The 65685-nt window shown below is 35.1% G+C and overlaps 7 protein-coding genes across 8 annotated transcripts in view; 5 read left to right on the top strand and 2 right to left on the bottom strand.

Moving 5' to 3' along the window:
• The window catches only part of LOC111711475 (band 7 protein AGAP004871), a 14617-nt gene extending 13867 nt beyond the window's left edge, over positions 1-750 (bottom strand). The window contains exon 1 of the mRNA XM_023485848.1: positions 591-750. Coding sequence (XP_023341616.1) covers positions 591-683 — 93 coding nt within the window. The 5' untranslated portion in view covers positions 684-750. The remainder of the gene's footprint in view (positions 1-590) is intronic.
• Positions 751-5656: 4906 nt separating this feature from the next.
• LOC111711474 (leucine-rich repeat and WD repeat-containing protein 1) lies at positions 5657-18031 on the top strand. Its single transcript, XM_023485847.1, has 17 exons — positions 5657-5744; positions 6237-6289; positions 6697-7036; positions 8284-8366; positions 8874-8960; positions 10791-10852; positions 11455-11518; positions 12127-12249; positions 12484-12685; positions 13433-13515; positions 14436-14519; positions 14986-15092; positions 15273-15294; positions 15469-15537; positions 15890-16039; positions 16465-16581; positions 16970-18031. The coding sequence occupies exons 1-17, from the start codon at positions 5657-5659 to the stop codon at positions 17012-17014; spliced, it is 1779 nt and encodes a 592-aa protein (XP_023341615.1). The 3' UTR covers positions 17015-18031.
• Positions 18032-20677: 2646 nt separating this feature from the next.
• LOC111711471 (uncharacterized) lies at positions 20678-31274 on the bottom strand. The gene is made up of 12 exons (XM_023485843.1): positions 31171-31274; positions 29876-30340; positions 29500-29665; positions 28119-28471; positions 27836-27925; positions 27497-27590; positions 26928-27010; positions 26068-26190; positions 25414-25542; positions 25186-25248; positions 22031-25074; positions 20678-21650 (listed from the first exon to the last, which is right to left on the bottom strand). Exons 2-12 carry the CDS (start codon positions 30329-30331, stop codon positions 21401-21403), a joined length of 4851 nt encoding a protein of 1616 aa, XP_023341611.1. The 5' UTR covers positions 30332-30340; positions 31171-31274; the 3' UTR covers positions 20678-21400.
• A 691-nt stretch (positions 31275-31965) lies between these two features.
• Positions 31966-39822, top strand: LOC111711477 (uncharacterized). Of its 2 annotated transcripts, none has more exons than XM_023485850.1 (9): positions 31966-32159; positions 32616-32739; positions 33017-33178; positions 33310-33712; positions 34458-34598; positions 34663-35292; positions 35617-35800; positions 36007-36087; positions 36452-39822. In XM_023485850.1, exons 2-9 carry the CDS (start codon positions 32617-32619, stop codon positions 39726-39728), a joined length of 5001 nt encoding a protein of 1666 aa, XP_023341618.1. In that variant the 5' UTR covers positions 31966-32159; position 32616; the 3' UTR covers positions 39729-39822. The 2 variants fall into 2 exon arrangements, with proteins under 2 accessions (XP_023341618.1, XP_023341619.1); XM_023485851.1 differs by lacking the exon at positions 31966-32159 and adding an exon at positions 32357-32380.
• A 1-nt stretch (position 39823) lies between these two features.
• Positions 39824-43043, top strand: LOC111711478 (REM2- and Rab-like small GTPase 1). Its single transcript, XM_023485852.1, has 6 exons — positions 39824-39960; positions 40621-40674; positions 40892-41067; positions 41656-41836; positions 42025-42164; positions 42736-43043. The coding sequence occupies exons 1-6, from the start codon at positions 39873-39875 to the stop codon at positions 42811-42813; spliced, it is 717 nt and encodes a 238-aa protein (XP_023341620.1). The 5' UTR covers positions 39824-39872; the 3' UTR covers positions 42814-43043.
• A 24-nt stretch (positions 43044-43067) lies between these two features.
• LOC111711473 (CWF19-like protein 1) lies at positions 43068-52118 on the top strand. The gene is made up of 15 exons (XM_023485846.1): positions 43068-43157; positions 43971-44094; positions 44248-44432; positions 44525-44566; positions 44999-45110; positions 45403-45451; positions 46089-46181; positions 47142-47298; positions 47666-47752; positions 47971-48124; positions 48491-48563; positions 49020-49182; positions 49681-49797; positions 51507-51587; positions 51970-52118. The coding sequence occupies exons 1-15, from the start codon at positions 43074-43076 to the stop codon at positions 52036-52038; spliced, it is 1590 nt and encodes a 529-aa protein (XP_023341614.1). The 5' UTR covers positions 43068-43073; the 3' UTR covers positions 52039-52118.
• LOC111711472 (probable DNA primase large subunit) lies at positions 52108-56954 on the top strand. The gene is made up of 9 exons (XM_023485844.1): positions 52108-52226; positions 53115-53226; positions 53437-53599; positions 54099-54144; positions 54519-54653; positions 55382-55532; positions 55870-56138; positions 56231-56402; positions 56837-56954. Exons 1-9 carry the CDS (start codon positions 52118-52120, stop codon positions 56952-56954), a joined length of 1275 nt encoding a protein of 424 aa, XP_023341612.1. The 5' UTR covers positions 52108-52117.
• The last annotated feature ends 8731 nt before the right edge of the window (positions 56955-65685 follow it).

The following is a 65685-nucleotide window of genomic DNA, read 5'->3' as shown; positions in this document are numbered from 1 at the left end:
TTTCTTATTTTATCTTACTTCCTCTGCTCAAACTAAGGACATAGATTTTCTCTTTAACTAGGATAGTATATATTTCCTAATAACATTCAGACTCAAGCTTGTTCCCCCCCCTTCTTATTTTATCTTACTTCCTCTGCTCAAACTAAGGACATAGATTTTCTCATTCCTCTAAGTACTTGAGCCCCCGCTAGGGCCATGGCGTCGTTCCTGGCTGAACGATTCTTCTATCACGGGACCCAACGGAACGGAACGTAAAGAACGATTAAAAAAAAGTAGGAACACACCCAACAATAGCCCCCTTGAATACTAGCCTTCTATAGGTTTTAACAAAAGCATAACTTATTGGGCAATTTAAATTCAAAGTTATACTGAATGAAACTCTTAAAACAGTCGAGAAAAAAACAAATAGAAAATAACTTGATTTCTGTTATAACTGCAGTTAAACTGAAATGAAAGGTAAAAAACCTACTAAATCTAATGAAAGCAGCATGAAAACACATTAAAGTTTCTAAGAATTTTAATTCTTAATGCAAAGCATCTGTTTAAAAAGTTTAATTCAATTCATTGATATTTAAAAATGTCTTTCTTACCCCGGCATTTTGTTTTCCAGTAGGAACCGGAGGGTGTATACCGGAAAAGGAATTGATCTGACCGGAAATAGAATTGTTCCTTGAGGTGGGCATTGATGAATTGTTTAAAATGGAACTTCCGCCAAATCTCCGAGAGTCCGGTGGAACAGGAATACCATAATTTCCTAAAAATAAAAATGGAAAACTGGACAAGCAACTTTATTAATGTAGGTTTATTATGCAGAAACTATAGAAATCTGCTAGGACGATTTTAAACTTTTTATAATATCACAAAGAATCTGAACCGGCAACAACACTTTTCTGAGATTAGAAATGAAACATTCCCTCATTCCGTTTTTATTTTTAAAGCTTCCTAACAGTGTACAATTGTATTTCTCGATGTAAAATGTGGGTCTCGTGGTTTAAAAACAAGTAACCCTAACTTTAGAACCTACTTGTTCCCATTAAATGTCGATTTTTTGGATTTTGAATTATTTTTGGCTTCATGTTTTAGAAATTAAAGCATCTATGAAATGTAGTTTCTATGACAATTTTTATGGTTTTTTAATGAGAGATCAAAAAAAAGTTTATTCCACTCCAGACAGAATGTATTTAGCTTGCAGTTAGTCGAGGGCTGGAATTCTAACCACAATTTTTTCTCGAAGCCACATTCTCCTTATTTTATCTTCCATGCACGCTGCCTCTAAATTGCAGTATTTTCGTCTTCTAAAATATTGATTTCTCACGGCTACGTTAGAGCATAAAACAAGCTTCAAGGATAGGTGTGGTGGGTTGACTTATTCGAAATCATTTTATTTACTTCAGTCTGCGGTCTCTTTTCTACCCACACATAATGGCTAATGTTAAAAAAAATTTAAAAATATTTTTCCTAACTTGATCTTTAATTTTTTCCAATGGAAGCAAATTTTATTTTGGTTCGCCCTGCAAACATTTAGTCTCCGACAAACCGATAGCGAACATAACATAAACATAACATAAACATAACATAACATAACATAACATAACATAACATAACATAACATAACATAACATAACATAACATAACATAACATAACATAACATAACATAACATAACATAACATAACATAACATAACATAACATAACATAACATAACATAACATAACATAACATAACATAACATAACATAACATAACATAACATAACATAACATAACATAACATAACATAACATAACATAACATAACATAACATAACATAACATAACATAACATAACATAACATAACATAACATAACATAACATAACATAACATAACATAACATAACATAACATAACATAACATAACATAACATAACATAACATAACATAACATAACATAACATAACATAACATAACATAACATAACATAACATAACATAACATAACATAACATAACATAACATAACATAACATAACATAACATAACATAACATAACATAACATAACATAACATAACATAACATAACATAACATAACNAGCAATCCCTTTAAAATAGGTGAGCAATCCCTTTAAAAATATTATTTTGCAAAGACATGTTTATGAATGATATAAGTTAGGGAATATTTGACATATTTTCGTAGTATTTACTTTACAAAACAAATGTTTTGTTGCTGTCTAAATTTCAAAATTTATCTTTTTTTCTAAAATTTAGGAAAAAAGTTGCAAGATTTACTTGACTGAATGTTCTGAAAAATAACTACTTTATCAAAATATGTGTTTAGCGCTTTTGCCAGTGTAATCTCTGCTTGTTTGTCTGTTTGTTTGTCCGGGCATAATTCTAGACCACCTTGACAGATTTGCCTCAAATTTTGATTAGGGAAGTCGGTAGAACCCCGGTGTCATGCATGGAGCGGACTCCTGCATGGGGCGGACTCCTCCTTTCGTTTTAACCCTTTCAACACAATGTTAGACATAAAAAGCAATGTTATGTTATGTATTTTGTTTGGAAAAACACATTAAAAATTATCTATGTCTCGTCCTCGAGTAAATATTTATTGTTTGATTATTTGAAAGGAACGAAATTCAGAAGGAAATCACTTTTTTTGCCTTTACCCTTTTTCTATATGTCAACTAATAATTTGTAATGTTTTACCATTGCTTTTTATGTCTAACATTGTGTTAAAAAGGTTTAACCTTTAGGGAGAGTCCGCCCCATGCCAGGGAGTTGTCCCCATGCACTACACCGGGAATGTTTTAAGCTTCGTTTAAGAATTCTAGAGGGAATGGTATGAAATAGAGAAAGTTTAGTTTCCAGGCAAAGCCGGGTTCCCTAACTAGTTATAAACATCGGTATACCTGAGATTATAGATTTCATCTTCTCCGGGGTTAGAACTGAGCAGAGGCTTGAGTTTGAGCTAGTTCTAGCGAGCGGAGAAGGATGAAGTGCGTAAGGACGGAAAGGATGAGGATGAGCTGTATCAGCACTGAACCCGGAGAAATGAAGACCTTGAGGATGAGGATGAGATTGCGAGTGAAGGTTGGGATTAGAAGAATGAAGAACTGGAGGAGTGGGGTTGGGATGAGAAGCCACTGAAGGTTTAGGGTAAGAATGAGATGAAAGGACGGATTTCTCCGTCAAGGAGGAACTTTGCTCTGTATCTGCTTCATTTTCCATAATTTCTGTAAAATATAAACAAATTCTTTGGAGAAATCTTGACCTTAATGTGTTTGAACATTTATTTAATTTGAGAACAATATAGTGTGTTAGCTGTAGCAAATAATTTACATTTTTTACGCATTTCTTCCCTCACATTAGAATATTTAAAGTTTCTAGTTGACAAGCGAATGTGTCTCCCCCCCCCCCACCCTTACCACTGGGGAATTTAGATAAACTCACTTATCCTTTTGATATCATAACTTACAACATGATAAAAAATGTCTCATGAGTCAGCGTATACATTTAGTATCAGGGAAGGGTAAAAATAGATGTATTTCCACTTATCAGTACATAGACGGGTTTTTTCTTCAGGTACATTCAGGGATAAAGACTGCTTCTTTCAGATACCTCATGCTGCATGGATAGAGGAAAGGATTTGTCTCAAACTCGAATGTGCAAATCTTTGCAACCTGATGTTATAGATAACTGAAATTTTTTACTCACGTTAAAGTTCGTTAAAGTTTGAAATCTTCAATTTGGAAAATAAAAAGGGAAGATTAGAATTTGATTTACATTGCGCGCTTCTGTTTCAAAGAATACACTAATGTCAAAATAAGAAAAAAAACATAACATTTTAAAACTTCTTATCATTTACAAGGATACTCAATGTTCCATGAATGTTATACTATACTAAAACAGGGGGGTTTAAATAACTTTAGTACTCCATGTACTCTTTAAGACTCGGGTTACAAGGTGTCCCAATAAACATATTCTTTGTTCCATCGCGGCATTATTTCTTTAATATAATTTCAGTTGTATCCCAAGGTGAGTTTCCAACGCAAGTGGATTTTGCTTGCGCACAATGCAAGTACTTTATTCCGCGGAATTCCGAAAACACTCACGAATTCCAAATTGTGGATCACCATTTTTTTTTATCTTTAGAATTAATGGAAATATTGAGAAATTTGTCCAGATTCCAATTTATTCAAACTTAACAAAATAGTTTAATATAAGTTTTGAAGACTGAAAATATTTTTATACACCTTTTTTACTATCAATTATCGGAAATCAAAGACGATTATCAAGTCGTCTCTTAATTCCCATGTTTATTGGAACACCCTGTAGGAGAGGATACATTCTCCAAACCCCGGAGCCCAAAACTTATCGTTATGAATATCGTTATGGGTATCGTTATGAAAACCAGTTTTAAAACCCGGGTTTCACAAATGGGGTTAGGCAGTTTTATGAATATCAATATTTTTGTAATAAAATATTATTTTTTCACTTGATTTATATTCTCCATTTTTTTCGAATCTCTTAAATCAAAATCTACACAAATGTTAAGACCCCAAAACGGAAACTCGGGAGTTTCGTTCAACGATACTCTTTTAAATTTCGGCCTATGAGAGATATGCAGTGATGCAGTGCACTTATACGTGTACTGTGTAAACTTCAGGGATGATTTAAGAGAATTCATAGTTGCGTAGGTCAGGGGAGAATGAAAGGGATATATTAATGCGAAATATTAGGGATAAGCAAGGAATAAATTGGAAAGTAATTATGCAAGGCATGGGAAGAGATGGGTAATGTAAATAAATTAGGGGTATAATTAAGAAGGGATGAAAGCATATCAGATAGGAAGGAATAAGAGTCATGAGGTGGAAAGAAATAAGGAAAGGGTTGGAAGGAATAAGTCCTGGTGGAGAAAAATATAGGTGGAATAGTTGAAAAGGGGAGAAATAACAGTTAGGGGGTGGGGAGAAAGATAAAGAGATAACGGGGAAAAATTAGAAAAGAGTTAGTAAGGAAAAGGATTAAGGTGGAGAAAAATAAGGGAAAGATTGAAAAAAATCAGGCCTGATAAAAGGAAAAATAAGAGAAGTGCTGAAAAAAGAGTTTAGGTGGAGAGAAATAAAGAAGGGTTTGGAGGATTACGTGTTGAGGTAGAGAGAAATAAAGAAGGGTTCGGAGGATAAAGTATTTAAGTAGAGAGAAATAAAGAAGGGTTTGGAGGATTAAGTGTTGAGGTAGAGAGAAATAAAGAAGGGTTTGGAGGATTAAGTGTTGAGGTGGAGAGAAATAAAGAAAGATTTGGAGGACCAAGTGTTGAGGTGGAGAGAAATAAAGAAGGGTTTGGTTGGAGGATTAAGTGTTGAGGTAGAGAGAAATAATTAGAAGGGTTTGGAGGATTAAGTGTTGAGGTAGATAGAAATAAAGAAGGGTTGGGAGGATTAAGTGTTGAGGTAGAGAGAAATAAAGAAGGGTTTGTAGGATTAAGTGTTGAGGTAGAGAGAAATAAAGAAGGGTTTGGAGGATTAAGTGTTGAGGTAGAGAAAAATAAAGAAGGGCTTGGAGGATGAAGTGCTGAGGTGGAGAGAAATAAAGAAGGGCTTGGAGGATTAAGTGCTGAGGTAGAGAGAAATAAAGGAAAATGGAAAAATTTAGGATTTAAAAGATTTAAGATTGAAATATGAGAGAAAGTAAGGAAAAGCTAGAAAGGAAAAATATCTTAAAGCTTAGTAGGGATTGGAGGGAGAAAAGTGTTCAGAAGAAAAAGGGTAAAGTGGTTGTAAAAAATACTGGGAGGAAAGAAATAAGGATTTTAGTTTGCTATCTGATTAACAATGAACAAGTTTTTCCATTTTAAACTGTTTTCTAATTCTGAAAGTTCCCTTCATTGTCTTTGAAGATTAAATCAGCAAGTCTCTTTTGTAGAAAAACCACAATTGTTAATGATCAATTTTCAGATATGAAATAAGGATATTTCTTTCAACACGGATAAAAAAGTTTCTGAAAGAGTGTCTTATTCAATCATACATGCCATAAATGGAGAATGACTTGAATTTTAGTCTACAGTCCCTTTAAATGAAAAAAAATCTTTATGCACACTCGACAAAATCTGAGGTTGTATTGATCTCCTGTTTAATACTGCAGAGGCTGACCGACCTTTATCCTGGATGTGCCTCCCGTCCTCCGAACCTCCGTTGAACTGAATATAGCAGCTCGAGGCGCAAACTTTACAGCGGCACTGACATAAACACCGCTATTAGCAGGACATAAAGAGCTTAATGACAGCCGTGCGGTTGAAGAGAAGTGTAAAGAGGTTGGAATGTTTTGAAATTAAAATATAAAGAGATTCTTTCTAATTAAATACTACAAAATAACAAACACGGCCATCTTCTGAATGAATTATAATGATAAAGTTCATCAGTTTTTTGTAGTGTATCAGTTGAATCCGGTAGAGTTAAACCCGTAATGAGCCATACATCAAAAGAATTTACCAAAATCGTCTTGACAATTTTTCAATGGGTTTTATAATTTTTTACATAAATCTGAGTATTTGCCAAAATAAATAAATAGCCATCATGATGGAACAGTTTTAAAGAGCTCCGTATAATCATTTAATTTAAACATTCCATTATCAGAAAGTGAAGAAAACAACATTTGATGAATGATGAATTTTTTCGATGTATGGCTTACTTAGAGTTTACTTGTAANTTGCTTGGCTAGAGTATCAGTTCCTTCTCCCAGAGTATCAGTCTCTCCTCCCAGAGTATCAGTTCCTCCTCCCAGAGTATCAGTTCCTTCTCACAGAGTATCAGTTCCTTCTCCCAGAGTATCAGTTTCTCTCCCAGAGTATCAGTTCCTCCTCCCAGAGTATCAGTTTCTCTCCCAAAGTATCAGTTCCTCCTCCCAGAGTATCAGTTCCTTCTCACAGAGTATCAGTTCCTCCTCCCAGAGTATCAGTCTCTCCTCCCAGAGTATCAGTTCCTCCTCCCAGAGTATAAGTTTCTCTCCCAGAGTATCAGTTCCTTCTCCCAGAGTATCAGTTTCTTCTTCAAGAGTATCGGTACCTCTTCTTTATTTTGAACTATTTTTTGTTCATGAGCTATATTTCATTTGAACTATATTTTATATTAATTTGTACTATTTTATGTTCTTTGAACTATTTTATGTTCATTTTAATTATTTTTTTGTTATTTTGAAATCTTTAAATTCATATGTTCAATGAACATTTCATTTGAACTATTTTTATGTTCTTTTTAACTATTTTTACGTTAATTTTAACTATTTTTATGTTCATTAAATCCATTTTTATTTGTCAATTTGAAATATTTCTTTGTTTGTTTAAACTATATCTGATCATTAATTGTTTGACTTAATTATAAACTTCATGAAATCCCCAAAATTTTAAAAACTACTGTGCATATACAGGATGTCCCACGAAACATGACAGTTGGTGAATAGTTTAGAATATCATCTTCCATAATAATTGTTAAGTTTATTGGGACCAAAGACAATAATAAAAATATTAAATGGGAGTCATATTGAAGTATACTTGATTTCAAAGTAAAAGATTTTGGAGGAAAAGATTTTTTTAACGAAATGAACTGCCAAAAAACCTTAATATCCTAATACAGTATATGAGGACGACATTCAAAACTATTTTTCAACTGTCATGTTTCGTTGGACACCCTGTACTCTGCAAAACTATTTTTCAACTGTCATGTTTCGTTGGACACCCTGTACTCTGCAAAACTATTGTCATTACTCATTGTCAAATTTTCTTAAGTCGTCAATGTATGTAGTATGTTAAGATCTCAACGAAATCTAATGTGGAAATGACATTATTTAGAAGTAAAAATGTTTTTTTTTTGTCCATACCCTTTTTTTTATTAAAAAATGCCCCTGATATGTTATATAACTTATTATATGGTCCTTAACTTCATAATTATAAAATAATTTAAAATAGTTCAAATGAGCAAGTAATGTGTTGATTTGAACTACAGGGTATGACGTTATGTCAGTAGTTCAAATGAACAATAGTTCAAACGAACAATAGTTCAAACGGGAGTAGTTCAAGAGAGAATCCACCAATTAATATAGTAAATATTTTGTGTCGTCTTAGTTTTTGACAGACTTCAAAATAATTACTTATTTTGCCGCGGCAAACCAAATCTACTGCGCAAATTGTCGGTATTAGCGGATTTCTCAAGGAACAAGTGGCGTGGGACGGTGAGAGCGGGGGAAGTCAAACAACAATGTAAATATTTAGCCACATTTCATGTAAAAAAATTTAATTTTACTTATTTTCAGATCTCCAGATTTATAGAATGCCGGACAAGAAGCGCCCTGTGTCCTCTGGTAGCGACAAGAAGCCGAAGCGTTCTAAAACTGAGGTTAGCTTTTCAAGATATTATTTACCCTTTATAATTTATAATTTGTTAAGATTGTTTATCTATTTGCGTAAGACTATATCGTTAATTTGAAATTGACCGATTTTACCAATTTTCTACGTGGATCTCATATGTAACACATGGATATAATTAGTCATGTGGCCGCATGGATAGGGGGGGGGGGTCCAAAAATCTTATACTAGGACGGACCCAAGATTTTTCAATAAATTTTTTTTTGTCTTATTGGTGAAGTGATTAACAAATCCATATAAAATCGACTTTTCTGAACTTAAGTTTTTTAAGACGAATCTTTTGACATATCTTTAAGAAATATTTTTTTCTGTTATATTAGTACTTAATTTTTGCGAAAAACACCGCGAGAAAAAAAAATCTAAACCTACCAGAGGTTTAAAAAAAGACTCAACTGCCCATCTAGGTAGCAAATGAAAAAGTAGGTAAATGTACAATCCTAATATTGAAAGAGATCGCTTTAACTTGGACATTGTTTAGGAATCCCTGGTTTACGATCCTGTTCACTTTATCAGATCCCATTCTAAGAACAATGACCCTGCTGATGTTCAGACTCAGATCTGGGAGGTAATAATGTCTTTTTTTGTTGTTACTAGCCTTTGAGAGCGCTTCACGTCCATCTTCTATTTAATTGTGAACATGTTCTCTTTGTCACACTGCTAAAAATGCAGGCTTCTGAGTTATAATCTAAATTTTCAGAAAATGCCACCTTAAATGAATTTTGATTAAATCTATTTTAAAGAAATTGTAAAAATCAAGTGCATTTTTAAGTCTAAATTCAATAGTAACTGTAGGTTCAAAGATTAATCAAGATTATTCTGTGTTTTTTGTGATATTTTTAGAACCATTAATGGCAGGGTCCTCAAATATTGTAAATTTTCCTTAACAATCATAAGACATGTTTTAGCTAAAAAATCAAAGCCCTAAGTGAACTGTATAATTGCCCAATTACTGCCTGAAAAAGACTTTTATGAAGTAAAATTACAGCATAAAAACTTTTTCGTGCCGCATTTTGACATCAAAATGCGCTTCAGCTAATTTTTATTAATAAGGTTTTAGTTTCTCATACGAGAAAAGTGGGAGGAGAGTTCTTGACTTAAGAAATAATTTGCAATTGTTAAGGTTTTAAGTAAGTTTTCTCAGTTTTATTACTAATCAATTGATCAGTGAATTATTTACTCAGTTTTTATTTAATTACCATTCTGTGCATCTGGAGAGGAAATTTGCTGAAAATTTGTCATAGACACAAAAGCGGATTTATAAAAGTCCATTCGTTTTCCCTTTTTTCCCATCTTTATTCTTTTTTACCGTTAATGACTCGTGTAGTTGGTTCAAGTTCAGATACAGTGCTCATCCTTAGTCAGCTGATCGAACTTGGTGTAGTACATCTTACTACGTCATACTTAAAAATAATAGTTGAATAAGCAGATTAAAGTCTTGAAACGAAACTTTTGTTTAATCATAGACCTGTGAGTGCATTTGATTTCTACAATTTTTTAAATATTGATTTGCTCAAAATTCCCTTGGTGGCATTTTCTGAAAATTGAGAATATAACTCAGTAGCCTGCATATAAACATTATCCAAAGAAAAGATAAAAGGTGTTTTGATTTGAAATCTGATGGTCCATTTTCAGCAGTGTGTGTTGTGTACATCGTAAAGCAAAACAAAAAGCGGATTTTAATAAAAACATCCGTGAATTTTCAAAATTTTCAAAAAGAGGGGGGGGCACAAAACGTATTACTCTCCGGAAAATTTAAACAGTGGTTAAACATAACTTAGAATTGTCGTAGGAGGCTGATTTTTTGCATGCAAACTCAGAATTATGTATTCCCCCCCATTTAATGAAAATCGAATTTTGATGGAGACAAATATTTGTAATTTTGATCATTTAAAACTCTTCCCTGGGGTCACGTGAGGTCCCACACAAAATTTGGGCCTTATCGGTTTAGCCGTTTTGACATTTATTGGACACAAACAGACAGACAGACAAGCTAAATTTACACATAGAAGAATAGAAATTCAAAATGAAATTTTATAACGCAAATGAAAAGCAATGTATTTTTAACCTTGATGCGTAAAATAAAAATGGATAATTCTGGCATATTTACCGCACTACGATATGGTTTGAGGGAAAATTTATTATCTCTGATACTTCTTGTAGCAAATTTTATGTGTTTTGGGGTGACAAGAACGTGTAATTTCACCAAGAGTAGTCCCAAGATGAACCCCTACGCTAGTTTAGTTGCGTTTATGTAAAGCGCTTTCGTTAAAAACTTGAAGCCCATCAGCTAGAAATCAACTGATCAGATTCGAAAGGCTATAAATTCTAGCTAAGGAGGATTGCTTAGCTGCTTTATTGAGCTTTCTTGAAATATTGAAATTATTCATTTATCCAGGTTGTGTTCGAACCTGATCCAGAGGATAGCAGCAAGACCCTGAGTAATGTAGCAACCTGCGGGTAAGTTCAAATAAGTCCTGCTTTTCTAGCCTTAACAGTGTTAAATTCTGAAATGTTCATTGTTTTTGAAACATAAAGACGCAAGTCTTTATATTAGAGTAATCACAATCGAAAATAATGAAAAGGAATGGATAGATATTAGATATATCTACTACATCCGTTTTAAAGGTACCGTTGTGAATCGGACATGCCACTCAATTAATGGAGGCTCCCTTGAAATTACCACTCTTAAAGGGACTATTAGTGTAACCCTCCATGTATAGATGGGAATGCCGGATTTACTACTGTTTCTTTAATATCTTTGTCTGAATCAGTTCTGAACTGGAAATCCATGTTTTTGTTTTTGAAAACCGTTTATTTTGATTTGTGATTTCTCTGCAATAGTGACCTGCAAATTAATGGCGAGGGTTCCTCCAAATTTCCCTTGCACGATGCTTTTTCCTAAAGAAGCAGTAGATAATACAGAATAGAACAGGTTGCAGGGAGTGAATGAGTATCTTCATAACATCCAGAGGTCCCCCACCCCCAACACCCCTGGGGTGGGGGTAGGGGAGTAAAAAAAATGACAACAAATATGTTAATGATTTCCTATTTTGTTTTAGAGGAAACAGTATTTGCATCATTGATGTGAACTCAGGCACAGTCCTCATGAAGTACAAACACAAGGTATGAGATTAACAATCATAGATATTGTTTTGTTATGGTTAAACTAGCCTTGGACAATAACATGACTTGGGACTATAACATGACTTGGGACTATAACATGACTTGGACTATAACATGATATTTTATGGGACGATAACTCAATCTAAAACCTTGATTATTTCATTGAAACTATCAATAGATGGAAACCTTGATAAGTTCATTTTATGAAAAAGATTGACAAATCGACGAAACTCCGTGAAAACTATTGATGGAAAACTGATAAATTCATGTAAAACTTTGTTAGTTGATATAAAAGTAAGATACTATTATTAAACTGATAAATTCATAGAAAACCTTGTAAATCGATGAAATTGCTTGGTAAATTGATAGTCCCTCATAATATGATATAATATGATAATTTGATGAAAAATCTTGATATTTTGTATGTAAACCTTATATTTTGTAGGAAATCATGAAAAATTGATCAGAAAGAAGAATGATGATTTTTGGAAAAATCGTGATAACTTTCATGAAAACCTTGATAAATAAATGGAAAATAGTTATATCGAAAATTCTGATATTTTGAATTCTCCACTTATCATCGCAATTTAACAACCTTCATTGTTCAGGATATTAGAGAGAATTTTTATACTCTCGCCTGGACAACTCTGAACCTGGGAGGGGAGAAGACTAATATTCTAGCTAGCGGGGGGATTAAAGGAGAAATCAGGATGTTTCATCCCAAAAACAAGGTTGGTCATAATTCTAAAACCATTTNTTTGTTATCCCTACTGTCCATACGCGTCAAAAAATATATATTTTAATGTTTTTTTTTACAGCGAAACCGGACAATTTGCAAGATATTTTGAATAATAATAAATTTATTTTTTCTTCCCACCCAAAATTTTCTACATTCACCGGGAGTGGTCGGCTGGTGTGCTAATTTAAAATAAAAAGTCCCTACAATAACGGTTATTTTCTGCCAGGTGTGTTTCCACGAATGGAAGCCGGTTGATATTAAGAAGCCAACTGCTGTAAACTCCCTTGTGTTCCACAGTTCTGAACCCACCTGGCTCTTTGTGGGAACCAACGACGGCAACGTGTCTCTCTTTGATGTTGGTACTCCTACCCTTCCAACATATGATGGAGTTAACCCTAGACAACTCCTCAAACTCTTCCCTGATTACGGTTAGTGTTAATGATCGTTCTAGTTCGTTTCTCTAAAAAAATTGATAAAATTCGAAGATTTCAAAACAGGGGTGTATATTAGTTGTGAGACTCATGTAAAAAAAATGACAACAAATATGTTAATGATTTCCTATTTTGTTTTAGAGGAAACAGTATTTGCATCATTGATGTGAACTCAGGCACAGTCCTCATGAAGTACAAACACAAGGTATGAGATTAACAATCATAGATATTGTTTTGTTATGGTTAAACTAGCCTTGGACAATAACATGNCCTAGCGTTGCCCAGGTTACTCATAGTTACTCCCACCGTTTACCCGCGGTTGGTCTTAAATTAAGAAATTTAAACATTTATTTTTGTCAACCCACACAACTTAGAATTTCAAAACCAAGCTTTGAACATTCCTGTGGTTCCCCCGAGTTCCCTATTAAAAATGTGAGGCAAATCGGTCCAGGGATATATGAGTTAGAGCGGAAAAACAAAACTTTATATTATTTTTAATGAGAACTTTTAAACTTTTTAGCCAATCCTAATATTGTTTTGAAATGTGGATTTTTTAAGACGAAACCATTGTGCATTTTTAGGCGCATTGGTGTTTTTAATTCCAAAACTAAATTTTCTTATTTTTATGGATACACTTCAGTGATGAGAAGCGTCGACCCCTATTTCATTGAATGATGGATTGTCTGCAAATCATAATAGTATTAATAAAAAGCAGGTTAACATGTCGTTATATATTTTGTTTAGGAGACGTATATAATATCGCTTGGTCTGGACACAATTCTAAGTGGCTGCTAGCTGGGACAGCTGCTGGGTTAGTAGGATGGAAGGTAGGATACTTATTTTATCAGTTTTACCGTCGTCATAAGGGAAATCCGTATTAAACTTGCCATAATTTACATGGTTGGAGTGTATTAGTTCATAGATTATCCATTGATTCACAGTAGTTCTTTCTTCATCTATTATCTTCATTCTTCTATATATTCATCCATTTATCCATCCTTCCTTTTATCTTTTCATCTAATCATCCTATCAACCTCTTCTTTCATATACTTACCTATTCATGCTCTCATGGATATATGAATATATTGACCTATTCATCCCATAGGTAAATAAATAAACATAGATAGTTTATGTACGCAAAATCACCAAGAATTGTACAGTCCGCGAACTCATACTTCTGGGGGTCAAAGTGTACTTCAATGATAAGCGGGGTGGTTTGGTGTTTTAATGGATTTCATAATAGAGTGTAAAATAACTCCGGGAATGGAAATATTTGAACAACAATATTTCACTGAGCAATTTATCATATTGACGAGAACTGAAGGACATGAGAAGGACTAAACTAACTTAAATTTCTCTCTACAGAACTCATGTACACCACAAGTACTCAATGACATAAGAACAGCTAATGTTCACAACCGACCTAGTTATTCTATATAATAGGAATATCTTTAAAACATCTCTGTACATTTATATCTTTCAAGATTAAAAATGTCGTCTTATGCGCTATCTATCTTTATCTATGATTCATCCTCTCATGGATATATGAATATATTGACCTATTCATCCTCTCATGGATATATGAATATATTGACCTATTCATCCTCTCATGGATATATGAATATATTGACCTATTTATCCTATTTATCCAATCATTTTTTTAACTTCCTTATGTTAAGATCTCATCCTGTATATTGACCTATTTATCCTATTTATCCAATCATTTTTTTAACTTCCTTATGTTAAGATTGAGGCGGAGAAGGTGCGGAGTGAAACGAAGTACAAACCTTTCCTGGTTGATTTCCTTCTACCTGCCAGTGAACGGGATAAGGTCGGATATAAATTGTATATTTAGGGAGGGGGGGGGGAAGTATTGTTGAAAATTTACTGTGCCGTCATAGGGGAGCACTGAATTCATTTCGAGGCTTTGTAATAACATTCTAGACTTTGTAATAGCATTCTAGACGTCTTGTAAATTAAGATTATGATTAAGTTTTTTTGTAAAGGTTTCGTTTTCTTGTTTCCCAAAAGTTGTTTGTTTACTATAGAACCAGTTCTATAGCTGTAATTACGTCACAGTTGAGTGTAAACAACAAAACTTGCCATTTGAAGTTAAATTTTTCATTTCTGTCCCAGTGCGGAACAAGATGGACCTTGTCCGCTAATTCTTAGATGACATCTGATGACAGATTTTTTCATCATTTGACGTATTAATGTATTATCCGATGTGTTATTCCATTCAGTGTACTCTTTGGTTTTGTTAGTTCGTCTATTTTGTAAATTAGTTTTATTTTCAGGACGAGAACCCAATAGTTGACAGTTTAGCTATTGTGTCCGAGTATACCGTAGTGGCAAAGTGTGCCAATCACGGGCTTATATACCTGTGGGATCTGAGGTACAAATAGTTAGTTTAGAATCTCACCGCTAGGGGTTTCTGAAACGAAATTTAAAGGAGAATATCACCATAGAAGGGTCTCGTTCAATCTTGATGTTTCGATATGCTTTGTTTGCTTCAGTATTCTATAGGATTTAACATACGGATAATTGGCGTTTTTGCAGATAGCCCAGTCTAATAGTATTCTAGCATGCCAATTCTTTGTGAACTTGTTAATTACTCCTTTTTTTACGGAGCATCGAACTTGTCAAAAAAAATTTTTAGTTTCTAATAAATTGAAAATTTAATTTAATTTTTATAGAAAACATACACTCTATTATTGTTAAAAACCTGTTATAGGTGTAAAATAAAACTGGATCACCGTTTGACAATGTCTGTATACTAGGTGAGCATGCTAGCAAACCTGAAATGGTCGGATACAGACAACTTCTATATGAATCTGGGATGCCACAAGGTAACCTGATTTTTATACAAACCCCTTTAATTTTAAAACAGTTGGATACAATCCCTTTGATTTTTAATTTTAGTTATACAATCCCTTTAAGCTTAAATATTTTTATGCAAATTTTTTTTTAAATGTAGGCGGTCTGGGTTGCCCAAGATGGGGCTTCTTGCAGATCTCATCTCACATAATCACATAATCACATATTCCTATTTGATCATATTTGACCTTAATAAATTCCTGTTTGATAATAATTGAAATTAATATATTCCTGTTTGATGATATGTGACAAAAATATATTCCTGTTGGATGACAGATGATAATAAATTCCGATAATATGTGACCTTAATAAATTACTGTTCAGGGTAAAGGACTGATAGTGTGCGGAGATGACAAGGGAAGCCTATGGCTCTACAACATGCCTGGTATGGTTAACAGTAGTCCGGATAAGAGTCCAGAACCTATCAAGAAACTGGTTGATCCAACCACAAAACTGGTTTGGCCGGAGCTACAGGTATTCGGATTTGGTTGGGAAAGCGCTTAGCTACATCTAATTAAGCGTAAACTTATGATTGGAAGGTTTAAGTTTCATTCCGGGCATAATCATGAGATGATTAAGGAAAGATTTAAAAACGAGATGTCTTTGTTCGACTAATTAAACCGCCAGGGGAGGGGGCGAGATTTTAAGGACCCTAGCCTCTATTCTAAGTGTTCTTTTCTTAATGTTGATAATAAAAATTGCATGGCGATCNCCTTATTTGAACTATACTTTTTGGGTCATTTGAACATATAATAATAGTCCAAAATGATAATTATATTAAGTCGTGAAAATATGTTTGGCTAAACATTTTGAAATTTTCTTGACATTTTTTTTGAGATGTTAATGATTTACAGGTAAGCATGCTTGAAGTCTAATGAAACTAAGTTAATCTTGTTTAGGACGACCACCTGGAGAACAGCAGGAAGGTACCGCTTGACCGACACGATATTATCATAGACAAGGTCACAACAAGCTGGGATTGCAGTCATATCGTCGCTGTTACTTCAAATAACATGGTAACTTGACCTTTCTCTTTAGGGGCATATATTTTTCTTTATATCCAATTTTTCATTTTTTACCTCAGATCTTCGAAATCATTCCCCCCCCCCCAGCTCAGGGAGTGGGATAATTCTTAAAAATATACATCCCTGTCTCCCTTTTTTATCATTCCTTTTTTCGTGCATTAAAAATTGGAAATCTATTCCTATTGTAAAACCAGGTAGTATTTAGAAATTGGATTTTTTTCATCATAAATATGTCTGGCAATATCATTTCTATGAGGCGCAAATTTCAAATTTTTTTTTGTTTGTGGGGAGGGGGTGGGGGTCAGGTATGATAAGGTTTACCTTTTTTAAATCTGATATTGCATTTTAGTATTACGTTTCATTATTTTTCCTTTTTCAGGTTTGTATTTGGAAGAGAACAGACGAGGATAGTTCAGATAGTTAAACCCGTCCTCACTCCAGCCGCTAATCAATCGATTACGAAACCAAATCATTGAAATAGACTTAGTTTTGTAGAATGTGAACTGCCCTCCCTCCTTCTCTTCTGGAAACAAAGAGTTGGATGGAATGTGAATTGCCCTCCCTCCCTTCAAATATAAATCTCACAATTCCAATATTATGTCGCTTTATCAAGGGAATAATTTCCCTTCTGTTTCTGTTAATGTATCGTTGTCTTTCGACCCCTTTGAGCTGAATTCTGATAATTTTTGTTAACGTTTTTTTATTAATTGTTCTTTACTCAGTGTATCTGTATCTTACTTTCAATTGAATAATTTTTTACTATGTGTGCGGGAATCTTCAATTGTTTGTATTCAACGTCTCGTACAATTAGAGTCATATAACTTGTTTCTTTATAACGTTATCTTTTTTTCAATTTATATTTTTTGTTCTGTTCTCCCTCTCTGAATTCATTCGAACTTCATTTGTTGAGTTACGAATTCATTCAAACTTGATTTGTCGAGTTACGAATTCATTCGAACTTCATTTGTCGAGTTACGAATTCATTCAAACTTCATTTGTCGAGTTACGAATTCATTCGAACTTCATTTGTTGAGTTACGAATTCATTCGAACTTCATTTGTCGAGTTACGAATTCATTCGAACTTCCTTTGTCGAGTTACGAATTCATTCGAACTTGATTTGTCGAGTTACGAATTCATTCGAACTTCCTTTGTCGAGTTACGAATTCATTCGAACTTCATTTGTCGAGTTACGAATTCATTCGAACTTCATTTGTCGAGTTACGAATTCATTCGAACTTCATTTATCGAGTTACAAATTCATTCGAACTTCATTTGTTGAGTTACGAATTCATTCGAACTTCATATGTCGAGTTACGAATTCATTCGAACTTCATTTATCGAGTTACGAACTCTTACTAAATTCAAAAAATAGTACTTAAACCGTTTACGTTTTTTGCCAATTGTTAAATGTGTTCTGAAATATAGTGTACAAATGTAAATGGATTTTATTTATGCTTAGTTAGAAGTTGATCATGATGATCAAATTTGGTAATTTACTCTAAAAATATTTCTTAAGAAAGTCTTACTCCCATTGCACTACATGACGGTTAATAAAGTTGGATCACTAAATAAGACGAGAAAATTGTCCTAAGGTGGGAATTTCACACTAAAAGTATTACTTCATAAAGTATTAAGTTAACATCATTCTGAATGAAAAGGATCATTTTTAAAGTAATTTTAAATTAAAGAACATTTTTCTAAAATCAACGTCGTAAATAATGATAAATGATGTTAACATTTTAAATTATTTACAGCATAATTTGTCACAAATGTTTTTTTGTTGCGAATTTTTATAAAATCTTGGGTCTTTTTTTTTTTAAATCAAAGCTTGATCTCAGAATTTGCAGTTTACCCACTGAAAGGATGACTTAAAATTATCCAAAATATCAAGGTTTTATCTCCTCTAACATTGCGTTCAATCTTTACCCAATCTACCACTGTTCAGTTAGATAATTCGATATTATTTTTATCTGCTGTAAAAATCAAAATAACAAACATCCCATTTCTAAGGCGTTTCAAATATGGTCCAGTGCCCTACACTTGAAAAGTTGACAAATTCTTGAAATACTTATTTTAAATCGTAGAAGTGTCACAACCCCTTTTTCTAGTTAAGAAGCCGAACAAAAATTGTATATTGTAAAACGTTAAGAATACGGATGTGAAAAGCTGGTCCAGATAAATTTCTATTATTCCATATACAGGGTTTCTCAATCCCCATGGGAATTAAGTCACGACTTCAATATCGTCTTTGTTCCGTGTGGCTTTACAACGAGACACATTTTTGGTAGAATCCCATTAAAAACGAGTAAAATCTGAAACTGCTAGTAACGGGATTTCTAAAATGTGTTCTACTATTTTCGAACCTTGAAAATTGTCAGTTATCGAGAAGTCTGTCCGGATTCCATTAAAATTGTTCAAATGATTGATGTCTCCGCCAATTTTAAAGATAAAAAGAAGGCAGACCATATTTTAATAAGCTCTTAAGCTTCAGCTTTCTTTAGTTGGTTTCACTCTCCTGTAGGTCGGATCTGTACAATACTTGTAAGTCGAAAGCACACATTAGTGGGTCGGATGCACAAAAAAGGTAGTATATCCGACCATGAACTATTTTTTTGCTCATTTGAATTATTTTTTTTTGCTCATTTGAATTATTTTTTTTTGTTCATGTGAGCTATTTTTTGCTCATTTGAACTATTTTTTGCTCATTTAACTATTTTTTTGCTCATTTGAACTATTTTTCTCCTTATTTGAACTATACTTTTTGGGTCATTTGAACATATAATAATAGTTCAAATGAACAAAAAAAATAGTTCGAATGCGCACTGGGAGCGTTTGAACTATTGGTTGTTTGAACTACTATAATACGTGGTACCACGTGCAATAGTTCAAACGGCAGTAGTGCAAACGCAATAGCACCCATAGATTGTCTATCACTCATTTCTATAAATGTGGCCGCAGCACTCTGCCCCCTATCCGCCGCGCTCGGCCCAGGAATCATATTTACCTAACCTAACCCTAAATATTGGCTATCACTTGGTCATTATATAAATTTGGCCGCAGCGCTAGGCTCCTAGTCTGTCCTAGCCACAGCGCTCGGCCCAGAAAGTGTTCTCACCTAACCCCATATATTGTCTATCGCTCAATTCGTCTTAACCCAACCTAACCCCACATATTTGCTCTCGATTAGTCAGTATTCCTACTAAATTTATGCATCGAACCTACTAAAGTTGTGCTACCGACCTATTGAAGTTGTGCATCCGACCTACAAAATCTGTGCATCGGACCTACAGGGTGTCCCACGAAACATGACAGTATGCAGGACGACTTGAATGTCGTCTTGATTTTTGATATAATTTGCTGCGTTTATTTGTCAACCTAATTTTAGAAGTAAATTTCTAGAGATAATAATCACAAAATTTCCCTTGTCCTGCCATTTCCAAAATGTGGTCTGCCTTTTTTGTGCTTTCAATATTGCCCGAGATATGAAGAATTTCGTTCAGATTTCGACAATTTTGCTTTTATTTAACAAAATTGAAATCTGAACCAAACTCTTTATATCTCCAGTAATATTGAAAGCACAAAAAACGCAGACCACTTTTTGGAAATGCCACGGCTAGGAGAATTATGTGATAATTGTTTCAAGAATCATACATGTTAAAGTAGATAGAAGACTAAATGTCACAAATAAATTCAAATACCAAAGACGACTTGAAAGTCGTCTTGCTATTGTCATGTTTCGTGGGACACCCTGTACCTAAATTTGAGTGCTGCGCCCTGAACATCGATCCGTTTGATAACACTGTCAACTACATACTTACAATATCTGTAGTCGGTCGGATTAACAAAATAGAATGTACATCTGACCTACAGCTGTTGTAGGTCCGAAGTATTTTAGGACGCAAATCCTGTAGGATAGAAGTTACATGACCGGGTTACCCTCAACGAAGGAGACTTCAGAAATGTCATTACTCAGTTAATACTATTTATATGTGTAGGTCGTCTTTAATGCATTATCAATATTATTCTTAGCCTCTTTCTGGGGAACCCTCATTGTTGGTAAATAAGGTAAGACCTAGAAAGGTAAGTTTACATTGTTTAATGTTTATTTATGAAGTTTATTCAAATGAATGGTATTAACAATTAATTGAATTTATTTAACCAAATCAGACGAACACAATGAAAAATTAACATAAATTTGTCATCAAATGGGGTTAAGAATAAAGCTAAGAAAGCCCTTATCCCCATTCGTTGGTTTCAAGCAATATTTTAACGTACACTGGCGGAACTGGATTTTATTTACATACAGCATGTAAACTGTACGGCACAGTAGAGTTTTAAGAGAACAAAAACCATAATTAAAAAAAATGTTTTACATTGTGAGGTACTGTACAACACATAGTTTCGAAATTGCATTCTTAATCTTTTAATGATTCCTACTGTACTGTACTTCACATGAATCTATATAGTGTGCAGAATCATAAGAAAAAATTTAGCGCTAGGGATCACAATATCCTTCTATGCGCGACTTGGTTACAACTGTACAATGTACAAACGATAAATTGTACAGTCAAATTTGTCTGTACAATTTGGATTCCAATTTTATCATCTCACGGAATAGGTTAATAACAAAATTTATCACGTGCTGAAGGCCTTCACGTCACTCAGAATCAGTCGAGCTAAACCTATAATTAGGTTTAAGTGTGCGTGCATAAATACTACTCTGAGAAACTTCTTGCGCTCTGATTCCTTTTTTCACTGACTCCTCTTTAACTCTTACCAAGCCGCCTCCAACACCCCGATCTTTTCCTTTAAATTTTACTCTCCGACTCCTCCGATCCCATCTGTTTCTGGTAGTACTGAAGATACTGGAGAAGAGCAGCATAGTCCGGACCAGAGCCTCCAGGTCCTCCAGGAGTACCGGAACCAGGACCAGGATTCATGGAACCCGGAGGAGGTTGATTCATAGGACTAGGATTTACAGATCCTAGGCTAGCATCTGGTGCAGGGGGGTTCATTCCTGGTATTGAATTTATATCCATGTTCATTCTACTCCGGGTCCTGAAAATAGTAGAATAATAATAATAATAATACAGTGAACTTTGGCAAGTTTTTGTGTGTGCGTATACTACACATCAAAAATGTGTACTGCATTTGGGGTGTTAAAAGATGAAAATATGAGAAATCAATAAAGGAGATAAATTATAATATACAGAAAAATAAACACTCCCTTTTACTTTGCATTCTGTAGTATGGAATGTTTTCTACAACTCTACATCATAGTTTCAATTGTTTTGATTAGATTTAGGAAACTGTTCGTAAACGTTATTGTAAAATTTAAGAAAACATCTACATGATTCGATTGTTTAATAAAACTTGCTCTAAACCTTCGAGTTTTTCATTTTTGTGCTCATAAATGTGACTTTAAAATGTAGACCTACCTGCTTTTCTCTTTAGGAAAATTCTCCTGTGTTTGTGGGTACCCTGAGCCGTGATAAGGTTTATTCAACATTCCTCCAACCTCTTCGCCTTGAAACCTACTCTCAGATCCATATTCTCCGTGATACTGAACCGAGTATCCCATCCCTACTCCTGCACCGTCTGAGGTAATAGGAAACCTGCCTGGTTCTCCTCTACCCCTCACAGTATCTAGCTTTGGACCTTGTTCATTCCAGGACGGGATAATGGGAGGTTTCTGCTCTTGAAACCCTGACGGTTTTATTGCATTTCCTCCAGGATATCCAGGCTTACTATCGGGGCCACCTGCAGTATTTTCATCATTACTCCTGAATCTTGAACCCTGATTAAAACCAGCAGATGAAGGGAAGGAAGGCGGGGGTTCGGAAAACTTTTGAAAATCTAAACTTGTCTCAGGAGGAAATGTACTGCTAGGTTTGCCTACTGGAGCTCCTTTCAACCCAGCACCAAATTTATCCGGATGCATATTTGATCCGAAACGTCCTGGCTCTTGACCCGATTTATCGAGCTGGCCTGGATTTGGCCCAAACTTGTCATCGATAAAATTTGCTCCAAACTTGTTGTAAGGCTCATTCTTGGGCCAGACATTATTCTCTGGACCAAATTTTTCCTGCCGTTCCATATTGAAGCCAAACTTACTCTGTGGGTCCGAACCAGGTGGGAAATGGCGTTTATTTCCGATTTCAACTGCAGTGTCGGTACCGGTAAATTGCTCTGTGTAATCACTAGATCCATACCGATTAAACTCTGTATGGGAACTGGAATTGCTTTGAGAAAATCGATCTGTTGGACCTCTACTCTTCTCAAACCCTGATACAGGACCAGGAAGTCTGTTGTGCGGTCCAGAGTTATCATTGGGCCTACATGATTCGTGTGGGTCTGTGTTGCGGCCAAATCTGTCACTTGGTCCTGGATTGGGGCCAAATCTTTCTCTTGATCCCGTATTCGGACCAACTCTGTCACTAGCCCCAGTGTTGGGTCCAAATCTATCAATTGGCCCAGTATTCGGTCCAAATCTGTCACTTGGTCCAAATTTACCGTGGGGCCCTGAATTTGGACCAAAATTATCATTTGGTCCTGAATTGGGCCCAAATCTCTCCGGAGGTCCGGAGTTAGGACCAAATCTATCATTGGATCCAGAATCCATTCCAAATCTGTTTGAGGGCCCAAGGTTGTCATGCGAACCTGAGTTAGGTCCAAATCTATCAGGAGGTCCTGAAAAACCACCCGATTTACCATGCACGGGATCAAACTTTTCGTTTGGGCCAGAGTTGGGTGGGCCAAATCTGCTGTTTGCGCCAGATCTAAATCTATTATTAGGAGCCGAGTTGTTTGGTCCAAATCTGTTGTTTGGGCCGTTATTTGGTCCAAACCTATCCTTTTCATCAGTATTGTATTTATCATTTCTCCATTCCTGAGTTTGGTTGAATCCTTGCTTTCCGGGTATATTTCCGTACTGCTCGTTAAATCCGCGCTGATCCTCCTCATCTTGATATGCTGCCAGTTTTCTTTCCATCCTGGAGGCAAACTCTTCATCTATATCTGGAACCTGAACCGAGGAGTTCTCTGAACCTTCTCTAAACTCGTCCACCGGAGCTGATTCTTCCATAAGATAATCATTGAAACCTCCTCTCTGATAATTTCCCCTATTGTTGGATCTACCCGGAGCTGGATCGTTCATATTCATCTCGTAGTCATTCCTATTGTAGTTGTCATTATCCTGCTCCAAATTGTCATTATAGTTCGAATGAGAACTGGAGCGTCCACTCTGATTCCAGGAGTTATCTATCGGTTTCTTCTCCTCTGGTGGATTAAACCTTGAGTTAGGAAAATTACCGAGTAAAGCTGTTCTAGGAGCTCCACGGGTTGATTCAGTTAATCCTCCTCGGTTACTTCTCCACTCATGATCTTGGTTCCCCCATCTCTTCTCCGGGAGGGCAGGATCTGATATAGGTTCTCTAGGCTCACTCTTGAACTGACCTTCAGGTCTGTTGCTATGGAAGCCGCGTCCTCTAGATGGAGGACCTTGAAATCCTCCCCTACCTCGATTAAAACCTCTCCCTCGTCCGCCACGCACAAAATCGTCAGAAGGTTGGTCGTATCTCCTCTCATTGAGGTCCGGAGTAGAACCTGATACACCAGATCCACCCAATGATGTTCCAGCTCCGTCCTGAAATTTTTGAGTGACATTTCCTCGCTGAAACCCTGTTCCGCGAGATGTTCCTGGACCGTCCCGTCCACGAAAAGAACCTGAAGAATCTAAGGGAGCCTTGTTCCATGGACTAATAACAGGTTCCTTCTTGAACCTCTGGTTGTTCCTATCCCGACTTTTGGACCTACTTCTCTTACGACCCTTGTCCCGTCCATCTTTGTGATCAGAGGACCAAGACCTATTATTTCCGACCCTATCCGACCGTCCTCTACTGTTCGATCGTCGACGTTCTCGACTTCTAGATCTTCTACGATCTCTAGAATCCCGACCCTTTCGATCTCTATCTCTACTCCGACTCCTGCTTTTAGACGATTTCTTGGTCAGGTCTCGACTCTCCTTCTTTAGTTCTTCTATCCTTTGAGAAGCAGAGACGGGTTCAGGTTTGATCTCAGTTTTCTCCGGGTTGGTGACACTGGAGGTCGAGGCTTGAACCTTATCCTCAGAAAAATTTTTAGTCTCAGGTTTCTTGTCCCAGGGCACATGTTTCCCTGGAAGAGGAATCTTTTGCTCCCGCCGCTTGTTCTCATTCCTGTGCTTGAAGGAGCGCACCCCCTGCATGATGGTGAGACCAGATGAGCGCGCTTCTTCGTTGTACCTGTTGACGACCTTATGCGATTCCTCCGGAGAAAGCTCGGTATACCAAACCTCGGAGAAGAAGGTTTCCTCCAACTCCGGTAATACGAAGTTAGATTTCATGTTGAGGACGGCATTGTCGGGGATCTCCTTCCCCTCAACTGCCTCCCTTTCCGCCACCCGCCGTCGGAATTCATCGTCTGGCGGAACAACAACAACAGCCTGAAATTTAACAGTGTCAACGTGATTCAAAATTTTACAAAAATGCAACAAAAAAAAACAAAAAAAATACAAAAAATACAAAATAATATTTTTCTTCATTTTATTTTTTACCTTAGCTGTAAATCCTTTGAAATCCTTTAGTTTCCGACCACGGGCTGTTGGAAACACGTTCGTCTTAAATAATAATTAATTACTAAATTATGACTTCATACAGAAGATAAATTCAGAGAGCCCAACACCCCGTTTTGTTCAACTTAAAACTTTCATTTCATCATGGGAGATTTGGGTTTGCACTATCCACAAATGAGAAATAAGGATTATTATTTGAAAACGAATTACCTGATCTAGAATATAGTTACGACGTCGCTTAGCGGCTAGATCTAATATTGTGTTGAAGCATTCAGTACATTTCTTGATTAATACTTCCCATCTTCCGTGGTAGTTCCGCTTCCTACTCAACCCATTGACCTAACAGTACGGCACAACTGTACGTATAAAGCAGTACGATTACAAATTATGAACTCCGCAGCAAATACAATTAAAACTTCTTCTTATCAACTGCAATAGAAATATGTAAAAAGTAAAAAGTAAAAAAAGTAAAAGTAAAAAGTTGCTCCTGGTATAGTTAGGTAATCTATATGGACCTCATCTTCTTGATATCAATTCTGCGTAAGCCTGCCCTGCTAGTTGTTTAGTATAGAGGACGAAAGCAGTACATGATATCTTACTCCGATCTTATATGAATGAGGAGTAGATTTACAGGTTATTTAAGGATAGTTTCCCCATACAGCAGCCGGAGCTGAGATTCTGTAGTCCTTTGAGCTGTTGTGTGTATAACTATTGAACTTGTATAATTGTATAATCTCCTGGCATGATAAATTCAGAGCATATATTAAAACAATACAATTAAAACAATAATTAGTTATTATGGTCAATTATACTATTTGTTTTACAGTTGTCAGTTATACAGTCTTAAACTATTTTAAATTATACCTTCATTTTTTCAATAAGATTATTTGTTCCAAGGATATTATAGTTCTTCTCTGGGTGCTCCTTAGCATACTTCTCCGCCCAGAAGGTTTTACCAGCTCCAGGTAGTCCTAACATCATCAGGACCTGGATAAATAGATCTTGATATTAATGATAATTATGATAACTAGATAAACACATCTTAAAATCAATAATTATATTGATAAACAGCTGACCTGAACCACAAATAGGATTGACCAAAATGAACAAGAAATCTAAATACATTTTCAGATCGTTGAAGATCTCCTTATATCAGATTAAGTGTCAGTCAAATCCCAAAGCTGCATATTTTTACATTACTGTTCACCAATATGAACATGTATCTAGATTCTTGATCTTGATCACTTTTCATGTCAGCTGTGGATACTACGCATAAAAATAAAAATCCTCAAAAATAATCATACTAAAACAATATAAAAAAGATTAAAAAAATTGATATTATAATAATGATAATAAAAACGAATTGTAATAATTGTATCTTCGCTGCTTCAGTTAACTGTTAATTGTTATGTCGATCTTAGCATTTATTAAAATAACTCATAAATCAGAATGTACATGATGAAGATATGTAAATATATACAGTACTTTTTGTGTTCATTGTGCATTTTGAATAATAAATAGGTTTAAATAATGATAATAATAACAATGATTGTATTGAATAAACAGCGGAACTGATAAGGCCAATTAGCATCTCATTGAATCGCAAGAAACATTTATGGATGATCAACTAATTTTGATTCAAAATTTTTGCAATTCTAATCATGAAAGCAGAAAAACTATGAATTTTTATATTGTTATTTTATTAAATTGTAGGATTGAATTACCTCACAATCTGCCCTGGATGGTGGGGGCAGGGGGCCCCTCACTAAACCATCCGCAACATCAAGCTGACCAATAGGTGTGAATCCTGCAGTGTATTTTAATTAGGCGTTTTCAAGGAACGATATTTTTTTGAATGTTTGAGAAATTTAAATCAATTTATAGCACCTTCAGTGAACGCGTGATTTTAAAATCTATATATATGTATTTGGCTTCTCTGTTTCTTTGTATACAATAAAAAAAACGTCAAAACGGCTGAACCGATTAGGTCAAGTTTTTTTGTGGTATACTCAAATGACATTCGAAAAAATGGTTGCTCACATAGAAATTTCTAAAAGCTAAATTTGTTCGAGAAAGAGCGGCACGAAGCGCCACGAAAGCCTATCATTTACATATATATACAATAGCTTAACTATTTTTACTTTTTAATAGAACACTGGTTTATTTAGAAATTGTTAAGCCACAGCATTTTTGGGACCACTTCAGGGATGAAAAGGGGGGGGGGTAATTCTTTTATATACACCTGAATCAGTTGCTGTTAGATGAATATTCATAGGGGGGAGGGGGGTTATACCTGGTAGAAGGGGGAAGAGTGGTGCAGGTAGTTGACCGAAGTTGACCGTAAAGTTCTGATTTTTCGTCAGAACATGTGGAAACAGAGCTTGACCCTTAAGAGAAATACAAAATGTTTAAATCATTGAAAAATAAAAAGTATTTCATCCAATAAGGAACTTTTTTTAAACCCATCCACAGTTTTGGACAAAAAATAATATTTTAACAATTTTTCTACAGTGAAAGATGTGTTGATATTCATATTAAAAAATTGGTCATGAAAATGAATAATTACATCCGTCTTCCACTAGTTAAACGATTTTTAGATAAATATTTTTAAGAAATTGAATTCCTATTCTACCTTGAGATCTGGTTTCTGAAACCTGTAGGCGATCCCCTGATCCTTCCCATTGACTGTAAACTTTATAAAGCAGTAATCACTGCTTACGTCCTGGAACAGATATAGATTAAAATACGAGGAATATACGAGATGAGATCATACATTTTAAAATCATTATTGAAAAGAAAATTTGTCATTTATCTCTCTCTAGGAATTGACCGTCAATTTGAGAAAGTAGAAACGAATAATCACAGCTCACGATTAGGTGCAAGAAACATCAAAAACTTTTAAAATGTGATATTACCAGATAAGCTCCGATAACATCTCCGACTCCGAACTTGACTCCATAGTTTTTGAAGACACACGACTCCGCTGCTTTACCCGTTCCTCCGTATCCAAAGGAGTGCTTGACCTCCCCTAGCTGAAGATTACTTCCACTTACTGACCAACCAACCCGGAGAACATTCGGAGTCTCCTCCTCCTCTAGGTGGCTTACAGGCATGTTTCCATCTATACGAACCTCAAAACAGACTCTTCCCCTGGTTGCTCCGTAGGTAGCTCTAGCTCCGCCCCACATATATCCGAACCCGTTCTTAGATATTGCCTCCGCAGAGCAGAAATCCGTAGGATTAATATTCAGGTTCAGGTCAGAGTTATCTATACAAAATAACAATTAATTGGGGTTCCATTGATTAAGAAGTGAATAAGGTAAGGAGTTACCCACGAAGGAGGAGTCTTAAATGATGATCTCATTAAATATAACGATCTGAATTCAATGGGGTTCTGCTCTCAATAATGATTTTCATGGCATATTAAAAAATAAATCAAAGGAAAAAGAATAGTTTACAACTACAAGGATCCTATAATGTAAGATAGAAGACTGAATAGATTCCGTACAGTCGTCTCTGAAATCTCATGCTTTTTGGGTAATACTGTTCATGAGGGGTAAAACAAAAAATGCGTCTGTTTATCCAAGAAAACGACATTGTAGCTAATTGAGCCCGGATCCTCAACAGCAAGGAGAAAAGTATCAACCAAAACCTTATACAGAAATGGTAAAAGTATCAACCAAAACCTGATACAGAAATGGTAAAAGTATCAACCAAAACCTTATACAGAAATGGTAAAAGTATCAACCAAAACCTGATACAGAAATGGTAAAAGTATCAACCCAAACCTGATACAGAAATGGTAAAAGTATCAACCAAAACCTGATACAGAAATGGTAAAAAATAACGCGGAAAAAGAGGACTGTTAAGATACAAAAGTTGCACATTTGTTTCTGTCAGGGTGCCAAAAGCGTTGCACATTTGTTTCTGTCAGGGTGCCAAAAGTGCCAAGCAAAACGAAAAATATAGCTCTTCACTATATAAAATGCCAGAATGGAAGGAAAAATTATGTAGTTCGAGACATAAACGAAAATATAGCCTTGCATAGGAAATGTAATATTGAAAGGAAAATTGAGGAAATTATAAAAAAGACAACGATATCCTTCAGTTTCACATTTTCAGTCTATATGAGATCGATTTCTCTAGGATAAATTATTTCTAATGAGAGATTATTTTAAACTTCCAAACATTATAAAACTGGATTCTATTCTTCATATATAATACAATAAAAGATGTACAAACATTATCTCAAAGAAAGTTGTGCTTAATCAAATTAATTCATAAAAATCAACTTACACCAATCAAGAAGACAGAGATTATCGTCATATTCTGGTTCGTTCTCCCCTGGTAATACCGGAGCACGCTTTATAGGTACAACCTTCTCTGCTTCATTGGTTTTAGGTGCAGACGTCGTTGTCGTTGTTGCCGTCGATGACGCACTTGGCGTTGGTTTGGTTACAGTCTAAAATATGAATTAGCTATCAACTGGATTTGGTATCATAGCCCTAAGGTGGTAATTTTTTTGATTAAATATATGATAAATCAGCAATGACTAATATTTCATCATCATCTTGGAAAATCAGAAAATTTTTGCCAAACTTACAATTTAAGTACATAACTGGGAAAAAAAGACTAGCAAGCAACTTATTTTTTTGTTATATCTTTCATGTACCTCCGTTTTAACGACACTCGTCGCAGTAGTCGGCGTTGAGACTGAAGAGGTATTCACTTCTGACGTTTTTTCGACTATTGGCTTACTCTTATTGACTGCTGGGCTACTATTGTCGACCACTGGAGTTTTGTCGGCGACTGGAGTTGTTTTGTCGAATGTTGAAGTTCCACGGTTTGGAGTAGCCGGGCTAGGTCCAGGTCCCATTCTACCCGGACCCATCATACCTCCTCTCACGCCGCGTCCCATTCCCATTCCTCCCCGGCCCCCACGGCCCATGTTTGGCATGAAATTGTTTTGCATATTGTCGGGCATGAAATTTTGCATGCCAGGACGATTATTAAACTGTCCAAAAGCTTGGAACCCCATTCCATTCATATTGTTCATCATGGGAAACCTGCCCCCCTGGAAAGGGGGCGGGAACCCTCCCCTCCCCCCTCCACGGAAACCCGGGAACATTCTGTAACTCTGAAGAAAAAAATGGTTAAACAATTTTAGAACTAGATGAAGTGTTCAGATTTGTTAACACGACGGTTGCATAACAAAAAAATGGTTCTGTCCTAGAGAACGATTTTTCGAACCCCCCCCCCCCCCTCCTATCAATTTTGTACATGAATTCAGCAAAATTATCAATATTTATTTTTTATTATCATAGGGTTAGGTTAAGACAATTTCTGGGCCGAGCGCTGCGGCTAGGGGGCCAATCGCCGCGGCTAGGACAGACAAGGTGGCCGGGAGCTGCGGCCACATGACCAATGATAACCATGTATAAAATTGATAGGAGGAGGGGGGGGGTCCAAAAGTCGTTCTCTAAGAAATTACCAAAAAAGTTTCGTGAAGGAAATGTGGTTTGGGTGTAAGAGTCAGATAAATTATATTTTCATCTGTTCAAAATTGCCTGGGTAATTTCCTATTATACGATTTTTGGGCCCCCCCCCCCCCCTATCAATTTTGTACATGGGTGTGACAGGATGTTTCTTAACTTAACCTAACCCGTGGCCGCAGCACTCGGCCCCCTAGCCCATCCTAGCCGCAGCGCTCGGCCCAGAAAGTATCTTAACCTAACCTAACCCTAAATTACAAAAAAATAAATAATAATAAATTTGCTGAAAAATAAATGGTCATGTACAAAATTGATAGGAGGGTGGGGGTGGGGGGGTCCAAAAATCGTATACTAGGACAGACCCATTGCCTGACTACGCCTCTGATGCATCATAGATTTTAATTGATGAAACTACTAAAATTCTCAAACAGTAATTTAACACGATCCTTGAAAAATCAATAAAATAAATATTTACCTGATGTTAGCGAAATATCTAAACACTCCTCATGACTAGTGAGCTTTGGAATTGAATTTTTAGCCGGGAGTTTTCTGAAATTTATATCAAGTAAGTAAATTTTAATAAAAGATACTTTTTTGGTTATCTTTCATTTTTCGATTTCTCGAATTATCATGAATCCTTTAATTTGCATCTATTCACTGATTTGTTGCTAACTAAACCGAAAAAATATTCAAGAAACAAATTAACACATGATAAAGACATGTTTAGAGCTAAATTTTTTTTTAATTATAATGACGCAACATGTTTCACAATATTTTTTTCACAATATTTTTACATAACTTTCTAGATAATTCTAAATACTGTACAGAGAGTACAGTTATTACTTGAAGCATTGCAAGGCAATCCTTACAAAAGAATTTTCGGTAGCAACTACCTGGTAGCAACTACCTAAAACAGAAATTAACGTAATTGTATTTGTAAAAGAAATTTCCTGGACCGAATCGAAAACAACCTAGCCAATAAATGTCTAAGAATGCCCCGTAGAATTATCTACAAATATGGAGCCGCTGACTAAAATTTGATGTTCTATAGTCAGCTTCTCCAATCTATAATTTGTAAATTTTAATTTTTGTAAGAAGCGGTTCTAAAGGTTTTCATTCTTTTAAAACTATGATTATGAATTTATTGATATTTTTTTCATATTATTTCATGGAGTTGTGTTTATTTACGGAAAATAAAGATCTGCATTGAAATATTTTCGCTAGATGTCTCTAGCAATACATGCTTATTGACTTTCTCAAGCTTGCATTTAACGCCATCTAAGCTTGTTTTAGAGTAACAGCCTTTCAGGGCAAGCATCCCAGGACCAGCTGCCCATTGCGAAAGTATCTTTGCTAGTTCTACAGAGAGATGGCGTCTGAGTATTTAAATATTTCGTTTAAACGTTCTGAAATAGTGAATTTCGGAGATTTCAGTAAAACTGACTAATAAGCAATTCCAATCAAGTAAGTTAAATGTGAATTTGTATACTTTATTTCTAAGTTTACTTTTGAGCAAGTGAACTCCAAATTTTACTTATTTTAATAAATGGTTCAGGTACTGGACCGTATTTCTTCGGATGTTACACACATATCGAGTGTTATGTAGTAGATTTTAATTTTAAGTTATTATTTATCGAGTGAACTGCTTTTTCACTTCTTCTAAATTTGGTTGGGTCTTTCATTAAGTGATACACATTTCAACTATTATTCAAAGTACATTAAATTCGAAAGATATATTCTCACCCTGTATCCGTCCGAGTATACGATTTTTGGACCCCCCCTCCAAAAATCGTATACTAGGAATATACCAAAACAAATATTTTAATTGCCTCATGTTTGCCCTCTTTTGTTATTGACAGTCAAGGTCTAGGAACCGTCAACAAACTAAAATCAAAACATTTATTAAGTTTCTTGTGTCAGGATGTTGGACCTGCTCAACCCCCCGAAGTACTGCCCCCAGTGTGAGGGGGTAGGACAGAAAAACAAGGTCAAGAAGTTCCGAATGAAGGATGGTTGCTTTGTTCTCATGTGCAAAAGCGATAAGGTAAATGATATGTCATTTTATTGCGAATTGGTTCGTTGAGTGATTAATAGATTGATTAATATATTGATTGATTGATTGGTTGGTTGTTTGGTTGGTTGATTGGTTGGTTTGTTGGTTGGTTGGTTGGTTGGTTGGTTGTCGCCTTTGGTTAAGACCCACCTCCCGAAACAAAACCCTATAAGCCCCTGATTGCACCAGCTGAAAGTAACATATAAATCTCGATTTTTCTGATGTGACTTTTTAGTTTTAACTAAAATAGAATATTTTTTATTTTTAGTGTCCATGGCCGTTCTCTGAGTACAGCAAAGAGCAGGTTACATTTAAAGACGAAGATGTATGTTCGAAAAAGAGAAAAGGAGATTTAAAGGATAGTCCAGAAGAAATCAATTCCCCGAATCAAAAGAAACCTAGGATTTCAGATGATAATCACAACTTTAGGGTAAGAATTACAATTTATTAATTCTAATGTGCAAGGATCTTTTTTTATTTGTTAAAACATCTAGTGGGGGGGGGGAACTTACCCCCAGAAAACTAGTTTAAGACCTTATAACTATTTTGGTTTAATTTTAGAATTCTCTAGCTGTTGACCTCCCTGAGAAACCCCTAGAAGAAAGTGAACAAGTACCTGTTGATAAAGTTAGTGAAGTTCTTGATAATAGAGTTGGTGAAGAACCATCTGCTGATGTTCCCGAAGAACCTGTAGAAAATCCGCTAAACTGTGATGAACTCTTACCTCAGACTATTCTAGAGAAATGTAATGAAAGTTCTTGTCAGACCGAACCCGAACCTGGTTCAACACAAGCTAAATCAGCATCTGGAGCAGAGGGTGAACCCAAACGCGCTCTGGATGACCGGGATTTTTTTAAAGCTATTCCTGTAGCGGTCAGACAACCAATCCGTCTTCCTAAACATGCTGCTCACATTCTTAATTCAAGGCTGGAGACACAAACTCCCGAACTAACACCAGCTCAAGGTAAAATATCAAGGGGTTTAGTATATTGTAAACAAGGTTTATTTTAAAGAGACTGTAGGCGTAATTTTAAGTGATCCTCCTTGCAAAGATGACAATTTCCGATTGTGGAAGATGCCTTCGTTTTTCTGTCTCAAAAAGTTTTGATGATTTCTCCTTTGACTTTATAAGGAGTTGCAATGCGCATGTCACTTTCGCAGAGAAACTGCAAATGAAAATAAATAGTTTAAAGAAACAAAAACATGGATAATGGCTATCAAATTCATACTTGATCAGACAAAGCTTTTAAGGGTACTGTTGTAAATCGGGAATTGCTATCTTTGCACGGAGGGTCACTTGAAATTACGCTTACAGTCCCTCTAAGCATTAAATTTCCAAATCCGAAATGAGAATTTGAAGTCCAGGAAGAGAAACAGAAAACTTGTGATGGATTTAAATATATTTTAACGGAGGGCCTCATTTGTCCTCTAAATGGTCTTAGAAAAAACGAGTATACCGACCCATCAGATAATGAGATGTAAGCTTCAGGTCGTATACTGGTAAATACGACCTGGGTCAGGCTGCTGCATGCTGGATTTCGCATCATGCAGCTGTTACCCCAGCCCCCAGTCCTGCGAGAGGATAATTATGTAAATCATGTTCGAAATTTTTTTCTTTCTTTAGACTAAAGGCCTTTCAGGGAGAGTTAAAATAAGGAGCAAAAAGAGGATGTGTTATTCATTGATTGATAACTTTATGATATTTTTAGACTCCGGGATGGATGAGAGCGTGATGGATGAAGAAGATGAGGATGAAGAGATGGATGAATTTGAAGGTTCTGATTCTGAACTGGAAAGTTTAGTGAGTGAATGTTCAAGTATGTCTACAATATCAGAATGCAGCACAGATGGTAAGTTTTTTATACCTCCGAAACAAATCTTTTAAAAAATATATATTAATTTTTTTTTTGATAGATGGTAAGGGTGCTGGGAAGATAAAAAAGAGAGGAAAGAAGAAGAAAAGAAAGGATCGAAGAAAGCAGCACAATAATACTTGTAGTAAAGAGATGAATAGAGGTTCCGATATCGCTGCAGTATTTGTTCCTAGTTCAACCAGTAAAAGAAAACAAGAAGATTCCGAGGCTGAATTAGAAAAATTAAAAACCGTAGAAAATCCTGAAAATATTCCTATAGATGCTGGCACTGTAGAACCTGAAGGAATGTCTCCTGATTCTGATCAAGAGGATCCTCTCCGGGAAGATGGTTCGATTATGGACCACTTTATAGTTGTAAATGAGGCCGTTCTTGACGAAGTTCATACTCCGGATAAACTGCAGTCCCGGAGCCCGGAGTGTGAGATTATGTACGAGGATCAGGAGATTCAGATCAACTTCATCCCAGCTCAGGATGGACTGGATACCAAGACAAGAACCGGGGCTGGGAGTCGGTGTGCTCAAATTAGTTTCTCCGATCCTGTGACGGGTTCCCTGGCGGTTTTTCCCCCGGTGTTTGTACCTGAAGTCGACATGGGGCACTTGGTGAACATTGTGACGGAGCAGGCGGAGAAATTTAAGTTTAAAGCTTACAAAATCCAAGGAAATTTAGGTAAACAGTAGTTTTCAATAGAAAATCTAAAAATCAGTTTTGCAAAAATTTACATTTTTCAGAATAGAGGGATGGGGGGGGGGGGGGGTTTATAACATTAATGAAGAACAATATTTAAGGTTGAAATACTTTTAAAAAAGGGTATCTCTGCAAGTTATGCTTTCCTCATTTTTTAAAGATTAAATATGTTTTTTAAAAATGCGTGGAAAATATTTTAAAAAATCTTCCAAATCTGGAGAAAGGTTTTCATTATTGTTGCAAATTTGATAATTCTGATTTATAATAATTAATAATTATGTTGAAATTGAATCAAACAATTCTTAGGTTTAAAAAGAAGTTTTGTTGTCTCCCGAAGTAAACTTGAGAGGAGTGTGATCAAGCATGTGGAGAAGTGCTTCACGAAGAAGTCCATGAAGGAGAACAGGGTCAAGATGGAGGGGGAGAAGAAGAGGAAAAGATCTCCGAGGAAAAGTGAAGGAAAGGACACCCTGAATACTTCAAATATAAGGTATTATATCCAGATATGTCCAGTTTTTACTTAAAGGGACTGTAAGCGTATTTTCAAATGACCAATCTTTGTATGGAGGCCTCCATGCAAAGATGGCAATGCCCGATTCAAATCGGTAACCTTAATATTTATAAAGATTTCACGTCATGACTTGATCATTTTATGTTGTCGAAATATTAGTTATCAGTAATAATTATGTTATTTAGTGAGTCGGATGAAATGTCTATCTCGGAGAAAGAATCTGAGGAAACTGAGATCGAGATGGATATGGACTGTCAATCTTCCAGGTTTAATTTGTTAACTACTAGAAAAAATCAAATCTGAAAAGGAATGAAAAGTTTTTTCTAGTGACCCTTCATTGAAAGAGTGGCATGTCCGATTCAAATTAGTACCATTCTTTTCTTAGTCTGATCAAAAATAAATTAGCTATCCATTTTTTTTTGTTTTTGAAAACTGTTTATTTTCATCTGAAGTTTCTCTGTATCAGAAACAATAGAGAAAGTATCAGAAGTTATCCTCCATATTTTTGATAAGATTAAGGTTGTGAATAAGACATGTTACTATTTAAATGGAGGGTAACTTAATATTACATCGACAGAAGAGTTACAACGATGTAGAGAAATATTTTATAATTAATTAATTATTTTTCAGTATTCAGTCAAGTCTGGGAACTGCAACAGTTCCAATTGTCGAGAACACGCCTGAGGATAATATATCCTTGTTTAAGAAACCTCTAGGACCTGCTCGGAGTTATCATTCTCCTCGAACCTTGCCCTCACCACGACCAGGGTTTACGGAGCATGGGGTTCCATCTCCTAAATACTGCATGATACTAAGTGAACCAATGTCTCCTATGCCTGCCACACCCCGTGGACCAGACCACGAGGAGGAGCAGGAGGAGGATATGAATCATTCTATCATCCCAGAGATGGATAGCGTGGAGGATATCAGTCATGCATCTATTGCAGCAGATGGCGCTGAGTGCTTTGAGAGCGTGCTCGGTAAAAATAAACCGAATAACAAAAGACGACCTAAGAAGAAAGAACGTGAGGATGTAAAACAAGATCAAAAAACTGACTCGGAAATACCAGTTCTGATGGAATCATTGAGTAACAGACTAATGTTGAATACAGGGATAGATATCAAAGCGTCTGTTATACCAACTCCACAGGAGACGAGCGTGACAATCCCTACTCTTGTTCTCATGGTTTTTGAAGACGATGATCCGGATTTTGCTCATGTTCGTAAGGTTGGGTCTGGTTCCTCCTCACTTTACACCGAACCTCCCCCTACTGTTGAAGCACCGACTCCTATGTCTAACTGTGTGTTTCATGTTGCCCAAAACATGAGTATAGATCTACCCAATGCTTCAGACAACCTTGAGATTGAAAACCGAGGTTCTAACAAGATTTTTCTTACCGCTGACAGTGATCAGATTGAAGCGCACAATATGAGAGCTGAGACTATTTATCACAAACCAGGGAGAAAGAAACTACGAAAAAAGGTGGTTGTGGAAGAACCGGCACCATCGACCTTCGGTCCAGGTTGGTTCATCTGGAAGGATTGGAGGGTAGATTCGGAGCTATACACTAACTTTACTCATTACATGGAGGACCTAATGAAAAAGTGGAACAAGACTGAACCCCTGCAGGCCTTGTTCCAGGAGAAGGAGGTGTCTCCAGAGGAGCAATTAAAGGACATCGTTGATTTCTTCTTCCAGGTTTACATGAAGGTTAATCATGTGACAAGCATGTACAGGCTTACAGTGCCAGATTGTTTGGATTTTATTAGAACTAACTACAATACCAATAATTTTGAATTCAACGCCTTCTGTAAGGAGTTGTTTGATAGAAACAGTAAAGAACCCGTTATTCCAGATTTAATTCAAATACTTTCTAAGGAAACAATCGAGAAGCTCGATAAACCAGATCGGCCTCCGCCAGATTATATTAAAACCTTGCCTCCGGTTGTTGCTGCTAAAATGATCTCCTCCATCGGAGGCAAATCTCCCGTCATTGACGTCAAAAAGCCTCCGGTCAAACTTGAACTTCCCCTTTCTCCTGTTATTGAGAATCATGGGACTAGTGTTGCAGTTCTTGAATCCGTCCAACCTTTATCCCAGACCACTCGAGTTGGCCAGGGGGATAAGTGTTTGCAGTTCTTCTTCGAGAATCCCATGGACGGAGTCAAGATTGCTTTCAACCCTGTTTATGTGAAGGACGAGGAGGACGTCAAGTACGTTGTTGCACTTGTGAGTGAAAAAGCGGGAGAATTTAGGTATAGATCCGGGTACACCAAGAAGCCGACCCAGTACTTCTCTGATGCAGTCAAGGCCAGGTCAAAGCTAGAGCCTGAAGTGATCCGGTATATTGAATCCTGCTTTACCAAGAGAGGGATGAAGGACAATAAAGCTGGAATGGTGAAGAAAAATTATCCCAAGAAGAGAATCCGTGTACTCGTTGATAAATCCAAGGCTAAGATCAAGCAAGAACTGTTGGAGGAAACTGATAGTCCTGAAGAGCTGGATATATCTGAGAACGAGTTTGATGAAGATCTTGAATTAAAGAAGAAATCTGACAACTTGTATTTATCAGACGAGGATGATTCGAAACGAGTATTAGAAGAACGAGTTTTTGGCGGCCGAATGCCAAAGGTAAAGGTGAGGGAACGCCATTTTGTTTCCAAGGCTAAGATTGTGAGAGAGGGTCAGCACGATAATGATGACGACGATGATGAAAATATTTCCCCAAATGAAACCGTCATTTCAATGGTGGACCATGTCCTGGACACAAAAAGCTCAGATCCGGACACTGGGAAAAGAATTGCCAGCAAATTAAAACTCTCAAGTCTTCTTAAATCTAGAAAGCAACGGCGAAGACCTTCGACTAGTGAATCAAGTTCTAACGACGAAGACGACGTGTTGCAAACAAGTGGTCGCTATAGTTACCTTAGAGCCTCAGTGCATGATGATTCTGTGCGAACATCTGACCGTCTTAGGAAGAAATACGGAATGATGGATGAAGAAGGAAATCCAACCCCTGATGAAGTTCAGTCTAAAGTACATTCTAACAGAGATTCTGAGAAGCCTCTGACCAATGGAAAGGTTTCCAGTTTAAAAGGTGAAAATAAAACGACTGAAAGTTCGCCCAGAAAAGTAAAATTTCAAAATGTTCCAGCAGAAGAAATGAATGAGATGGTTCGAGGTATATCTCAATGCTCGAGACCTGGAAGTGCGATGGATAGACCGCCAAGTCAGTCCGACAGTCGACCAGGAAGTCGGGCTGGAAGTCGATCTGACCGGCCGGGTAGCCGGTTACTGAACAAATCCAGGAGACACTTTGGCTGCAAAATAGATAGTATTGATGAACCTGACATAGATTCTCCGGTCCTGACTCCTAGGTTAAGACACCAGGAGAGGTTAAGTCGATCTCCAGGAGCAAAATCTCCTCTCATCCCCAAAACCGTTCCCGAAGTTCCCAAAACTCCTCCACTCCTTCCTGCTCCCTCATCACCACCTACCCCTGTCGTTCCTGCGGTAAGTTTGGACAGCTTCAAACAAATCAACATCAGAAAATCTAAACAAAAGAAAGTTCACAAAATCCTGGAGAAACAGAAACGCAAGGCTGAGAAGAATACAAAGAAGAAACTGCTTGGTTTCGGACAGAAGAAAGAAGAGGTGGAGAAACAGAAACCCAAGACGGAGACCAAACCCCACCTGAAGAAGGCTCAGGTTACAGACGAGGAGAGAGATCTGATAGCTCAGCTTCTTATGGTCGGAGAAATGGCAGTTAAAGAGACTTCTTCAAAATTGGATTCGGAACCTGTTGCTAAAACAACCGTTGCACCCATCCTCGACTTTGAGGAGGCACACGGTATGGGGGATACTGGAGTGCTAGAAGAAATAGACGAGTTGTTTTCAGCATTCTAAACAAAACATCTCTGTGATACATGTAACATAAATATTGTTATTTTCTTGAGAAATATATTTGATTATTTTTGGATTTTAGGAAAAATATTTTTCAGAAAGCATGGTTGGATTAATATGCACCCGGAGTAAGTAGAATATCTGAGGATGCTCCGTGGATCCGTCCTGTCTCCGGACTGGTATAAGAGTGGAGAGGGTCAAGGTTTACTTGCTCATCTTGCTCATCCAACTACAGGTTTTGTATTTACTCGGGGTTACACCTAAATTAAATTTTCGGGGCGAGTCTAAATACAATTAATCTCAGCTTTTTGGTTGCTGACCCACCTGCCATTTCTAGCCTTTCTTCGTAAATTTTAGTCATAAGTACAATAACAAATTTCAAGGATTTTCCTGTTTTCATTGGAAATGCATATTTGTAAAAGTTATTTTTTTTTCAATTTAGCCACAGACCTTCCGTTAGTCGTGTAAGTTTTCACAATTATTGGACCCACTCAGTTCAGTCGTTTTCGTGGTGTTTGGACACAAAAAAAGGATAAAAAAATGTACTTTTCGTTCCTTTGGAAAAAGATTGTCCATGTTGTTTAAGGGACCCCTAACTTAAAACCGTAAATGTTTCTCACATTTCCTAGTATCTGAGCTTTTTTATTTTCCAGTTCTTGGTTTTTTTCTCTGTAACGTTGGAAATTAAAAAGCTTATTGATACTTTTAACAATACTAAAGTGGTATAATCGCTGTGAATCGTAAATGGCACTCTTAAACAGTTTTTTATATTTTACATGAAAATTGAAAAAATAATTTGAGAAATCTGGAAGGTTTGATTGTAACAAGGGTTTATTTAACAGAGCTGGGTTTTATAATTTTATCTAAATTACATGATATTTATTTTGATTTACAGGAAATAGACGGTTGTATGGTATACTGGAATATCCTAATATCCCACCTTCTATAGGTAAAAACAATATAAATAATAACAATGATTAACTCTTAAATCAATTCTAATTAAAGGGAGTGTTTGGGAAAAATGAAATTGGAGTACAGGCTTATTATTTTTTGAATAGGTATTAAAAGCTATACCCCCTTTCATTATTCACAAACACTCCAACACTCCCTTTAAGAAGAAATTAACAATTTTGCCGCTTTAAAAAATAAATTTTATAAATTTTTAGAATGTGTAGAGTACAAAGTATTTTTGGTTGGGGAGACTGGTGTTGGAAAATCGGCGGTGGCCGGCTGGCTGGCTGGTCTTCCCGCATGGAACAGACAAGCCGGAGAAAGTCCTGGTTTACGCGTCACGACTGTTTATTGGCCTGCTAAACTACAAAATAATCTTCGTATATTCAAGGTATTCTGTAAATTTTCTTACCAACAAATATAAACTACAATTCTAAAAAATTTTTTCTCCAAAATTATTGGAAAAAAGTGTGAAAAAAAAAAATATTTTAGAGGAAAACATTACTTTTTTCAAAATATAACAATTAAATGAAGTTGTCTTTGAAATGACTGCCGTTGATAGATGTAATATTATTACGTTTTTCCTTGGGATAATTATGTTATTTTGCATTTTCCTTTGCGTTTTATATTTAGGGTCTCTTGGCCAATTAGGCCTGATAAATATCTCTTATTTTCAAAGTGTATATTTTCTTGAAAATTCCCCCCCCCCCCCTCTTTTTAAAATATTTTTTCCCTGCGGAAGTTAGGGTTTTATTCGTTAATTTTAGAAAAATAAATGATTTTCAGTGGAAAATAAATAAATTTTTGTGTGAAAAGTATTAAAAATGGCAAAGAAAGAAATTTGCCTTTTGATGTCTAATTTTTCATTTTTTCCCCAGATCTTCATGGGGGGGGGGGGGGAATTCTTATAACTTTACACCCTTGTACGTTAATGTGGCTCATTTTTCTTTTAATACGTAGTTTATTTACGCAATCCTAGTTGAATATCTGGGACACGGGGGCTGGAGCAATGAAAAAGTACGGACACATGTATCCGTCCTGCAAGGACGGAGCACACGGAGTTCTTGTTCTCTTCTCCTTCTCCGACCGGAGTTCTTGGGAGGAGATACCTGCCCTAGTTCAGAGAACAGTCCTACCTCAAGATCCGATAACTCCGATAGGTTTGTCATATTCATTTATTTTTATTATTTCATATTTTTGTTAAAGTTAAAAATGTTATAATGATTTTTTTAATTTAAAATGCAATGCTGATTCAGAAAATTTCTAGTTATATGTATGGGGATACGGAAATCCAAATCATTCATGCCTAATTTACCTAATTTTCTGTAGTTTAAATTTTTGTTTTTAGTTGTTGGAAACCGTTTTGGGAATCTAGCTGAGACAACCGTCTCGGCGGGAGAAATTGCGGAGTTTGAACAGAACTGGAATATTCCGGTTGTTTGTGTGAGAAATCAAACCAACTCCTCAAATCCGGGTAGCATCACGGAGGTATTTGGGATTGAGGAACCGGGTTACAGAATGGGAACGCGACGGAAGATTTTAAATTTAGTTGAAATGGTTTTAAGACAGTTATTTTTTTTGATATGGTGCTTCAAGAATACCAAATATAAAACTGTTCAATTACTCAAGGTAAGTAAACCTCCAGGTTCAAAATAGTTCCTCTCGGTCTGTGTTTATTTATATAAAACGAAATTGTTAGGTTTGGCCGGGAATAATTGTTTTCCAGCTTGATTAATAGTCCGCGCTGGTGAGTGGTGATCTCTTTTATAAGATCTTTTCTCGTAAAGATTGTAAATCCGAACAAAGTGATTTGAATAGTGACCTAGAGAAAACAAACCTAAAAAGTTATGAGCTGGTATTTTCTTGAAGCACTGAGTCCCATCTTTTTTTCTTCAAAAAGAATGAGTTTGATTCTTTAACCCTTCTAATTTTAAACTTTCCGACCGCCTCCCTTTTTATTCGGTACCAGAACCGGAAACAAAGGTTTTTTTTGTAATCCAACCCCTATTTTCAAAAAAACAAAAATCTAGTTGATAAGATGATCTTAACAAATTTTTAGGTTGCAACGGTGCTAAATACAATATGCGAGCAGTTATGGATTGCGAACAGAAAACCCAGGCATGCCATCAATCTATGAACAATGGACCAATTAAATTTGTAATTCATTTTCAGTATTATAGAAATATTCAGTATTATTGAATTCATGTTAGTGAACAACTTCGAGTGTTCCAAAAAAATATTATATCCATTTTCCCTTTTATGAAAGATAATGTATTCCCACACATTGCAACCAGTTACTATGTATTGTTATATGTGTTTTGTAACTATATTTTTATTTTTGTACTTGAAATAAAGAAAATAAATTTTTATTATTTTTGAAAAAATTTTCAGATTTAAATGTCTTTAAAGATCTTGGTGTCGGGGGACGCCGAGGGCAACCTTGCCTCCCTCTTCAAGAAGGTGGAGGCTGTCAACAAAAAGGTCGGAATGATTTTATTGTTTTTTTTTTAATTATTATTTTAGAATTTCATATTGACTGAAAGAAATTTCATTGTTAATCAAGAACTGTTTCTCTTAATGGGTATTTTAGCCGACAGCTGGTTTTTACACTAATTTCACAAACCTCAAATACTATTTTCAGAATCTTTAAATTCATTCCACAGTTAGGTTCAAAAAATATAATATTTTCAAAAAACCATCTAACCTTTAACCAGTTTCAGAAACTTAAAAACCAATTTTATGAAACTACTTTATCATTCTTAATCACGTCATCGTGAATTTCATAATGAACGTGCTATAAAGTAATCATCGTGCTATCAAGTTAAATTAGCTGTACATTATAGCACATGTAATAGCCATTGAAATAAGACAAGTACACAAACGTTTCATTAAATTACCTATAACATTATTATTTTAGCACTATGTGCTATAATTAGTTTTTATAGCAAGTTATTTGAAATGAGGAAGTAAAAAATAAGGCAATTAAAGATATAGAGGTACTTTAAGAAATCCCTGAAACCGAATACAGTTTAAAATACCAGCAAACAAATTGACCAATTTGAAACCTTTTCAACATCCAGGAAAGTCTTTAACCCATTTTCAGAACTTTGTAGAGACCATAAGAATTTTTAAAAATAGTGAAAATACGTTTCCAACCTAAAGCAACTTTTAACGTACCCGTTGAAAAAACTGTATTCCAGACAGAACAACGAATTTAACCTTCAAATTGTCAATTTTAATGAGTTTTCTCTCATTAAAGTCTCATCCTTTGTGGTAAACCCTGTATCCCTGTAGGCGGGTCCGTTTGAGATGCTTCTCTGCGTTGGATCCTTCTTTGGACCAGGAAACCTGGGTTGGCAGGATTACAAGACAGGGAGATGCAAGGTTCCAATCCCGGTTTATATTCTAGGTAAACTTAGTTATTTAGGAACACCCTGTTAAAGAAGTTTTTGTAAATACAGAGGGTTATATAAGAATTCACTCCGGGGGGGAAATTCTTATAACTTTACACCCTTGTACGTTAATGTGGCTCATTTTTCTTTTAATACGTAGTTTATTTACGCAATCCTAGTTGAATATCTGGGACACGGGGGCTGGAGCAATGAAAAAGTACGGACACATGTATCCGTCCTGCAAGGACGGAGCACACGGAGTTCTTGTTCTCTTCTCCTTCTCCGACCGGAGTTCTTGGGAGGAGATACCTGCCCTAGTTCAGAGAACAGTCCTACCTCAAGATCCGATAACTCCGATAGGTTTGTCATATTCATTTATTTTTATTATTTCATATTTTTGTTAAAGTTAAAAATGTTATAATGATTTTTTTAATTTAAAATGCAATGCTGATTCAGAAAATTTCTATTTACTCATTACAAAATCTACAGGCTTTAGAGGTACATGGAGTTAATTACTCATTACAAAATCTACAGACTTTAGAGGTACATGGAGTTAATTACTAATTACAAAATCTACAGACTTTAGAGGTATATGGAGTTAATTACTCATTAGAAAATCTACAGGCTTTAGAGGTACATGGAGTTAATATAATTACTCATTACAAAATCTGCAGGCTTCAGAGGTACATGGAGTTAATTACTCATTACAAAACCTACAGATCTAGAGGTAAACAGAGTCAATTACAGACTTCAAAAAACCTACAGGTCTAAAGATAAACAGGCGAAGAAACAAATGTTATATTTATATACATAGTAAGTACAATTTATATCTTTAATGATATTTTGAAAATAAAACAAATAACGATGATAATTCCATCTCATCCATTCCCTCCTACAGGATATCCTATATACACAGATCCTACTGTTCAGGGTAACCTGAGATGGGATGATTCCCGGTATCCCGGAGTAGATATTCTTCTAACCTCAGACTGGCCGAAGGGAATCAGTAATCGGACTCGGGCCTCAGAGGTTAGAGATCTAGGTATGGAGCTAAAGTTAATTTTTTTCTAAAGCAAATGAGTGTTTGCCGCAAACTCTTAATATTCAATCCATATATCTTTGCAACTCCATGTCGTAGAACTTTTATATTGCAAGCTATGAATTCTGCTGTATCATAAAAAGTGTACACCATTATGGTGCAAAGATGTAGAGACTAGAAAATTTGAGTTTAATTCCCTTTATCCACTCCTTGCTTAATTTTTTGTTAGAATCGGAAAATTATGAAAAAAATCTAAATAAAATAATTTTCAAATAATGATTATGTTCTTTTTTAGAGGTTGGATCCGCCCTTGTTTCCAGACTAGCTCTTCTTTCTCGACCCAGGTAATATGTTACGTGATACAAATATGTTATCAGTTTTTAACTTTATTTTAAAAATAAGATTTTATGAATGTCTCTTTTAATCACACTTTTAAATTCAAACTCAATTATTACATATTTAGTGAGAGGTTTAATTAGTCATTTTTAACATTTTAAACCGAAAAATAGTTACCTGATAAATATTTCAATTGTTTGGTCATTTTTTTAATTGGTTTTTATGAAAAACTAGGTTTTTAGGGCGCTTTGCACCCATATTCTTTTTCAACTTTTAATTGTGGCTTTATCCGTGAGCATCTTCTCTTTGTACAGTATAAAAGAAAAGAAAAAAGTTTGCGGATTTCATAATATTTGTTCGTGTATTTTCAAAATTTTATAAAAATAAAAACTTTTAAACACTAATTTTTGATATTTTGATCATTTATAAACCTTCCCTGGGTTCACGTGAGGTCCCACACAAAATTTGGGCCCGATCGGTTCAGCCGTTTTGGCGTTTATTGGACACAAACAAACAAACAGACACCCAAACAAGTTAAATGTATATATAGATTAGGTATTTAAAATTAGAATCCTCTTCTCGGTGATTAGTACAGCTCACACTACCCAAGTATGCGCACAGTCCCTTTAAAGAAGGAATATTTAGATATCATTTCTGTGGACTACACGGTGAACACTATGAGAGAACTCCGTATAGAAACCATCAGACAGGAGCAGAGCAGGCTAAACCAGTTACAAGGTAAATCTTATCCTGGAGTAGGCTAAACCAGTTACAAAGTAAACCTTATCCTAGAGTAGGCTAAACCAGTTACAAGGTAAATCTTATTCTAGAGCAGGCTAAACCAGTTACAAGGTAAATCTTATCCTAGAGTAGGCTAAACCAGTTACAAGGTAAATCTTATCCTAGAGTAGGCTAAACCAGTTACAAGGTAAATCTTATCCTAGAGCAGGCTAAACCAGTTGCAAGGTAAATCTTATCCTAGAGCAGGCTTAACCAGTTGCAAGGTAAATCTTATCCTAGAGAAGGCTAAACCAATTACAAGGTAAATCTTATTCTAGAGCAGGCTTAACCAGTTACAAGGTAAATCTTATCCTAGAGAAGGCTAAACCAGTTGCAAGGTAAATCTTATCCTAGAGCAGGCTTAACCAGTTGCAAGGTAAATCTTATTCTAGAGCAGGCTTAACCAGTTACAAAGTAAATCTTATCCTGGAGTAGGCTAAACCAGTTACAAGGTAAATCATATCCTAGAGCAGACTAAACCAGTTACAAGGTAAACCTTATCCTAGAGTAGGCTAAACCAGTTACAAGGTAAATATTATATTAGAGCAGATTAAACCAATTACAAGGTACATCTTATCCTTGCGCAAGGTGAAACTTATCCTAGAATAGACTAAACCAGATACAAGGTAGATTTTACCCATAATAATAAAAAACAGACAAGTAAACTTTCGATACGAACGCATAAAAAAAGAATAGAACAAGGGCACAGATGAAAGAATTCAGTCTTTGTCCCAAACTCAAGTTTGATTTCTTATATCTTTGCAGCCTGATGGTGTAAACCTTTGAATTTAGATTATTTTATCTTACAAAATTTACAATTTGAAATATTCCAGGTCTACGATAGTGGGTTGCAAAGATATAGAGATTGTAAAATCAGAGTTTGTGGGCGTGGCAAAGACTCAACTCCTTTATTTTAAGGTTTATTGCTCTGGGTAAGGTTGGAAACAAAGAGAAGAAGAAATGGCTCTACGCGTTCAACATCACTCCCTTGAAGAACATGGAGAGAGCTGAGCTAGTTGCTCAACCTGTTGGAGTTACAGAGATACCATTTCTCCAGGAACATATTGAAATCCAGGTACAAGGTCCAGCACAGGAGTTCTTGTTATTTCTGATTTTAAATGTGATGAAGTGTGTAGATAACGACTTCTTAGCTTTTTTATTCTTTTATGATTCTATTCAGCTGGTTCAGAGTTCTTGACTTTTGTTTGTTGGGATTTTAAAGCTCTTGCACTGTGTTTGTTTGTGATTTTAGATAGAACTGGTTTGAAAAAATAACATTTTTGTAAGAAACCTCTTATTCCCTTTTTTGTAATATTTATCTTTAAAAAAATTGTTTAATTGGAGTTTTAATTAAAAAAAGATTTTATTAATTTTCACAAATTTTTATAAAACAGTGCACTCTCCTTTTAATCTAAAGCGTAACACTGTAATATTTGGTGCAGGGGGAAAAGAAGCAGCAGTTCTTCTTCGATATGAACGCCAAGATGGAGGACGAGGGGAAGGGGAAGAAGAGAAAGAATGACGGAGAGGTGAAAATTTAAACATTCATGCAAAGATGGAAATAATTTTTAAATTTTGATCATCTTGTAAGAAAGTCACTTTTCCAGTGAAATCACAAATCAAAATAAACAGTTTAAAAGGAAATAATTCTATATCATACTTGATCAGTCAAATCTTTGAGGGCTCCCTTTAAACAAGATGGATCACTTCAAATAACAATGACAGTCCCTTTAATCTTGAAGTTTAGGATTCCGGACGAAAAGCTCCGGTTGGACCATGTTGGTTCTGTCTCTCGTCTCCGGAGGTGGAGAAGCATTTAATAGTTTCCGTCGGAGAACATTCTTATCTAGCTCTAGCCAAGGGAGCTCTTACCCCTGATCATGTTATGATACTTCCAATAGGTATTAATTATTATTATTATTATTATAAAGCTCTTCGCTCATTTATATATATTTCTATGCATATATATTTATATGTCACCTATAGCTGGCCAAACGGCTAGACAGAATGGGCTGACATTTTTTGAGGGAACCCTGGAGTACCCCGGGAATAACAAATGCTAAAAAATCTAAATATTATTATTATTATTATTATTATTATTATTATTATTATCATCATCGTTATTATTATTATTATTATTATTATTATTATTATTATTATTATTATTGTTATGGCTATGGCTATTGTTCTAAAGATCATTATTCAATGGTTTTGAACATAGAAACACTTTGTTCTGAGAGTTTTTACAACTATATTTTTTTTTATAGGACATCATCAATGCCTAGTAAACCTACCAGAGGAAGTATCGCAGGAGATTGACAAATTTAAATCTGCTCTGAGGTAAAAATAATAACAAAAGGAAATAAACTTGATGTTAGATATTTGTAACAAAAGGATGTATGCAATGAAGAACTAAATGATAGATATTTGGAAGTTGTGGAAGTACTATATGTTGCAAATTATTAACAATATATGAAATAAACAATAGATATCTACAACAGTAATATGTACATAAAAAAACAAAAAGTTAGATATCTATAACAGGAAGATGTGCAAGAAGAACTAATTTTTAGATATCTATAACAGAAAGATATATAAGAAAAACTAAATTTTAGATATATATAACAGGAATATCTATATAAAGAACTAAATGTTAGATATCTTTAACAGGAAGATGTATAAGAAGAACTAAATGTTTGTTATCTATAACAGGAAGATATATATGAAGAACTTGATGTTAGATATCTATAACAGGAAGATGTGTAAGGATTGATAAATGTTAGATATCTATAACAGGAAGATGTTTAAAAAGAATGGGAAAGCTCCGGTGTTCTTCGAGCGTAACTTCAAGTGCCAGCATCTCCAGCTCCAGGTGGTTCCTGTCATAAAGGACGACGCTACCGTGGTAAAGAAGGAGTTCCTTGACCAGGCCTCTAGTAGGGAGATGGATCTTAACGAGGTAAGATACAGGGTTCCTCCCAGACAATTATCCCTGGGTAAGGAGAGGGTACCCTAAAAGTTTAAGCCCGATCCCTGGAAAACTCGAGACGGGACAACGAATACGAAGTACAAGTAATTTAGAGCAAACCTGTCCAGTGTCCATGTTGACGGGAACTCTACCAAATCCGTCAATTAACAAGAAAACATGCCGTTTTATTGGGGAAATTACCATTTTAGGGTGAAAATCTGCCAGTTTTGATTTATACCTGACTTTTAAATTTAACGCTGTTATGAGAACCCAGTCCTCAATCGACAGCTTTTGAATTTACAGGGTTGCTCAAAAAGAATGAGAATGTTAGGATATTTAAAAGTTTTTTTACTTTAGTTAAATAGTTGAAAGTCTCATCTTTTTTTTTGGTAGCACGTTACTTGCACAGACTGGGAACTTTGAATGGAAGAATATTACACTTTTAAGTTTTCTTGTACATAGTTGTTGCACTAATATATACGTTTCTAGATCCCGAGTCATGTACCAATTGCTCAGCTGGCTGTACAAGGTCAACCCTACTTCTTCGTAGAAACTCCAAACAAAGATAAACTGTTTGGACGGATAGACAAGGGATTCCCTCTCCAGGTAAGGACTAGATAAAGGGATTCCCTCTCCAGGTAAGGACTAGATAAAGGGATTCCCTCTCCAGGTAAGGACTAGATAAAGGGATTCCCTCTCCAGGTAAGAACTAGATAAAGGGATTCCCTCTCCAGGTAAGGACTAGATAAAGGGATTCCTCAACTAATTGAAAACCACCTTCCTTTGTATGAGGAACCAAATTCATTTTTCTTTGGCTTTCCATAATACTCCAATTTTTGAGATTAAACAGTTTGCTTTTTAATCTTCCTGACAGAAACAATCTCAAGAAATAGTAGTTTCTTAAATATTTTTAAAAAGTGAATATTTGCAAATCATCTTTTTTCCATCTTAGTTCGTTTCCCTTTTGTCCATTTGACAGCCCAATTTTTTTTAATAATATTTTTTGTTTGTTTATTTTCTTGTGGTTTTAACATTTTTTTTGGTCGATTTTTATGGTTATTATATCGTTAGAACTGACGAGGGTTAATCCAGACCGAAATATATTTTCAATTAATGTGGAACCAACATCTTCTTTTTTTACTCTACAGAGGTTTGGTCCATCAATATCACTGAATTTTAAATTAGTAACACATGTAATCCAATCTTACCACTCAGAAGACCTCATGAGAACTATAATGTTCATTGAGTGGCATGAGTGGCATGAGTGGCTTGAGTGTGTTTCTAATTCTAAAACTAGGGATATTATGACTATTTTTAAGTAGGTGAACACTGAACAATCCCTTTAGAAAGCTTAGCATTTATGGATTGTTAATCTTTGGTGTCATGATTTTACTCCTCACTAGAATTAAATCCGAAAATTTTTTTACCGCTTAAGGACGACATTTTAGGGACATTGTGATATTAATTTCAATATGATTGGGTAAAAATTAAGCCTCGTGAGAGAAAAAAGTGTGAAGTGGTTTTTAACACCCTTTTAACTTGATCCCAAGGCAAGCATTACCAATTTGGATATAGTAAATGCAATATAAAATGTCATATTTGTACGGAAGTACATCCTCTGGCAAGGGTGTAATGCAAGGAAAGTTAATTGCGGTCGTGTATACTCTGCGTACACATTGAAACCAGTTCTCTTTGGGTGGAATTTGTAAACAAGAATAGATGCATCAGTGTTCGTTTAGTATCCGAGGAGGTTAAAAGCATTAAATTTTGATAATTTTGATAATTCACATAATAGTTTCCTATGACCAGAATATTTCACTGATTTTTTTATGTGAAAAATGGATCCCATGTCAGGCTTTGACATCCGTCTTTTGTTTACATTACCGCCCAGAGACAGTACACTGCAGTACAAAAGATGTGTACACTTCTGAAATAACTTTCCTTCCATTAAATCCTTGTCCTCTGGCATCTTTGAAAACATAAGCGATCTGCTCCTGTCTTGATCAAATTTATGGGGATTTTCCAGATTCCTATTTTTTCATTATAGCAATGGCCGATAATAATCTTCTCCTTTTTTAATCAATTATAAATTAGCTCAACAATTTTTTTTAAGTTTACAATATTCTCTTGTTTATAGTTTGGTCGTGAGGTGTTATGTTGTCCCAGTTTACTAGATATGGAGGAGAGAGCTGATTGGAAGACCTGTAAACTATCTCTTGTTTATAGTTTGGTCGTGAGGTGTTGTGTTGTCCCAGTTTTCTAGATATGGAGGAGAGAGCTGATTGGAAGGCCTGTAAATTATCTCTTGTTTATAGTTTGGTCGTGAGGTGTTGTGTTGTCCCAGTTTACTAGATATGGAGGAGAGAGCTGATTGGAAGGCCTGTAAACTATCTCAAGTAAATATTTTACCATTTCCCCACAGCCTTCCTTCACAAAATTATTTTCTTTTTTAAAACTGATTTTGTGGTTTTTTTTGCATATACCATATTTTTTTGTATATATGTCAACACATTTTTTTTTAAGGTCTTCTTAAAGTAATTTTATCACTTTTAACGTGGTTTATTATAATTTTTACAATTTGAGACTTTTTTTGGTTTAACAAATGCTGTATAGATTTTAGGTTTAAACAAGTTTTCTATTTCATTTTTGAACTGCAGTTTGCTTGTTTTTTAAACCAGTTCGTGAAACCATTTCTGTTGGGTAGTTTTAAAACAAGCTTTTTATTCTCTTTTCTAAAACTAGTTTTGTATTTTTGTTTTTAAGACCTATTTATTTTAGGAAGAAGAAATGGAGCACACTAAAGAATTTCGGAAACTCTTTTCCCCATTTGATTTTACTCTCGAGTGATTTATTTGATAATTATTATATAATAAAGATCATTAAAATTATCATTTTTACCTCTCCTTGATCTCATTACAAGTTTCAGATGTTTTATTTGAAAAAAATGCGCGGAGATATAACTCTGGAAAAGTTAAAAGGACTCTGCCGGGAGAGGTTACATCTGCTCTCTGCTCTATCTCAAACGTCCTGCTCAGGAACACATCCTAACCCGGATACAGCAAGTTGTTGATTAAAGGGACTGTCAACGTAATTAAATGTGACCTAAAAAAGATAATTTTCTGTTGTGGTTTTTCGATAATGGTGGTTTGCGGATTTACGCGGTCTGTAAATTGTGAATCGGGCATACAAATCTGAAAATGGGGGCTCACTTGAAATTACGTTCACATTCCCTTTCAGGGGTTCACAATGATGTGTAGAGCTTTGATATTTTATAGTATGAATTATGGTAGATCAAAAAGTCGATATGGTCTTAAATATCAAAAGTTTACATCATCATTAGGTTGCAAAGATATGGGGATTCGAGATCAGATTCTAAGACGATTAAGGAACAATCAGTATCTTAAAGGGACTGTAGGCGTAATTTCAATTGAAATTCCATGAAAGAAGTGACATTCCCGATGTACTACGGTATCCTTAAACCTTTGTCTGATCAAGATATTCTCGTTAATTGGATCTTTTAAAAAAAATTATTTCTAATCACGGATTCCATATTAAAGTTACTTTAAGAATAGAGACAAAGAACTTAATTTGCATAACTCTAAGCTTATTTAAATGGAAAACCTAATAAATCCGTTATTGAAATTCTCATTTAGTCTGAGTTCGTTTCCCTTTTTTTGTTTCATTTGGCAACCCATTTTTTATGAAGTTTTTTGTTTTGTTTATTTGCTTAAACATTTTTTGATATTGATTTTGATGGTTATTAAATCGTTAGAATTAAAGAGGGCTTACCCAGATCGAAATATATTTTCAAAATTTGCGGAACTTTAACCTGTGTTTTCATCTGTGAGGTTTGGAGCATCATGAACACAGAATTTAAAAGATTTATGCCTAATATGTTGTTCTGATGGATGTGTTTTGTACAGATGAGGTGAGAGACTGTATAGGAAGGGTTTGCTCCGATACCGAAAATATACTGCACAGGACGGATAAGGACTCAATATCACACTGCACCCTTCTCATCCTTGTAGCTTTAAGGAACTAGAAATTAAAAGTTGAAAAACAAATTTTATTAACTTTAAAATATTTTAGATAATTATAAACGCTGTGATTAGTTATTGGAGTTATTAGGGTCTAATACATTTAAGATGATAAAGCAAAATTACGCAAGTATAAATTCTTTTTTATAATCTCAGTCTTTCAGATATTATTTATTGGACTAAAATTTTACTTTGAATTCGGTTGAAGGCCTGGGATGCGACAGTTTTTTCTGGATACAGAATCCAGATTGTTCCTGTTCCGGGTTGAGGTTGAGATGGAACCAACCTTGATATACTCGTCATTTCTTCAACTCCGCTCAACCCTATCCTTGCAGTACGCAGAGGACAGACAGTATAATATTCTAGCCAAGGTTCGGATTTAAAGGATTTGAGGTTTTGCTGCAAACTCAAATTTTTTTAACCTTTTATATTTGCAACCTGATGGTTTAAATCTTTTATATTTCAAATTAAGACCTTTTGATCTTACTGAATTGATAGTTCGAAATACTAAAGATCTACGACATCCGGTTGCAAAGATATAGGGATTTAAAAATTATAGTTTGTGGCAAATACTAATTTCCATTAGAATATTTCGATTTTTTATGTGTACAGGGTTAATCACATAAAGAATCTGAATAAAACTGTTTTCATAATTATTACTTCATCAGCCATTTGATATTGCCCAATCTAAAAAAGAATAATTTGGATCGTAAAGGAGTGAGATTTTGCCACAAATTCAAACTTTCTGATCCCTATATCTTCCCAATTCAATGTCGTACACCTTTGAAAGATGAAACTTATGGATCAAATAATTTGAAATATCAAAGGTTTACATCAACAGGATACAAAGATTTATTTCTTTAATTCCAGATTGTAGGTGATATTCTGGATTCTGGAATTCTTCAACATTATTTAGGTAAAATAATTATTATTTAAGTGAAAGGAAAAAGGTTAGATTTGAAAATTAAAATGGTTGCTTGATTGAGTTTTAAAGAGAAAATAATAATTAGGACAAATCTTGTTTAATTTTCTGAACTCGTATTTTGCATTTAATTGAGTTATCTAGAAATTGTTGTTGAAACTTATCATTTGAGTTTTAAATAAAATTTTATATTCTACGTAGATCACTGTACTTATCCATCATTAATAAAAATAAAGATATTAGAAGTTTTAAAGAACAGTTGAGGTGGAACAAAAAAAGCGTATTAAGCAATGAGAAATAGTATAGCGAAAAATATGGATAGATTAATAGGAAGGATGAAAAACAGGTTCAGGTTTCAATATTTCCAGATGTACATAGAGCCAGAGGAAATCCATCCCAAGATACCCAACCCGAACTCAAGTCTTGTCAGAATTTCCAGGTTTCCGTCCCGTTCCAGTTTGCTCCTGGTCTGGTGGCTAGTAGAGAGATTACTCTTAGTGAAGGTGAAGTACTGCTTACATCTTGATAAACTTTTGATTTAGCTCATTTATCAACCATTATCAACTATTATCAACTATTAAGATTCACTATAATGAAGTGAGAGGTATAAATAAAAATACTTTTATTTCTATCCAATGTTTCGGTGAAGCGAATTTATAGAAAACGTCCTCCTCAGACCCCTAAATGCAGTGGGAAACCGGGGTTTCTCCGAAGAAGCTGGCTAAACATCCAGATTGCACCAGAGCGAAACATCGGATAGAAATAAAAGTACTATAGAGACTTAGCAACTGTGGAATATGAAAGCGACGTTTATACAATCTTATGTGTATTTGTGTGTTACATATTCTAGAGACTCGACTAGTTAAAATCATAGATAACAGTCTAGGCGGCTTCCTATTGCACAGTTTAATGGGTCCCACTGTATTTAAACAAATTTCGTATTATTTGTACACCACCTTTCGTTATAAACACTTCTTCATAGAATAGTACTGTGGTAGGCGATTATATCAATACAATGAAGACGACTTTCTATTTCAATTTTGATTTATATCAAGCTGTTAATCAGCATGGACACACAGAAACATCAAGTCAAGAGAAGCTGTCAATAAAAAAGCTTCTCTTTCATTACTTGTAAACTTGTAATTTGAAAAAATGCTTGTTAACAATAAAAATTTAAATAAAAACGTCGTCTTCGTTGTATTGATAAAATCGCCTACCACTGTACTTTAAGGTTTTATTCTATTCCGATGTCACAATCTTATTCAACTGTGGGTCACCATATTCCGCTCTATACTGGAGACAGAACTAACAAGATATATCAACTCACAACCTTATGTGCTCAAAGTTATGACAGGAGAAATAGAAGACGACCGAACCCTCAGGTAAGAACTCTCTTGCGGACGTAAATTTGGAAAATGGGTTTAATAATATACAAGGATACCCACAAAAGATACGACTTCAGAGACGACTGTACGAAATTTATTCAGTCTTTTTATTTGCATTTATGGTTTTGTGCAGCTGTACTGCAGTGTACAGTGTACAGTGTACAGCGTACACATCATCTAATATACAATTAAACCCTAACAGTTACATTAATTTCCGTCCTTAGGCGGTTATTTCTGATAGGGGCTCCACAAATGATTCCCAAGGAATGATGGATAACCATTTATTATTATTATCATTATTATTATATGCACATTGCAAATCTTACTATTTTAGACTTTTTAATGACCTAGAGAAATACTACAACAGTTTAACCCAAAGAAGATCACGAAAGATCAACAGAAACCCGATATTATTCCACGAAGTACCGGCGCTCGGCGCCAGTTTCCCTGCGTGTATGAGACGTATCCTAGATACACTGGAGACTGGGGAGAAGCTGAAACATTATCCTAGATTCTATTTCTCTCTATTCCTCAAAGAACTCGGGATGGATTCAAGTGAAGCAAGGAAGTTCTGGTTCCATTATTACTCTAAAATACGAGGTGGTAAGTATTGAACTTTACTATTTTTATGAATAAAATGTATAACTTCATTTTTTGAAATTATTGAATCCAAGATTTTTGAATTCTTAATTTAGACCGAGGATTAAGTGTTTGGGAAGAAAAGGCTTTCAGATATGATTACAGTATTAAACATCTATACGGAGAAAAGGGAACCCGGAGTAATTACTCCGGTCCGTTCTGTTCTACGTTATCCTCAGCAGGGCTCTGCCCCTACACAGATATTGAAGATTTACACCTAATTGTCAGGTTCGTTCTAAAGACTAAAGTTTGGTCTAATTTTGATGAATTGTTTGCAAAATAATATTTGTAAGGAAAATTTTAAAATTTTTGATTTTTTTTTGTTTTTTGTTTTATTTTATGAATGACTAGCTTGGGAACCCATCAATCAGCATTAGCTAAAAAAATTCTTCTATAAAAGTCAACTTACAAAACTTCGAATTTTTAAACCGAGTTCACGAATCGCAACTTGAGGAAAATCTGGCTAGAGGGGTTTATGTGTGTTTGATCTGACATACTAACAATCAGAGATAACTACTTTATACAATATATAGCTGAAAAATGTTCAGGAACAAATCTCTCAAAGGTATAAATAAGAGTTACGAATTATAAAATCGTTAGCTCGGTATTTCTAATTAAATGAAATTGCGAAGACGACAGTTAACCCATTGTTTATTGTATAGGAAAACCTCAAATTTGGTTCAACAAAAATCCACTAGAAAAGAGAAGAAACAAACCACTCTTCCACATGATCTAGAGGTTTGTTTTCAAATACCAATATTTGTAATGATATATGTATAAGATAAAATCGTTTATTTTTTCAGGAAAATAGTCATTCAGCGGCCTGTCTAGCCAACCACGAAATTTTAGTCCCTGCCTCACATCTTAGAAAGGTATAATTTGAAAAAAAAATATATTTAAACATTTTCCCATGGAGATAATTATGGTCTAAACAAGGATTTTAAAACTGCTCTAGAGAGTGCTCCATATAACGATTGACATTTCCGATCCACTATTCACAAGAAGATATCGTCGTTTTTCTCTCTTGAAAATTCTTAACATTTTCTTTATTTAAGAATAATCAATTTTCAGATAGAAGAATAAGGATATCTAACCCATCTTTAATCAAAGGTTATAAGGGTACCATTGTGAATCGGAATTGACAATCTGCAAGTAAAGGGTCACTTGAAATAAAGGCTATAGTCATTTTATTAAAAAAGTCTTTAAAAACGTGGCATTATTTCAGTAAGTGTTATTTGTATGTATTCTTTCTATATATATAAAGTTGTAATGTTTGTTTGTCTGTCTATTTCTTTGTCAGATCATAACTCAGGAACCCCTGGGCCGATTTGTTTTAAATTTTGATTGGGGAACTCGGGTGAGCCACGGGAATGTTCTTAGCTTGGTTTTAAAATTCTAATTTTAGTGGGTCGATTTTTTTAGCGAAAACTAATTTACCGGTCAAGTGCGGGTAAACGGCGGTAGTAATTATGTGTACCCTGGGCAGCGCTGGGTTCCTAAACAAGTTCATATTAAAATTATAGTGGAAAAACAAAGTTTACGACGTTAAAATATTTTTACTGAACTTTTCTTAACTTAAACATTATACATCATAATCTTATAAATCATATATGTTTAAATATAATTATATATTAGAAATTGTGAAACCAAATTCTTTTTACAAAATAATCTAAATGGATACTTAAAATAAATAATAACTTTTCATTCGAATTCAGGAATCTACTGAATGACTGTGATTTATAATTTTAAATCCTCAAAATCAATGTTGTAGACTTAATCTTATTTTTCAGCCAGCACAGGTGTTTTTCTGGAGCAGTGCTACGTGAACTTTAGTGGATTAATTTAAAAAATTTAGTAGATTATTTTTTTTAAATTTTAGTAGATTTTTTTTAAATTTTAGTAATTATTTTTTACATTTTAGTGAAAATTTTAGTAAATTTAGTAGATTGTTTTTGTAAATTTTAGTAGATTTTTTTTGTAATTTTAGTAGATTATTTTGTATATTTTAGTGGATATTTTTGTAAATTTTAGTAGATTGTTTTTGTAAATTTTAGAAGAATATTTTTCTTAATTTTTGTTTGACGACATGATTTCATATTTGTTTGTTGATTAAGGTTTAAGACTTGAAAGAAATGTTTATTTCTTATCTGTAAAACTGTTCTCTTCTGTGATAAAAAAAAAACACTTGTGATAAAAATTGTTAGTTATTATTACTTGAATTTGTAAGCTGATCATATTCCAATTACAGTGTAAAATTTAATTTAAAAGATAAAATATAAGCGATGATATCAATTTAATGAGACAACATTTTTATTCTTTATTGTTAACAAGCTTTTTTGTAATTACAAGTTTACAAGTAAATAAAGAAAAGCTTTTTTAATTGACAGCTTCTCTTTGTTTCCATGTTTTTGTGTTTCTATGCTGTTAAAAAGCTTGATATAAATCAATATTAAAGTCGAAAGTCGTCTTCATTATATTGATATAATCGTCTACCACTGTAGCTTGGCAGTAATCTATATTTGTGTCATGAGATTGGTTTCCGTCAAATGAATGATATTTTGGCCTTCTGCTTCGAATATAGTCTTTTAATGTTTATTTGATTAATTGACAAAGCAAGAAGAAATAAAAGCAATTTGCATTATAGGAGCTCCTAGGGGGGGGGGGGCAAAATTCAAAATATTTGGCTTCTTGGATATCAGGCATAAGTATATAATACTTTACAGGTACGTAAACATACAGTAATACTTTATCTCTCAATAACTCTCATTCAAACAAAACTAGCAGAAAAAAACACGTTTCTAAAAATCCTACATTTTAATATGTTTCGTTTTAGTATTTTTAATAGAGATAGTAAAAGACATTTTTAAAAATGAAAAACTGTGCGAAAAATTATGAGTACAATTGTAATCTTTATAATAAAGCTCTTCTTTCATATCTATGTTTGCTATGGCTGGCCAAAAGGGTTTAACCGAATTTGGGGTGAATTTTTTTGAGGAAACTCATGGGCCCCTTGGGCTGACATAGGCTAAAAAATTGGAATTATTTTTCAAAATTCAGGTTTTAGAATTCAAAAACTTCTATTTTCATGAAAATAGTGGTCTTTACGCTTGTTTTTTAAAGGTGTTAAAGCAGACTAATCAATAGTGAATGATTTCTTTGGAGGGGGCAACTGCTGAGTTTTCGGGGGAGTAGGGAGTAGGACGTAAGTAATCCCTGCTTTTCAGGGGTAATTTCCTCTAGGATTCTATGGAGGGGTAATCAACCTAGGGGCGGATACATAATTTAAGNAAAATCGCGCCGGAGGCGAAAATTTTGTTTGACTTAAAAGACTCAAAAAAAGTCGAAATATATGACTAAAGACTAAAAAACTAGAATTTTAACTTTTCACAGATTATAGTTTATATATTAAGACTCTTAAGACAGATATTTTTCCTGTTTTGCAGTATAGGGTTTCTTTTCCTTAAGCATACTTTTGAGAAGCTATTCTGAAAATAGGAACAAAAAATTCCAGGATTCAGGGGGGAGCTACGCCCCTCTCTGAATCTGTCAGGGGGGGCTAATGTTCCCCCGCCCCCCTGAATCAACCTCAGGTTTCAAGGGAAGGGGGAGGTAATTACCCTCAGGATTCTAGGGGGGGGGTGTACTTATAACCCCCCATATATGCCACTGACGCCGTTGTTTATTACTAACTTTTAAAATGACAAAAATCAAAATAAACATTTTCAGAGAAAAACGACGGTCGATTAAACAAACCCCCTGTTTAATGCAAAGCTCAGCGTATAGATGGCGTCGGCGTGAATTTTAGCTTTCTCCGGCTTTCAAATTAGCTGTTGCACTCAACTGAAGGCGCAAGTTTAGTTTAGTGAACCGGTGAGCTGAGCCTTCATAATTCTAAACAATGAGATCATATTCAACTAGAGAGTAAAGCAGCAGTAGCAGTTCAAGTTGGGTTGAAGATGGGTGAAGATAGTGTAGATGATGTTACGGGGTTTGGAATACTTAAAATGAACTCACGGCGTCTAGAATCGCAAGAGTTAAGAAAATTGGACAAATCTGAAAAACTTCTTCTAAACAGTATCGGCAATTCTGGAAAAGGTAGGAAAAACATTTTTTATACAACTACAACAGTAGGTATTTGTTAATTTAGGCAAAAATACTCTTTACCTATAGGATAGACTGGATCAATGATGTACATAATTGCGTTTTATAATTTTTACTGACAATGTTCAAAACCAAATTAGTTTCAGAAATTATCTTAAATATCGTTCTCTAGGACAGATCCCAATTTTTGGACCCCCTCCCCTCCCCACTCTTATCAATTTTTTTGACCCTAGATTTTAACTATTTTCAACAAAAAAATATTTATCTGTATTATTCAGGGTTAGGTTAGGACAATTTCTTGGTCTAGCGCTGCGGCTAGGACAGATCTTCAATTTCAACAATTTTCTACAAAATTTAGGGTTAGGTTAGGTTGAGGAAAATCTTGTGTTTAAAATCATTTTGTACATTATAGCACTGTATAGCTTCTAAATTGCTGTTATAGTACATGAATATTTGGGGTTTCCTGGAGTACATTCCGAATAGCTATTGGTCTAATCAATACAGATTCGATCTGATTGATAATAGATCGCCTTTGTTGGCTATTACAGGGATGAAGCACAAATCCCCATCCCCCTAAATTGTCACCAAAAATAACTTACTTTGTTTATTTTTGTATTCTATCTACAACGAAGGTAATTAAACATATTATTGAATATTTTAAATTTATAAAGACTGAAAAGTGACAATAGACGTAATTTCAAGTAGGTCTTAATTGAAATAAAAAGAATGTCTCTCTATCTGAAAAGTAAGGTGGAAGAAATCATCGTTTTTCTAACTTAAAGTTTTAAATTCTGTAAACGTCCTGCATTCCCTCTTGAGTTAAAAATCCGCAATGACTTTTATGGAGAATCCAACGTGGGAAATATTCAGCTTTGAATAAAGTATGAATTCATTCTTGAACAGATAAAGGTTAATGGGTACATTGTTGTGAATCGGACATGCGACTCTATAAATGGAGGTTTTGAAGGTTTTTTCTGAATCTATTTATGGAATATGAAACAACTCTCCGTAATTTGATCTTAATTAATTATAAAAATTAACTAAAATTGCAAATATGAACATTTAGTCTTAAATTAATAATTAGATTCATTGAGACTTCTGTGGAAACAATTTCAATTGTAAAGTTAAAAAAAGAATATAATTTGCTTTTTCTAGTTATTCATATTGATTTCAACTCTTTGGGGGGGGGGGACCCAGCTTTAAAGCACATTAAAAAAATCTTCGTCATCGTTTCTGGTTTCAGAAAAGAACAGATCTGGAGTAAGGATTCAGAAGAAAAAACNGGGGTATCAGCACCATTAAAGTGAGGACAGAAAAAAAATCTTCATTCGGCAAGTTAAAAAAAAACCTAGATTTGAAATAAGAATTGTACATTGTAGTTAAAAAATTCTATTTCTGCTAATTAAACATTAGCTGTGTAGACCCCGATATATTTTTTTGTAGCCCTAAATATGAAGATTTCTAAGCAGTATAGTGTTTGTTAATGACTTGAGTTTTAAATAATTTATTAGCAAAATCCTTATGATTTCGAGTGTTAGCGTATTTCTTACTTGTTGAGAAACTTGAAAAGTCTGTTTTGAAAGTTTATTTTACTTAATCCAGCATTTTTCATTCATATACAAGCAATCCTTAGTTAAACCTAGTACAGTTTATACATCATATATGATCTGTATTCCGCATACGTATAATGTATATTGTATATACTACGTCAAAGCTTCAATTTACTAGTATAAAGCACAATTGTTTCTAGACGTATACTAGCTTTACTTGGAATTTTTACTTTCCATAGAAAAGTCAATCCATACAATTTCCAACATTTAAAAAGGGCTTAGAACATTCCCGTGGTTCTACACAGTTCCCCGACCAAACTTAGAGGCAAATCGGTCAAGGAGTTTCCAAGTTATAATCGGACATACATAAAAACAAACAGACAAACACCAATTTATGTATTTTGATGCAAGAATTTAATTTGATCTGCTTCTAAATCTATAATTTACATATGATCTGCGATTGAATATACATGAAAAAGATGTTAATACATAGCTTGCTAATGTAGCTTGCTAATGTTTGCAGATGAAACACCTGTTACGCTTGAATCCGTCCTATTTATATACCAGGGATGATTATTCTCTCCGGGTCCTGTGTTCACCGCTTGTCCGTCCTTATCAGGGTTCAGGATATCTTTAAATGGATTTAAAAGATTAAACTCATAAAAATCCCAGCCTTGAATTAGTGCACGGATCGCGAGCGTACTGAACAGAGTGCATTGTTTATCTCCAAGTATGCAGAATCCAGGATGCATTGAGTACAAAACCTGATCCAGGTTCTGATACAGTAGATCCAACACTGCAGAAACTAAGAGGAGAGTGGAGGGAGAAAACTGTTTTTTTTGTCTCCTCAATTCACACTTGAGTAAACAGTTCACAGGATAAACTAAGATCCCTCAGTTCACGACAACTCTCCCACCTCTCCAGGTGGTAGGAAAACCACAGATAGAAAGATTGTGATGTCAGAGATAGTTTTAACTTAGAAATTCGCAAGAAGTGACAAGTTTGAAATTGTTGAAAGAGTTGACAAAATGTGATGTAGTCCTAACAGAATTAACCTTGAATTAGTCTTTGTCTGTTTTCATTGAAGAAAATAAACAAGGCGGAGACGATAGTTGAACCCGTCAGTTCATCCTAAACCCTGATACTGAACCTGTAGTTCTCCAGCACCCTGATACTGAACATGTAGTTCTCCAGTACCCTGATACTGAACCTGTAGTTCTCCAGTACCCTGATACTGAACCTGTAGTTCTCCAGCACCCTGATACTGAACATGTAGTTCTCCAGTACCCTGATACTGAACTGTAGTTCTCTAGTACCCTGATACTGAACCTGTAGTTCTCCAGTACCCTGATACTGAACTGTAGTTCTCTAGTACCCTAAAACTGAACATTTAATTCTCCAGTACCCTGATACTGAACTGTAGTTCTCTAGTACCCTGATACTGAACATGTAATTCTCCAGTACCCTGATACTAAACTGTAGTTCTCCAACACCTCGATAATGAACATATAGATGTTTCCGACCCTGATAATGAAACTGCAGAGTACTCCAGTACCCTGATATTGATCCTGGAAATCTCGACTTGTTTGTTGGTGTTGAGTCGGTGCTTAAAAATGACTAATAAACTTTTATGAGTGAAAATTAATCCATCAGTATTGCGCAACCGTTTCCTCTTGTTAAGTATTGAATTTTATTTCTGTTTTACAGCTGTGAACCGTGCGGAAGTGTACAATCGATTTTGAAAGTTGGTAAATCACAAAATAAAGGAGAACACTCGTTAGGCGCGAAACTTTACTGTTTACTTAAGTGTTGTTAAAATACTAAGTAATAATTGCTTATCAGTGAATTATTAGTATCAAAAAAGCAGAGAAGATAAATAATGAAATATTGTCATAGTTTATAGAACAGAGTTTTGAAAAAAAAGAGAAGATAATCTTCATCCACATTAAAGAATTCACGAGATGTATCAATTTATGTGTAACATATTGTGAGAACCCAGCTTTGCCTGGAACCTAATTTTTCTCCATAAAAGTCAATCCACTCGACTTTCAAACCAATCTAGGAACATTTTAGTTGTTCTACTGAGTTAAAAATTTCATACACATCGGTTTAGGGGTTCCTAAGTTATGATCAGACGCACGAACAAACAGACAGAGATTACTACTTCATATATACATAGATAAGTTAAAGCACTGCTGAAACTGAAGGATTAGAAACAAAAACTTGTTAATTATTATCCTAGTAGAAAAATTAAAATTGTGATATATTTGCTTGAAATTAAAAATTAGTGATTATTCTGCAATGAAAGAAGATATTTGGTGAACTTGCATCCCTTTTGTAACGAAAGTTGCAGGAAAGTCGGTTAAAAATTCACGATATAGGTTTAAGTATGAGCATTAAGCACAGTTGGTTCTCGGAGTCGGATTTAACCCAGAGAGGGTTAAAGAGAATCCGATCTATTAGAAAACGACCTTTCTATACAAGTAAGTTAATTCATTCAAAAACTATATTATGCCTTTTAATTTATTGTAAGAAATATGTTGTAAACTTGATGCTTAATAGATCTTTCATTTCCCTTTTTCCCTTCACAAATTCATATTATGTAGACCATGGGGGATGATAGTTCTCTACCTGTGTGCTCAGATAGCTGTACTGTACAGTTACAACTGTTTACTAATATTGATATACTATAGGTTAGGCCAGAATCAACTTATAATAAACAAATATGCAGTACGCTCTCGGTATAGTTTATGGCCTATAAAATAAGTAAAGGATTAGCGTATTAATTTGGTTGGAGGAGGGACTTCGAAATCGATCACAAATTTTTGTTGATTTTTTTTTTATCAATCATCAAAAGAAGAATTAAAGGAAAGTGTGAAAATGTTCATATTTCTGGTAAAAAGGTGGAATAAAGGAATTGAGTTCTTGCAACAAATTCTGATTTCCTAATCCCTATATTTTTACAGCCTGAAGTTGTATTTGATCTAACAGCGTTCACAGTTTTGTGTATGAAATGTCTGCGATATCGGGTTGCAAAGATTTATGGAGTAGAACACCAGAGTTTGGGGAAAGAAATCAGATCCTTTAAAAATTTGAAGTCTCATCTTTTTGTGAGTATCCCTGTAAAGTGTACATGTACTTTTTTGCTGTGAGGAGGTGTTGGTTGCCGTCTGGAAGGTTTGGTTTCAAATAATACTTTTTTTGGGGGTGGGAGGGGCGGGAGGGGTAATTCCCCCATTCAAGGTTTGGTTTTAAATATATAATATGCTCGTAGTTCACTCCTGACATGGAAGCTAAGTATTGTTATTTATCAGAAAAGGAAGGGAGTTGTAACCTGGTTTAGTAAAACAAGGGAAACATTACAGACTTGGTAGAATCCCCCTCCTCCTGCCTACTTCAAACCTACTTCAGGGTTGGGGAAAATAGATTTGCATAATTCTTTTTCTGTTACAATTCCACTTATTCACACTGCAAAATGGAGGTTTGTAGATAACTGTAAAGAAGGGAAGGGGGGGGGGGGGTTTGCAAACCCAGAGCATTGTTCATGTTTATATAAAGAACGTCAGATTGTTTATCACACCTTATGCATTAAAGGAAAGGGGGCGGGAGGGGGGGGGGGGGAAGAATAAAGGGTTATTGAGAGATAAGAAAGGATAAGGGAGGAAATAGAAGGTATGAGGAAGGAGAAGGGACGAGGAAGGTATAGGGCACTGCGATTTAATGGTCTCACGCTCTCAAGCAAAAATCGTTGAGAATTTTGCCAATAACTTCTAAAAAACCACATCTAACAACAAGTGCTTTACAGTGCTAAAATGTACATGTAAAGGGCTACAGAAAAGCATAAGTGAGTTAGAGCGGTA

Source organism: Eurytemora carolleeae, unplaced genomic scaffold, assembly GCF_000591075.1.
Source record: "Eurytemora carolleeae unplaced genomic scaffold, Eaff_2.0 scaffold1155, whole genome shotgun sequence".
Classification (NCBI taxonomy): domain Eukaryota; kingdom Metazoa; phylum Arthropoda; class Copepoda; order Calanoida; family Temoridae; genus Eurytemora; species Eurytemora carolleeae.
The sequence above is the reverse complement of the archived record's forward strand: the minus strand, read 5'-3'. Positions and strand labels throughout refer to the sequence as shown.

What these genes read in the sequence shown, in the direction of transcription:
- LOC111711474 (XM_023485847.1), top strand. Translation starts at nt 5,657, where the DNA reads ATGAGAGAAAGTAAGGAAAAGCTAGAAAGGAAAAATATCTTAAAGCTT. An exon ending in AAGTGTTCAGAAGAAAAAGG is followed by an intron (nt 5,745 to 6,236) that starts GTAAAGTGGTTG and finishes CACCGCTATTAG; the next exon opens with CAGGACATAAAGAGCTTAAT. An exon ending in CTGCCAGTGAACGGGATAAG is followed by an intron (nt 14,520 to 14,985) that starts GTCGGATATAAA and finishes TTTTATTTTCAG; the next exon opens with GACGAGAACCCAATAGTTGA.
- LOC111711471 (XM_023485843.1), bottom strand. Translation starts at nt 30,331, where the DNA reads ATGTTCCCGGGTTTCCGTGGAGGGGGGAGGGGAGGGTTCCCGCCCCCT. An exon ending in CGAGTGTCGTTAAAACGGAG is followed by an intron (nt 29,666 to 29,875) that starts GTACATGAAAGA and finishes TTCATATTTTAG; the next exon opens with ACTGTAACCAAACCAACGCC. An exon ending in TCTCTGTCTTCTTGATTGGT is followed by an intron (nt 28,472 to 29,499) that starts GTAAGTTGATTT and finishes TATTTTGTATAG; the next exon opens with ATAACTCTGACCTGAACCTG.
- LOC111711477 (XM_023485850.1), top strand. Translation starts at nt 32,617, where the DNA reads ATGTTGGACCTGCTCAACCCCCCGAAGTACTGCCCCCAGTGTGAGGGG. An exon ending in ATGATAATCACAACTTTAGG is followed by an intron (nt 33,179 to 33,309) that starts GTAAGAATTACA and finishes GTTTAATTTTAG; the next exon opens with AATTCTCTAGCTGTTGACCT. An exon ending in CGAACTAACACCAGCTCAAG is followed by an intron (nt 33,713 to 34,457) that starts GTAAAATATCAA and finishes TGATATTTTTAG; the next exon opens with ACTCCGGGATGGATGAGAGC.
- LOC111711478 (XM_023485852.1), top strand. Translation starts at nt 39,873, where the DNA reads ATGCTCCGTGGATCCGTCCTGTCTCCGGACTGGTATAAGAGTGGAGAG. An exon ending in TAATATCCCACCTTCTATAG is followed by an intron (nt 40,675 to 40,891) that starts GTAAAAACAATA and finishes ATAAATTTTTAG; the next exon opens with AATGTGTAGAGTACAAAGTA. An exon ending in AGATCCGATAACTCCGATAG is followed by an intron (nt 41,837 to 42,024) that starts GTTTGTCATATT and finishes TTTTGTTTTTAG; the next exon opens with TTGTTGGAAACCGTTTTGGG.
- LOC111711473 (XM_023485846.1), top strand. Translation starts at nt 43,074, where the DNA reads ATGTCTTTAAAGATCTTGGTGTCGGGGGACGCCGAGGGCAACCTTGCC. An exon ending in AGGAACATATTGAAATCCAG is followed by an intron (nt 47,299 to 47,665) that starts GTACAAGGTCCA and finishes TATTTGGTGCAG; the next exon opens with GGGGAAAAGAAGCAGCAGTT. An exon ending in AGGCCTGTAAACTATCTCAA is followed by an intron (nt 51,588 to 51,969) that starts GTAAATATTTTA and finishes TATTTATTTTAG; the next exon opens with GAAGAAGAAATGGAGCACAC.
- LOC111711472 (XM_023485844.1), top strand. Translation starts at nt 52,118, where the DNA reads ATGTTTTATTTGAAAAAAATGCGCGGAGATATAACTCTGGAAAAGTTA. An exon ending in CTCATCCTTGTAGCTTTAAG is followed by an intron (nt 53,227 to 53,436) that starts GAACTAGAAATT and finishes ATTCGGTTGAAG; the next exon opens with GCCTGGGATGCGACAGTTTT. An exon ending in AGAGATTACTCTTAGTGAAG is followed by an intron (nt 54,654 to 55,381) that starts GTGAAGTACTGC and finishes CTGTACTTTAAG; the next exon opens with GTTTTATTCTATTCCGATGT.